Source organism: Hydra vulgaris, chromosome 08 (genome assembly GCF_038396675.1).
Source record: "Hydra vulgaris chromosome 08, alternate assembly HydraT2T_AEP".
Classification (NCBI taxonomy): Eukaryota; Metazoa; Cnidaria; class Hydrozoa; order Anthoathecata; family Hydridae; genus Hydra; species Hydra vulgaris.
In genome coordinates this window covers 33,762,252-33,834,340 of record NC_088927.1, presented here as the reverse complement: position 1 = coordinate 33,834,340, position 72,089 = coordinate 33,762,252, and the positions used below count along the sequence as shown (strand labels likewise).

The 72,089-nt window shown below is 30.1% G+C and overlaps 3 protein-coding genes, 1 long non-coding RNA gene and 3 other non-coding genes across 7 annotated transcripts; 4 read left to right on the top strand and 3 right to left on the bottom strand.

Moving 5' to 3' along the window:
* Positions 1 to 11,910: 11,910 nt before the first annotated feature.
* On the bottom strand, positions 11,911 to 13,486 carry LOC136083266 (testis-specific gene A8 protein-like). Its single transcript, XM_065802666.1, has 2 exons — positions 13,418 to 13,486; positions 11,911 to 12,207 (listed from the first exon to the last, which is right to left on the bottom strand). The coding sequence occupies exons 1-2, from the start codon at positions 13,484 to 13,486 to the stop codon at positions 11,911 to 11,913; spliced, it is 366 nt and encodes a 121-aa protein (XP_065658738.1).
* A 7,237-nt stretch (positions 13,487 to 20,723) lies between these two features.
* Positions 20,724 to 20,796, top strand: trnar-ccu (transfer RNA arginine (anticodon CCU)). The gene has a single exon. It is a non-coding gene; the product is annotated as a tRNA-Arg (tRNA).
* Positions 20,797 to 29,708: 8,912 nt separating this feature from the next.
* LOC136083264 (histone-lysine N-methyltransferase SETMAR-like) lies at positions 29,709 to 30,737 on the top strand. Its single transcript, XM_065802665.1, has one exon. The coding sequence runs from the start codon at positions 29,709 to 29,711 to the stop codon at positions 30,735 to 30,737; it is 1,029 nt and encodes a 342-aa protein (XP_065658737.1).
* Positions 30,738 to 32,922: 2,185 nt separating this feature from the next.
* On the top strand, positions 32,923 to 32,994 carry trnat-cgu (transfer RNA threonine (anticodon CGU)). The gene has a single exon. It is a non-coding gene; the product is annotated as a tRNA-Thr (tRNA).
* A 519-nt stretch (positions 32,995 to 33,513) lies between these two features.
* trnar-ccu (transfer RNA arginine (anticodon CCU)) lies at positions 33,514 to 33,586 on the bottom strand. Its single transcript has one exon. It is a non-coding gene; the product is annotated as a tRNA-Arg (tRNA).
* Positions 33,587 to 38,295: 4,709 nt separating this feature from the next.
* Positions 38,296 to 39,508, top strand: LOC136083263 (E3 SUMO-protein ligase KIAA1586-like). The gene is made up of 2 exons (XM_065802664.1): positions 38,296 to 38,363; positions 38,656 to 39,508. The coding sequence occupies exons 1-2, from the start codon at positions 38,296 to 38,298 to the stop codon at positions 39,506 to 39,508; spliced, it is 921 nt and encodes a 306-aa protein (XP_065658736.1).
* Positions 39,509 to 58,280: 18,772 nt separating this feature from the next.
* On the bottom strand, positions 58,281 to 60,585 carry LOC136084299 (uncharacterized). The gene is made up of 3 exons (XR_010640460.1): positions 60,425 to 60,585; positions 59,542 to 59,619; positions 58,281 to 59,333 (listed from the first exon to the last, which is right to left on the bottom strand). It is a non-coding gene; the product is annotated as an uncharacterized LOC136084299 (long non-coding RNA).
* Positions 60,586 to 72,089: the final 11,504 nt, after the last annotated feature.

The window sequence follows — 72,089 nt, the reverse complement described above, 5'->3', positions numbered from 1 at the left end:
CAAGCATATGTAATAACAGAAAACTGTTACATGTAAAAACATGTTAACTGTTGGGCTCAAAATATTGAAGGTTTATTAATTAAAGTTTGTATTTAAATTCAAAATTTGTAATTACTTACCATCTTAAGTTAAGTAATATAATTAAACAGAAACTAATAAAACATTAAATAAAAACCAATAACAAAAATAAAATATTAAATAAAGATCACTAACAAAATTTTTTAAGTTGTTCTTGACAAATGATAAAAGAAGTAAGAAGATGACACTAATTCAATTAAGATGACAGTATTTCAAACCACTTTTTTTATAGAATAACTGAAACACTCTTTCAGACAAGGTAGAAACCAGAAATAATGCCTGACAGGTCAAATAGTAGATCATGTCTCAAATAAAGCAAAAAAGGCAACTGATTTGCAACAAAAAAACCTTTCTTTTGCATTTCTTTTGGTAATAGAAATATATCTGGAAAAAAAAAATGTATAAAAATTTTAATTAAGGTAATCAACTTCTACATAACAAAAGGAAATCTTTAAAAGAAATTAATATTATTCTACATCTAAAACTTTTACTTGCTTCATCTTGTTTAATGTTTTTATCTTGTTTGAGATTTTTTTTTAAACTTCTTCCTTTACATATACAATATGTGCAGAACATCTACTTATGTTAGAAAAGTTTAAACCAAATTTATTTTGATAAATCTATTTATTTTGCTGACCTAAAATAATTCATTTATTTTGCTGACCTAATTAATTTACTTTTCTAACAAGTTTCTTTATACTTACTACTTCGACTTATATTATTACTACAACAAACACTTTTAATTAACTATTATATATCTTTATTATATATTTATATATAATTATTGCATACTTATATAAATTATTTAGTTAATTTGTATAAGTATGCAACAATTATATATTGCATAATTATATAAACTATCTAAATAATTATTCATTTAGATAAAAATAGATTAGGATTATGTCAAAACCCAATAATTTTATTGAGGAAACTAATTAAATTTACTGTTCCTTAAAAAACCACAAAAAAGCAAATTAAAAAAATTGAATTTTTTTTTTTTAATGAAAACATTTTGAATGTTTTTATTTTTATTTTTGTATTGTAAAATATGCGAGGAGTGTTGCTACATTGATTATCTTATAGCCTGCTGCTACAAGGAAGTGCTGCTACACCAATTATCTTATAGCCTGCTGCTACAAGGGACTCTCTTGTAGCAGCAGGCTATAAGATAGTTGCTGTAGCAACACTCCCTTGAAGTGGGTGTTGCTACAGCAACTATCTTATAGTCTGCTTCTACAAGGGAGTGCTATTACATCAACTATCTTATAGCCTGCTGCTACATGAACTTAGGATTCAGTTTGGGCAGGCAGTCTATCAAAAAATAATGAAAAAAATTTTTTTTTTAACTTTTTCCGGTCCTTTAAATAAATTTAAAAAAACAAACAATATAAACTTGACATTTTAAGGAAAAACTTAAAAACGACCAAGCAAGAATATACATATATATATATATATATATATATATATATATATATATATATATATATATATATATATATATATATATATATATATATATTAAATATATATTAAATTATATTATAAACATTAGCATTTAGCTAATTCCTGGTACGGCGGGTAACAGAAACATATATAATATTATATATATATATATATATATATATATATATATATATATATATATATATATATATTTATATATATATATATATATATTTATATATATATATATATATATTTATATTTATATATATATATATATATATATATATATATATATATATATATATATATATTTAGTTATATATATATATATGTGGTATATGTGGTAATCCAATAGTTAAGCAACCTAAAATAATTCTATTTTCACGCTCTTTGATAAAATATTTGTTATAAATATTATTGTCTTTAATTTTTCCCATAAAAAATAATTCTTATAATATTTAAAAAAATTCAAAACAATCTACAAAAATAAAAATTATCTTTTTTGTTTAATTTAACTTGAAAATTTTGTAAATCTTTTCTTGAGAATTATTTAATTGAAAATCATAACTTTTTTTTAAAAAAATCTTACTTTCTTAGTTATTAACTGCTAGTTATAAATATGATCTAACTATAATTTGATAATTTATTAACAATTTACAACAATATATACATAATACCTACTCTGAATAACTCAATTTTATTTTTAAAGTAAATTCAATATTATAAACAATTTTGAGAAAATGTTGAAATCCAATTAAAACTTTATGCACCATTTTCGTTCATAATGTTTATCTTAATTTTACATGGGTTTTCAAAAAGATGGCGAGTAAACTGATAGGGGTTGGTTTTTATCGCCGCACAACGGGTCACTAAGCGGAATAAGGATTTTACTTACATTTTTAAAGATTTTTAATATTTTAATTTTTTTTTTTATACGAAATAAGGTTTTAGTGCAGTACAAAAAAATGTTTCAAAAAATCCCTTCGTGTGCACATACGTGTTCCAAGCAAACTTTTTATTGATATAAGATCCTTGTATGAAAAGGATTTAAAAAGTGACAGGTGTCACTTAATTTTTATGTTTTTTGCCACGTGGACATGACATAATAGGCCCTATAACAAAAAAATAATAACCGTTTTTTTTTCAAATATTTTATATCAGTAGAAAGGGCATTAAATAAGCTTGTAAAATCATATAAAAAATAGTATTGCAAATATTTCTTCATAAGATATATCAAGTCAGAGCCGGAACCAGCTTTTTTTGGTCTTATCTCAAATTTTGGTTATATCTCAAATATAACCCCCTCAAATTGAGGGGGGTTAAAACTTTATATGGTCATAATTTTTGAAAGCTAAAATATTTTACTATGAAACTTAAAATTTTTCGATGAATATAAGTTTAGTTAAGAACAGTACAAAAAATATTTCATCAACTTGTTGCTCTCACGTTTGGGGCAGGGGTTGGGGCACAAAATTTGGGGTTTTTTGTTCCCAGCCTCCAATCATCGCAATTTTTTGCAAAGCATCCTTATTTGACATAAGTATAAACATATAAACGTTTGGCGTTTGCGCCATGTCTGGAAGTTAGCTATCTCAAAGACCAAAAAAAGCTGGTTCCGGCTCTAAAAGTTATAAATTTTATCAAACCCGGGTTCAATTTGAGAAATTACTACTTGATAAATAATAATTTTCGTAAATAAAGTAGATTTAAAGTGATTGAGGTAGTTCATATATTAAAATTTGCGTAGTACAAGCATTATTATATGTAAACCAAAAAGCCATTTACAACTAACAATGTTTAATCAAGAGAAGAAAGGACCCCCGGAAAATATTTAATTGATATACCGTATATTAGTTTAATATTTTAGGTCAATTAACCTTGTAATATAAATGAAATTAATGATATTTATTTAATGAAAAGCTTCAAATATCCTTAGATATTTGAAGCTTTCATTCTTAAATTTAAAAAAACTTTTAGATTTTAAAATTATACGTTAAAAGTAACGTGCTTCCAAGGTAGTATTTAATAAAAGACTATTTAAATAAATTGCGTCTTTTAAATCTCTACTGTCATAGTTATACATATTTTTCTTTTGGTAGTCTACATTATTATTTGTACATCTGCTACATTTTCACATATCAGTACAGACAAATTTTTTTTTAAACATTTGTACTTTACACTTCTACAGTCTCCTTTATAATAAACTTAGAGAATAAGAATTCACAAAGTTATGAAAGAATGTTAGGATCTTCTGCCCATTTTTTATCACCGTGCACTCTAACGATAAAACTTAATGTTGTATAATGTAAATAGATTGTATAATGAGTGAAAACAGTGATCGCGATTATGAACTAGTAGTGCACAATGAAAATGACAGTGAAAGTCTCCCAGTGGAAAAAAATATCTTCAATCATGGTTAGTAAATAATAATCTTTTTGCTACAACTCCTAACCTCAAAGTTACAACATCTATGTTTAAGGAGTAAGCTTTAACTTGTGTTGCAGATTTTATCTAGTCTATTGTACACATACAGTATGTATTGATATTTTTGTATGCATATTGGCTTGGTCACTTAATTGCTAGTGCAAGGCTTAGAGCTAATCTAATCCTATAACCTTATGCTAGGCTTAGCATAGGCCTAAGGTCTATTGCTTTTAGGTATGCTGGACCTAGGACCACTTGAACTTTAGGCCTAGGTTTGTTTATATACCAGACAAAGTACTAAAAGTAACCCAGCATTACAGTTTAATATTAGAATTTACTTAGATCCATTATTTAAAAAAAAATAGAGATACGTTTAGGTCTAGAGTCCAATAGTCACAAGATTATCGCATGCTTAGGAATGAAGCAGTGGCAAGCAGAGAGGAGGGAATGAAGTTTTCAGTTCTCTCAATAGTTCAATATAAGACAGAGATTAGTAGCATTGTGAAAAGATTTTTTTGTTCCTCAATCAGAAATATTATAATGAGCACAGATTTATTAGAATTTCTGAATTTGGTCAAACATAATGTGAAGGAGATTCATGACAAGTATCCGTAAAATGGCCGCAGTTGTGTCCAAGAAATGGAAACAACTAATGGTGCTTTTGATTAAATTCTAAAAAATGTAAAACTCCATAGTCCATTAAAAATCATTAAAAGCATTTTTTACTACGATAAAAAGAAGCCTTACAAAATAATTCAACTAAAAGTAAGCAAATTTAAAGATTTAAAGTCTCTCAACAATGGCAGATTCATATAAGGTGTCATACTAAAAAGTAAAGCAAATTATTTACCTTGAACATAGTTCGACAGTAAAAAATAAATGAACTTTAAACCCAGACACAGTGTTTGTGGAAGTGCAACGATTAACAAAGTGTGTTAATTTAAACTTTCCGCTAAAACTTGACCAGGCAAAAGATAAAAATATCGAATCATTAAATAAATTTTTTGAAACAGTAGATAAAAGGTTCTATAAAGTCATCTTAAAAAATCAACGAATGTTACAATCTTAATTTGGAAGCGAATTGCTCGTTTCAAATTCTCGAATTGCTCGTTTCAACTTCTATGTAGCTTTGCTTATTGACACTGCTTTTTTAATGTCAATTTGAACGTACCTAAAATGTACCTAAACGTAAATTATACCTACTTTGAACTTTTTATATGTAAAGTAGTTAAATGTTGCTATACAGAGTAAACGTTGTTATTTTTATATGTAAAGTAGTTAAATGTTGATATACAGAGTAAACGTTGTTATTTTTGACCCAAATACTATTGGTATGTTTATTATACACCGTATTTACGTTTTTGTTCTTACTTATCTTACTTGGGTCTTACTCTTAATAATGGTTATGCAATTACTTGATGTTCTACATATATTATCTATTAATTACAATTGTAAAAATACAAGAGTTAAGCCGTTTATTTCCACTTTATTTTTTACTGTAACCACTTCAAAACAAATCCTTTTTTTTTTAATAAGAAAATTTTTTTTTGTTTTTCAAATTATTTTACATTAAAATGTTCCAACTCCGTTTGTCCTTGTTCCAACTCCATTTGTCTTTGTTTCAACTCCATCTCTGTACTAATATCCAAATAAAAAAATTCTTCCTCTTCAGTAATTTTAAAATACTACGCATATAATTAAGTGAAAAATACTTCCTTGTTTAGATGCTCGTATTTTAACAAGAAGCTGCTATCGTGGACATTTTTTTCAAGTTTATTTTAAAAGAGAAGGGTGCATACGTTAAAAATTGAATTAAAAAAAGTTGTAAACATCAAAAAGCGTATAGAATAATAAAAGTGAAATTGAATGTATAAAAAATAAAAATTAATAACAAAAAAGTTATGATGTTCAATCCACTTTAGTACATTAAAGTAAAATAAGTAGGGGAGACCGGGGCTAGTTGGCCGCAGGGGTAAGTTGACGAACTGCTTTTATCTTTAGAGCCTTTCATCAGAAACTGACAAAAATTACTCAGAAACTTCCTTATTGACCATTTCATCATTCACTGTAGTATTGTCAGGATTCGCGCATGCGCATGGGAGATATTGAGATTTATGTGTTTTTTGGACAAAAACGTAACTTTTAGAACATCGCTTCCTTTTTACTTTACAAAGAAAATATTTAGTCGTATGAAAAAAAAATTATTGTAAAAGTTCCAGTCACAATTGGTTTACTATATTCAGTCAGACTTTTTTTTTCAAAGCTGCCGTTTTTCAGGATCTATAGACTGTTTATTAAAAAAAAAGCTTTCGGAGTAAGTTGACAAATTTTTCACGGGGTAAGTTGGCTCATAGCATTTACTATGGAAAAAAATATTTATTTTTATAGAATTATTATTATTTTTTTTAATTTTTAACAATATTGAAAATATTTATTCTTACAAAAAAATTTAAAAAAATTTTTTTGAGTTTTTTTTCCACAGATAAAAGGTGGGCTACTGTTTGGCTTTTATACGGACTAATATTTGGTACCAGCTAAAAGTAATACTAAATTTTGGGATAAAATTGTTGCAAAACTTAATTTAAAAAAAATTAATTTTGCACTTAATAGTGTATTAATAATCATTATTATAGTTTGCGCCAACTTACCCCGTGGTGGGGTAAGTTGGCGCAAATTTTTTTTTTTTTTTGAGGGTCCGGAAAGGCCCCAAGAATTTTTTTTTGTAAATGAATGCAAATTTTATAAGATACCCTAATCCATACTCTTTAAGACTACACTTTATTATTTTAAAAAAATGTACTGTTAGGGCTACAGAGCTCATAGAGTAAAAACCGAGCCAACTTGCCCCGGTCTCCCCTAAGTATTAAAGTACATATATTTATTTGAAGTATTTTACATTATAACATTAATAGAGTACATGTTTTACATTATAACATCAATAGAGTACATATTTTATATTACAACATCAATAGAGTACATATTTTACATTATATCATTAATAGAGTACATATTTTATATTATAACATCAATAGAGTACATATTTTACATTATCACATTAATAGAGTATAAATAAGTTGGTATGATTTTTTTCACATTAAGCTCCAACCAATGTTATCTTGCAGGCTAAAAATAATAAAAAAAATAAATTGTAATAAAATAATGCCTAACAGCTATGAAAAAACTTTTATCTAATTACCCCATGTATAAATTATAAACTTTACTAAAATCTTTCAAATTTAAGAATATTGCTCATTGGTTGTTACAGTCTTAATGGAGAATTAAGAGTAAAAGATAGAAGCAGAAAAAGTTGAACAAATACAAATTCATGTCAAATGTACCATTCCAAAGGCCAATACACATAAAGCACACGCTCGTTGAACATAAGTTTTAACCTGAACAAAATATTGGTTATTAAATTTTACCATCTACTGAGGTCAAATGGTAAACTTTTTATTTATTGCGTTATCATTGACATTTATTTTACTCAACTAAATATAACTTTTTACTATTAACTAATCTATCAAGGCTACAACTAAACTAACACCCTTTATGGTTAAAAAAAAAAACACTTACCATAAAAATTAACACAATTACGATTTCTTATAGTTTTATTGTTTTTTCATTAGTTACCCTTTCTCCATTGATTTGTTTAATTTTATCATTTAAATTGTTGATTAACAAATAAGCCACGTCAAAATATCCATTTCATTTTCTGACAGACCAAAACTTAAATCAACTTTGAATACAATTTTTCTAATCACTCAGAATAGATTTATACAAAAGATTTGGTTTTACATGAACTTTATTTTGAAGAAAAATGTTTTAAAAGAGGTGATAGATGCACCTTGAATAAGTTTATAAAACCTGTTACTACTATCCTACCGTATATTCTTGTTAACTTTTGAAAAAAAAATCATATTTTCAAGTTTCAAAGAAGAGAATATTCCCAGAATATCAGCATAAAACATTAAAAAAATATAAAAACTTACAAATTTACATGACTGAAGCAGTAGCACTACCTGGGTTTCAATATAAACGACTAGAAAAAGGTGTTGTATTTTATACCAGTTCATTACCAGTTGATGCAGACCTGAATGTGTATTTACAATAAAAGGGAATACCACTATCATTACCAAATTGGTCTCTTAAAAAACATAATGCAAATCTTGATAAAGTTAATATAATAATGAATTTTCCTTCTTATATTAGAAACACTGCATAAGAAAACCACAACACTATTTTAGATAAGATGAAATGTAGAGAGCATTTTAAGCCGCCAGGTAAGCCACTATATTTTTCATGAGATGATTCGGTATGTATTTCTTTTAATATATACTTCTTTGCAAAAAGAAGTATATCTTAAAGCAAAAAGTTCCCTTTTACTTCTTTGCAAAAAGTTCCCTTTTACTTCTTTGCAAAAAGTTCCCTTATCATCAATATAATTGTTAAATAAGATTCAGCAATTTCTCCTTAATGAAAGTGTTGATTTCTTATAGGATTTACAACATTTATATAAAAAAAAGAAAAATTTCTTGGGATAGTAAAAGAAGCTATTTTTTACAGGACCACCAAGAGTGGGGGGGGGGGGGCAATTAAAGTAGTTTGCCCCGGGCATCACATTATATGAAGCACCACATATGTTTAAAAAAGAACAATAAATTATACATACTTTATAAAAATTAAAAAACTACCTATTTTGCGACTATTTTGTATACTGACTATATTTAATATTTGCAAACTTGATAACGATCACTTTTTTTTAAATAATTTTATTTGGATTTTAAACTTTATTTACATTTAAAATAGGATATTCTACCAGATTTTCTTTTACAACTCGAACACACGCGTTTTGATTGGCCATTTGTTTGCATAAAAAAAACTTTTTAAGAAATAAATTTCTAAAAAGTTTGTTAAGTGGGTCTGAACAAACCATTATTCGACGGCAAAGTAAACAAAGAAATACAAAACCTTTTGACTATATTTCGACAAGAAATTTATTTTTATGGGGTTTTTAAATTATAAGAACCGATTTTAAATTGTAAGAACCGATTTTAAATTTTAGGAACCGATTTTTCTGCGATTTATAACAATAAGTTAAATCTAAAACTTTTTTAGAAAAGTTTAGAAAAAGTTGGATTGTTTGGTGTCAGGCTTTGGCATCGCGCTTTCGTTTTCCGTGTTTCTTTTGGGATTACCTTATTTACCGAGTTCCGCTGTTCAATTAGGATTGCTGTCTTGGAATGAATATTTTGCGAGAAAACAGGACTAGCATTGCATAACTTTTCTTTTACGTGATGGAGCTCACGGCTTGACGCAGTCAAACCGCTTGCAAATAAGCTAAAAGAGATCTTGAAAGCATTACATGGTCAAAAAGAGTAACTGCATATTATTTTTTTATGAAGAAAGGTTTTAGATAGTAGCTTTTTATTCTGAATGTTATAGATGGTTAAAACAGCTCTCTAAATTTTAATTATCAGCTTTCTAGATAAATTCTAAAGTAGATTTTTTATTCAAAATGGCGCATACATTTAAAAAGAGCGTTTTATCGAAAACCTTAAACTTCAGAAAAAGGTATTAAAAACGTGGTCAAACACATAGAAAATGTTTGATCTGGAAGAAAAATTACTAAATAATTTGGTTCAATTTATTTTAAGACGGAGTGATGCATAGTTTTAATTGAAATAAGCAACATTTTTGGGTAAGGTAATGTAGGGCTATATGGCAATGTGTTTTGTTCCGTTAAGAATCTAATATTTATGCAACAATAAATACCTTTAAAACAAAAATTAGTATAAATTAAAAGTCTGACTATGTTTATGAATTCACTTTTCTGGAGTCATGCTGTTATGGATTTCTTTAGATGATCATTAAAGATGTAATGGTATAATGTTTTCAATTAAAACTAGTAGATAACGCAGCCTAACAGTTTTGAAAGCACATTAAAATTTTATAATATAAACATGTCATTTTTGTAGGATAATGAATCTCTAATATATAACATAAAAAATTTTTGGATAATTTTCAATTAAGTTTTTGCTTTAAATTCTTTCTTAAACATAATTTCATCATGCTTTGACTTTTATAAGTACTTTGACTATTAAATTTGAATATCATATATTCAATTTGGAGAATTATGATATGATTTATTCTATATATTAAGAAAATTTGTAAAAAAACCATGGAAATTGAACCACGAGAATGCTCGTCATTCCTTAAAAATTAGCTAACAGAGATAGAAAAAAATATTCTCGAGTAAAGTCGAGAACGAGTAAATTTAAATATAATACATACTTAATGAATTCAGTTATATTTTACTATAAGTTTGTATACTTCATTGAAAAAAGATAAAATGGTTACTTGACCCACATTACCCCACTAAACGGGGTAGTGTGGGTGTATAGAATTCAACTAAAATTAGAGTTCCTTAGACACTTTTAAAAGTTATGCATAAACTTTTTTTTGAAGTAGTTAATTAAATGTTGTGTGATCATGGTTTTAAAATAGTTTTCTTCAAAAAATTTTTGTTTTGTTATATATATTTTTAGTCAGAAATAGGTAAAATTAGGCTCAGATTACCCCCACCTACCCTACCACAAAGAAGAACCCTTAAGCTTTAAATGTAATATATTCAATGCACTAGACAATCTTGATAGTCAAATTAGAACGAGATTTAAATAATTGAAATGGAATAAAACAAATTTTCCTTCACTCCCTTCGGGCATTTATTTTTGAAAGTTACGTTCTAAATGTCTTATAAACGTTTTTTAAACGCCTTTTAAACATTCTTTACGTAAGAATGCTTAGAAGACGTTTAAAAGGCATTTAAAATACATTTAGAACGTAACTTTTAAAAACAAATGCCGGAAGAGTTTGGTCTTCGTAGAAATCTTTAACAGACGAAACCTATGTTCTAAAATGAGAATGAAAAAAAGCAACAAAAAAAAAAGAAAAACTCTATCTAACAGACTTGAACAAAATTAATTTTCTGAGTTAAATGAGACATTTTAAAAAAAAAAAAAATTCTAGTTAGAAAAAAGCTCGTCAAATTCTATAAGAAATTTATGCAAAGAAAAACATTCAGTAATTCCCCAAATGTGTGTTTAACTTTAAAACTGTTTGATATTGCCCGTTTGATCCTCTAAAGGAGAAAAACCTTTCAAAAAGCTAGCTATTGTCAAGGACTATCTTTAGTTCACAAAGAAACAGGATCGATTGCTGAAGAGCATTTAACGAGGGAAGAGTATTGCGGAAGAGCATTTAACTTCTTCTTTACCAATGCTAAGAAAGGAAAATGAAAGAGTTTCCAGAGCTGCGGCCGCTGCGGCCGTTTTATATAATATAATATTATATATATATATATATATATATATATATATATATATATATATATATATATATATATATATATATATAAATATATATATATATATATATATATATATATATATATATATATATATATATATATATATATATATATATATATATATATATATATATATATATATATATATATATATATATATGAGGAAATCCTAGCTGTCCAGACGCGTGATACGGGTCTTCACCAAACCGACCATTTCTATACTTAACTATTCCACATTGATCATTTATATACTTATTCCTTACTTCAATATTATTTTGTTAACGGAAGAAAAATAATTTATTTAAAAAAATTACTTTAAAAGCAAAAAAACATATGCACCATTTTCGTATATGAAGAGCTTATAAGAGATTTATAAAATGGTTTGTTTTTCTCTTAAATGCATAACTTCAATAGCTTAATGGTTTAGTGCGCTGTCATCGGCGTTTTTTTTGCAAGGGTTAGAGCCGTCTCTTAAGACAATACATTTTTAATTTTGTTAATCTAATCATATATATTTATAACAATTAAATAAATATAGAAAATAAACAAATATAGAATAAATAAGACTTTGAATTGTTAAAATTTTTTCAGCTACTTTAAAAGTTATAACTATTTTTTCCCTTTATAGCAGCACATTCTGGAGTAGCAACACCTTCTGGAGTAGCAGCACCTTCTGGAGTAGCAGCACCTTCTGGAGTAGCAGCACCTTCTGTAGTAGCAGCACCTTCTGGAGTAGCAGCACCTTCTGGAGTAGCAGCACATTCTGGAGTAGCAGCACCTTCTGGAGTAGCAGCACCTTCTGGAGTAGCAGCACATTCTGGAATAGCAGCACCTTCTGGAGTAGCAGCACCATTTGGAATTGCAGCATCTTCTAGAGTAGCAGCAGTTTTTTTCTTTATTAAGTTTCAGACTATAATTTTTTTCAGACTATTCGCAGCGTATTAGTACTAATTAACTGAGCGCATTAATAACATAAGTATCTCTATCATTACACATGCTCAACAAACTTCTTTATGCGTTTTGATGTTTTTAGAAATTTTAAGTTTTTAAAAAAATTCCTTTTGTTTTGTTTGTTATAGTATATAATATCTTTGTAATGTAATATAATATCTAAAGAACTTCAAAACTGTTTTATTTTTTGTTTTAAAAAACCGAAATTAGTTATTGTACTATTATTTTATTGTAAACAGACAAAAGCTTTGTTTAAGAAACATTTTGGTTGATATCATTTATTGAAAATGTGGCACTTTTTCTCAATAACAGAGTTTTGTTTACTTTAAAAAGCTGTAGAATATTATTGGTTTTGACAAATTTGTTAAAATCAAATAAATAAAACGACAACAACAATAGCAACAATATATTTGCTAGAAATATAGATTTAGTACATAGGTTTAGTTTGCGTAAATAAAAATCGTAAATAATATACTGTATGATTCAGGTATCTGTGTATAAAAAAGCACTTTTCAATTTTTAATATATTAAATATGGCTCTAATTTTTAGTTGCTTAAAGTTTATATAATAGCTGTATTCAAATTGCATGGTAGATATTTAATTATTCTAATGACTTTTTTATGAAGAACCCATAAACGTTTTACTATTGAGGAATTTTGAACCAAAGTCGCAAGGCTATATGAGTTTTTTTTAAGGTTGACAAGTTTTCATTTTTATTAACGGAATCGCTTCAGTAAAAAAAACTTGTCCTCTGCAAAATTTTAAGGCTTCAGATAAATCATTAATATAAATAAGAGTAGTGGGCCAAGATCAAGGGCGGATCCAGCACTTTTTGGTCTATGAGATAGCTAACTTCCAGATATAGAGCAAACTCTAAACATGTATATGTTTATACTTATGTAAAATATTTTAGCGTTCAAAAATTATGACCATATAAAGTTTAAACCCCCTTCAGTTTGAGGGGGTTTCAAATTTTATATGGTCATAATTTTTGAACGCTGAGAAATTATATTATGAATTTATAAAATTTCTCGATGAATATAAGTCTAGTTGAAAATAGCACATAGAATATTTCATCAACTTTGTTGCTCTCACGTTTGGGGCAGGGGGTGAAAATTTTTTGGGCTTTTTTGTTCCCAGGCTCCTATCACCGCAATTTTTTGTAAAGCATCTTTACTTGACATAAGTATAAACATATAAATGTTTGGAGTTAGCTCCATGTCTGGAAGTTAGATATCTCGAAGACCAAAAAATGTTGGATCCGCCCCTGGCCAAGATCCCCGAGCAACCAGTACATTATTTAGCTTTGAATTTGCTCCATTAACAGATACATATTATTTTCAATTTGTAAGAAACAATCTAAACCAAGAGTGCAATTTTTCTCTAATGCCTTACGGTATGATGTTTTTAGTCAAATTTAGTAATAAAAATGGTGTTGAGTATATTGTTTGAAATCCTCACAAGAACCTTATATGTGTTAAAGAGGTCATATAAGCGATTAAACTTCAATATTTTATTCCATGTGAGTGTTTCAAGTATTTTATATTTGCGAGTAGGATGTTGTCTGTAATTGTTATGAATCAGTTTTAAATATTTCCGCCTTACTCCTCGTGAATCTGTGGGTAAACCAATCAAAACAAGACCGCTAGTTATCACACTTCCTAGCGAAAGCAACCGTAATTACGTACTAAAACTGTCCAGTCTGTTCTTCCGAGTCGCAGCGAACCGAGTCAAATATACCACACTCTTTATCAACCCTGACTTAATAGCAGTCGAAAAGAACTTTGCATGGCAACTACGCACTGAATACAAAAAACAAAACGCATCTCTACCTGCAACATCAACAACATTGTTCGTAATACGAAGTAACAAGATCAAAGAAATAACTAAAACCAGATAGCCACTAATCAACCAACGTCTCCAACTGACCACACCAATAAAAGACCAAGCACTCAACAACAAACAACACGTAAATATCTAGCACACTCCTGTACCAAACTCAATAAACAATAAACGGCCGACGAACTCAACATCATATAAGAACAATAGAAAACCTCTTCCAATAAGCCCAAAACCAAAATTAAAACAACCAACACAACCAAACGAGAAGCCAGAACAACTCATCTACTGAAATAATAACACTTGCTCGCTTAATGGTCAGAAAATCGACGAACTTAGAGCTAAAATCACCTCAATAGACCCCTTACTTCAACCACACATAATTTTGATTACCGAGACTTGGTTCACAGACACATCTGACACAAAATTGGTAGGGTACCAACTGTTCAATAAAAACTGATTCAGAAAAGGAGGAGGAGTCGCCATCTACACAAAAGAAAACCTCAATTGTTCTTACACCAAAATTGACCAACTCAACCGCACCTCCATTGAACAAGTCTGAATTAAACTAAAGTTTCACAACGAATCGATTCTACCAGGCTGTCTCTACCGCCCTCATGATCTAAACGACTCAACGCTCGATGAAATAATAAGTTCAATAAGCACTGCATCTGAAAAATACAATTCAATTGGCTGCTTAACCTTACTCGCGTACGGCGACTTCAATTTCAACAATACTGTGTACTCACATGTCGACGTAGGAGGTGGTATTGCGACTGTTGCATATGTACAAAACGATTGGCCGACAGATTGTAAATTTCAAGACTGTCTCGATAAAAATCATCTGAATTAGCTAATAACCTTTCCAACCTATCGCAGTACTCGTGAGGAACCTCCAAAAAATACACTATACTTGATCCTGACCAACAAACCAGACCGATCAATTGAAATAAAAGAAGCTAGTCCTCTCGGCTTCACAGCCAAAGGTCAGTCACACTGTTTTATCGAGGGAAATATAGCTCTCTCTGACCTAAAAATTAGAGAACCCGAAACAAACGACTCCTCTAACCTCTATAAGAAACGTCTCATCTGGTGCAAAGCTGACTACAACCTTATCTCTACGCGTATTGAAACATTTGGCTGGCATTCAGCTTTCGAAGGTTTAACAATTTCTGAAAAATATCAAACATTTATCGACAAATAAAACGAAGCAACCTCGTTACACGTCCCGTCAACGACTACTTCTTACACTAACAAGCACAAAATATGGATGACCAAAGATCTTGCAAACGCTGTCAAACTGAAAAGCGAACTCTGGGGCAAATTTATCGCTGCTAGCCGAACAAACAAGCCAACTCAACGTGAACAGCATAAAAATGCAAGCAAAGTAGTGAAAAGACTAGTCAAATCAGCTGTTCTTGCTTACGAAGAGGAACTGGTAAATAACAGCAGACGTGACCCAAAAATCATCCACTTATACGTCAAAAGCAAACAAGATACACGAGACACGACCGCATCCGTCAACTTGAAATAACTAACAATCAAACTACAACAGGTCCTACAGTAATATGCAACACACTTAACGATTATTTTCAATCAGTTTTCGAAATCAAGCCGCTAGGACCTCTTCCAGCATTCAACCTTTGTTCCACAAGCATACAACAACCGACCACACTCGCATCATACGAATCCGTTAAAGAAAAACTTTCAGACATGAAGAAAACCAAATCAATGGGCTTTGACGGCATTCACCCTCGCGTTCTGAAATACTGTGCTGCAGGCTTTGCTACCCCACTAACAATTATATTCTCTGAATCGCCTAAAGCTGGCAAAGTACCGTTTCAATGGAAGAAAGCTGAAATAACTCCCATCTTCAAAAAAGGCTGCAAGTCGAACCCCTTAAACTATCGACCTATCTCACGTACTTCTGTTCCTTGCGGGGTCATGGAAAGCCTTGTACACTAGGGTGGGGCAAAAGATAACAAATTTTTTAATTAGGGTCTGAGATAAATGAAAATCAGTGCTTTATATGAAAGTTAATATTACTCAAAAAACTGATTTTTAATATACATCATCGTTTTCTAGCAACTTAGTCTGCAAATTATCGTATTTTTGAGCCTATAGGTTTTCGCCTCTAATTCCACATCTTCGTAAGAAAATAAAGCAAGTAACCAACATGGCATGCATTACAAATATCAACCATACAAATGTTAAGTATAAGTGTCTTACTTATGGTAGGAAATCAGCTTTAGTTTCTAAACTAGGCAAGTCTATTCTCGATTTCTTCATTTGAATGATAACACCATGGCGTGAATCGTGTACGTAAACTTTACCGCAGACCGCCGATATATCTTTGTTATTTCTCTCAACATCTTGCAAGTGGCATGGAAAATTAGGTAGAATAACTTTTGAATGACTAACAATTGTTTCTGACGTGATGTCATCCAGAAGTGGAGGTGAAGCAAAGATGACCTTGTTCCAGTCGATCATGTCTAAGTATGACCTGCACGTGAAGTTAATTTTGATCAAGCTTTTGTCAAAACAACGAATTCTATCATCGGAATGTTCACTACGAGCATGCAGAATTTTTTCACAAGCGAATTTCCTGATATTTCCATCATCATCACCAACAGCTGCCACCAAGATGTTTTCCGGATGGCAAAAGTAGCTGTTGTTTTGTAAAACTGGCGCAACAATCTTCTGATCAGGCTTGTCAAGTTTCTGGTAAAGCGAAAACATGAAGAAGAGATTTTTGGCACGATCTTGGCATGTCAGATGAGATTTGATATGAAACCATGACGGCGCATAGAAGCTCAGTATGAATGAAACAATACGTCGAAGATTATGGGAAGGATATTGTTCGCAAACATACAACCTCAACAAACGGTTGGCTTTAGTTAGCCATCTGCCATGACTGACTGCACCAGGTTGAGCAGTTTGCAAATAGCCAATGTAATTATTACTAGCGTTGTAACCACGTTGAATTAACAGGCATATTTTAAGCAAGAACACATTATCTGTACTCAGGTCACTCATTACGGTCTCATCAACCTCAGCAACGCAACCTGATACAGGAGAGAAAACAATTATAGGTTTATGTTGAGGATCAAATTCCATCATCAACCAATAAAATTTTTTTTGAGATGTCGTCAGATCTGCCTGATGCTGGAACAACATGTTTGACATCGGTTTGGGAATGAAACCAAAGCAAAATGTTCTTCTTTTAACTTACGTCGAGTCGATCCTATACGTGTAAGAGTAACATCAATCTTACCATCAAAACCAAGACAAACAATTTCTTGATTTTCCTTTGCATGACTCACAACTGACTTCTTCCGATATGCAGATCTTTGACGGCGTAGTTTGCTGTAATGTATAGCATTTTCAGGGAAAAGAAATCCTAGGTCTTTCAAGACAGAATTCACAATTAAACAGACATCTCGATTTCTACTTTTAAAGCGATCAATAGCTTTACACAGTTCTGGATAATGATTTCTGTTTTGTGCACATCTGCTGCCATCACTATCACCGGTCTTCTAGTCTGTTATATCTGAATGATATAACAGACTAGGAGACCAGTGATATGTTGATATGGAAAAGACTTTCTGAACTCTTTTTCATATCAACATTATCAAAATCTTGAAAAGTAGAACTGCATTCAACGATTTTCAATTTCGTTTTCTCTAGGAACATTGCCGCTTTCCTTTTTCTTTCGTCTGACTTCTGCAGTTTACCTGTCACCACTGGATCGATATTTCCAATCACCATATTTCTGGTAGTATTTTGGTCAACCCAGAAATTCCACTCAATAAGAGGAACCTTTCTGTCGACTGGACATTTACAATCTGCTCTATTTGCAATTCTAGCACTAACGCACTTACATGGAAAAATGTCAAACAAATTGCTGAAACTTGACAATATCTTTTGATATGTCTCAGAAGTTTGCTTTGCATCAGGATATTTTCGTAGATCATTCGCTTTGTCAATTAGCCGTTTCACCTTTTTCATTACGCTATCGAACGCAATCGTAGGTATGCTAGCTATGTTATCAATCAAGTCTGTCGCGACAGTTCTCACAATGTCATTAACAGATTGGCACTGCTGTTTCTGGTGAAAACAATATGCACAGAAAACGTCTTCACATGTCGGTAGCATATTTTTTTTCAGTTCCTTTGGAAAACCGAACACTGAGTGTCAACTTGTACTTCTTGTGCTACAGCTAGCCATATCTAACTTGCTACTGCCAAGTTGTAACACAAATTAGATCCAAGTTTTCAACATCTACAAAACAAATGATATCTAAACTAACATTAATTATTACTACCTACAGGTTTCAATATATACAAGTCATTAATTAGCCATTCAGAATCACGAATAATACAAAACATAATATTGTGCTATGGTAAATATTTTGCAATATTTCGTTCAAAGTTGCAACTCCTAGACATGGTACTAAAAATTAAAAACAGCAATTTACTATTGTCTGCATGAAGCAACCAAAATTTGCCCCACCCTATTGTACACAGACATGTAACTGACCACTTGAACAAAAATAAACTCATCAGCTTTGCTCAACACGGGTTCCGAAAGGGAAAGGTTGCGTCACAAACCTACTTGATTTACGACATCCTGACCGAAGCTGCCCGCAAAGGTTACCCAACCGATATCATATTTACAGACTTTGCAAATGCATTTGACAAAGTTCCGCATCGACGCCTGCTACACAAGCTGAAATCTTACGGAGTGTCCGACAACTTGTACAAATGGGTCGAGAGCTGGCTGACTGAACGCCAACATCGCGTAACCATTAGAAACAATAAATCCGATTGGAAAACAGTCTCTAGTGGTGTGCCACAAGGATCTGTTCTTGGATCACTCCTTTTTCTTATCTACATTAACGATCTGCCAGAAGAAATACAACACCACTTTAAAATGTATGCAGATGACTGTAAAATAATTGGAGTCATCGAATCGAATCATGACATCATAAAACTCCAAGCCGACATCAACAAAGCTGTTAAGTGGTCGCACACCTGGCTCATGTCTTTTAATGTTGATAAGTGCAAAGTCATGCACACTGGGCGCAGCAAAACCAAAATATCAACTGCAACTTATACAATGAACAATCTAGTAGGCCAACCACACCAGCTATCATGTACATCATCTGAACAAGACCTAGGCGTTGTTATGACTAACAACTTGAAAAATAAAAAACAAGTCTTCACGGCTGCATCAGCTGGCACTCGAATGCTTGGCAGGCTCAAGAGGGCTTTTAGAGGTCAAGGTTCAGCATTATGGCGCACACTGTACACTTCATACGTGCGCCCACACCTTGAATTTGCAGTACAAGCCTGGTCACCATTTCTAGCTCAAGACATAGCTAAGCTCAAGCAAGTTCAACGCCGAGCCACAAAACATATTGCCACTTTAAAACATCTGCCGTATACTCAGAGACTAGCAAGCCTTAACCTAGCAACACTAACCGAACGACGTGAAAGAGGAGACCTAATTGAGCAATACAAAATTACGAATAAAATCAACAAAGTCAACTTCCAGATCCCTCAATTTCAACCAATTTACTATTGTCTGCATCAATTTACTATTGTCTGCATGTGGTATTATGTGGTACCAAACATCGAGGTCTCAAAGTACAGCCTTCGTCCGCGTGGACACACAAAACAATTGAAGGCACAATTTGTTAGAAATTGCGTTGAAAGAAACAACTTCATCACCAATCGTGTAGTTAAACCATGGAATGCCTTAAGCCAAAAAGCAGTGGACTCAAAGAACTTAAATACTTTTAAATATGAACTTTCTTGCTCCAGCATCTTCACTTAAGATATAATTGTAAAACTGTTTTCATCACAGAGTGGCCTGGTGTGCCACTCTTTGTCAACATTATGTAAATTTTGTTGACTATGAATTAAACAAAACAAAAGACAATGTAGGCATAAATTTATTTGTTTTTAGATTTTCTCGGTAAACGTCATTCAAGAAGGAGATGTTAAAAAATGATTGTAAGAATTTTGGAAATTTCTGTTATAAGTAGTTTTTAAAATTTTATTTGGTATGTTATTTGGTCCTGGCAATTTACTAAGGTCAAGTGGGTCGATAATTTTAAATTAATTCGTAGGCTTAATAAAGAAAGGTATTAAGAAAGGGTTTAATATCTTATTTTGTTAACTTTTTACATGGTTATAACAAAATTTATGAACTTGTGAAGATGGAGGTCCGGAAACAAAAATACCCCAAAACCTTGGGGCAATTTTGTCCCCGGACCTCCATCGTTGCCATTTTCTGCAAAGCCTCCTCATTTCGCATAAGCATGAACATAATTAAGTTTATAGTTAGCGTAATGCATAAAAGCGTGATATCTGAAACACCAAAAAATACTGTGCTTCCGGCATCGCTGAGTCAATAGGATTGAGATAAACAAGATCATTAGATTTTAAATGAACCCAAGTAAGGCAGTTATCACAAAGTAATAAAATGGTATTAGCCCTCCTTATACTTAAAAATATTTAAAAAATTTATGGTTCAAATAAGCATTTTAATCGCGAATCTTATTTTTTTTAATATTTATTAAAATTTAGTTATACTTAATTTCTAACTTCACGAGCCTCCGTGGCCTAATGGATAAGGCGTCGGCCTCCTAAGCCGGAGATTGCGGGTTCGAGTCCCGTCGGAGGTGAGCTCATCCGGTTTTTTTTACATAGCACTTTTAATAAATTTATATATATACAAATACTTTGTATATTATTTGTATGAGTTATATATATATGTAAATAATTTTCTGTAAGCCCAATATTATAGGTGCCTTTATGTTGCGGGTTTGTTTTCACATTGAAGAAACTTTTAAAGACTTTTTACAAGCATAAAAATTCCTTTCTTTATAAAAGTAAAGCTAATTCCACCAAACTTTCTAAATTTGTGTAGAGTATTAAAAAGAAAAGTTTAAAACCTGTCCTTTTGTGGAAAATTTTGATCAGGCTAAACGGTTCAAACCTGGAGGCAAATCGTGTAATTTATGCTTGATGGAGAAATGTCACGTAATTTCATCACGATTGCCTTTGTTAAACAAACAAAAGGAACTTGCGTCTAAATGTCGTCATGAAAATTATTAATAATTTTAATGCCATCTAAGAGGGGACTCTACATTATTTTTAATAAATTTTTTGTCGTTATTTTTAAGATTTGTAACATTTGATGATCGCAATTGAAATTCCGAGTTATGTTTAAAATAAACCGAGTATTAATCAATGTTAGGATTTTACAGTTAACAACATATTCAGTTAATGGAGAAGTAATGATGTGTTTAAACTTTATTTGAGGGATGATAGTCTTGGTAAACCTGCACATTACACAGTCTAGGTCTCACTTCGTGGATATCAAGATTCTTGGCCAAACTTAGAGTAATAGTGTGCCATTAAGTGTGATATCCCTTCGGGCATTTGTTTTTGAAAGTTACGTTCTAAATGTCTTATAAACGTCTTTTAAACGTCTTTTAACATTCTTTACGTTAGAATGTTTAGAAGACGTTTAAAAGACATTTAAAATACATTTAGAACATAACTTTTAAAATCAAATGCCGGAAGGGATATATCAATTTTTTTTTTAATTTCTAATAGCTTGTTTTTTAGTTTCGTTTTTTCAAAACACTGCTGGGATGCGTCAAAAGATTTAGTTTGAAGAGTTACAGTGGTTACACAAATATATATATATATATATATATATATATATATATATATATATATATATATATATATATATATATATATATATATATATATGTATATATATATATATATATATATATATATATATATATATATATATATATATATATATATATATATATATATATATATATATATAGTATATATATATATATATATATATATATATATATATATATATATATATATATATATCGTACACTCAGATCAAGGGTGCCAGAAGTCAAAAGTTATGGATATTGAGTTATGAATGTCATTTGATAGTTTGTTATGTGTTGTACATGGTGACAAAATACTCAGTCTAAAACTAATGTTTACAAAATGACACTCTTGATACAAATGGCACTCTTAGTTGGAAAAAATATTAAAAACTTAAATCTTCAACCCTGATTTTCTCAGTTTGACACTTTTTGACTTGTGGCATCCTTGATCTGGATGTACGATATATATATATATATATATATATATATATATATATATATATATATATATATATATATATATATATATATATATATATATTGAGCCGTACCAAGGGCGGGGCCGGCCGGACCGCGGCCTGAGGCGCCAAAATTGGGAGGGCGCAAACTTTAATAAATTAAAAAAACAATAATCAGTTTATGAAACCAATTTTCACGGCGTCACTGTTTCACTGTTGATAAGAAAATTAATTAAAATTCCGCCTCTTGTGACGAGAAAGTGAAAGTGACGAGAAACTACAAAACTGTTTCAAAAAGTGGTTGGTAACAAACTCAGTGGAGAAACAAATTATTTCAGAGGATATTTGTATTGAAATTAATGACAATTCAACAGATCCTATAATTGACTTTAATTTAGTTCAGATCATCATTTGGAATTAATTGAAGAGGAGATTTTCATTAGCCAAATTCAAGAAGAATTTTGCACAACTGATTCAGAATCAACCAGGGAAGATGAAAATGCCTAGCTTTCAGGCCCAGCTGAAATGGACGAGGATGAACTTCACTCAGAAATCTCAGAAATTCCAGTGGCCTCGGAAGAAAATTTTCAACATAGGGATCCAGCAACATGGCCTAAAATAACGGACAAAACAAGATGCTTTTTGATTGAGCATAGGCCAGAGCAAGACAGAAGAGAATTTTTCCCAAACACGCTGTGTGATTTTGACAACAGAATGCGACACTTCAGCTCAAAATGGTATGAAAAAATTCATCCCAATGGTAAAAAATTTGTTCGCACTTGGCTGCAGTACAGCAATAAAAAAGATTCTTTATTTTGTTTTTGCTGTTTGTTATTTTTAACAACAAAAACCAACAATTTCTAAGAAATTTCTAAAGTTTTTGTGACTGGAAAAAACTAAACCCAAGAATTCCTGAGCATGAAAACAACAATGAACACCAAAGATGCTATTCTGATCGGAAAACTCTTGAAAAAAACCTCAAGGAAGGAAAGACCCTGAATTCTGATCTGTAGAGAGTTATTAGTGGAGAGATGAAAAAGCGGAGAGATATCTTAAAAGTGATTGTTGATGCAATTTTTTTCTGTGCCAAGAACAATCTCGCCCTTCGGGGAACAACAGAAGACATCGGTCAACAAAACAGTGGCATTTTTCTGAGCTTAATTGAGTTGATTAGCCATTATTATCCTTTAGTGGTTGAACACATTGCGTCCGTTAAAGCAAAAAAAACCACAACATCCTACTTTTCTCCTTGAATTCAAAATAAGCTAATTGAGTTACTTGGGCAGAAAGTCAGGAAAGAAATTTTGTCAAACATCAAAAAAGCTAAATACTACTCTGTTCTGTTTGACTGAACTCCAGATACCTCCCACTAAGAGCAGATGACTCAGATTATCAGGTATGTCCGCATCAGTGATGAAACCTGCACAATTAAGGAAAGCTTTGTGGACTTCATTGAATCTCTCCAAAAAACCGGAAAAGGTCTTGCAACAGAGGTAAGTGAAAAATTGGAGTAGGATGGTGTAAGCATTTCCGATTGCCGGGGCCAAGGCTATGACAATGGAGCCAATATGTCTGGAAAATACAATGGCGTCAAAGCTCACATCCATTCTCTTAATGAGTCAGTAAGATTTGTTCCATGCGCAGCTCTAACTTTAAATCTTGTTGGTGTTCATGCTACTGAGGTTTCCCCACTCATGATTACGTTTTTTGGAAAGGTTCAAGCCATCTTTAACTTTTTTTCAAGCTTCACGTCAAGATGGGAAAAACTGATGAAAACGTTGACCATCTCATTAAAGGGAAATAGTGACACAAGATGGTCTACCAAAAAAGAAGCAATTACACCATTGCACAGACAAATCAAAGATGTTCTTCAAGTTTTGGAATCCATTATCTATCCACAATCCCATGACAAATGCTGTCACAGTTAGCAGTGCAAAAGAACTTCTCATTCATACTGATTTCAGTTTTTTGTGTTTGTTGGATTTCTGGTGTCAAATTCTTTCTCTAATTGACCGGGAAAACAAACTGCTTCAGTCAAAAACCATTTCAATTGACATTGCCGTAAAAAAAATGAAATGGTTGAAGGCTTTCATTCAGAATTTTTGAGATGTTGGGGTGGACAATATTAATAAAGATGCCACAGAAAAAGCTAACCAGAGCGGAATTGATGGTGGCTTTCCAATTAAGAGGAAGCTCAAAGTGAAGCGAATAGCACTTTATGAAGCTGAAGATGACTCTCACCTTCTCACAGCAGAAACAGAATTCAGATCTCAGTGCAACTTTGTGTTTGACAGCATTATTACACAAATAGAGTGGCGGTTTGAGGCTGATGTCTGCTGTATCCTCTGATTTTGGCTACCTCAGTTTGCATTCACTCTCTAAAAGTTCAGTGGATGAACTCAAGAAAAAAGCTGCAAATTTATCTCAAATTGACAAGGGAGGTTTAGATTCTTCCGATTTCCAGTCAGAAGTGGCAAGCTTTAAATATCAAGCTGCCGCAATGATGGACAACTTTGAAAAATCTAGCCCGATCGACATTTTGCAGCTCATTCATAAATATTCTTTGACTGATGCTTATCCCAACACAACAATTGCTATTCGCATCTTCCTCACCATACCAGTCACAGTTGCTACGTGTGAGAGAAGTTTCAGTTAACTTAAGCTCATAAAACACTATATGAGGTCAACAATTGGCCAAGAAGGTTTGTCTAGTTTGGCTATAATTTCAATTGAAAATGAAGTGGCAAACAACATTGATTTTGATGATTTTGAAGAGAATTTGCCTCACGAAAAGCCAGAAAAGTGGCATTGAACTAAAGTTTGTGCAACCTTAATGACAAATTTTACTTATAACTTGATGTGATAAATTTTGTGATCAATAAATCATTTTTTGTTTTTTTTTTTTAAGGGGGGGGTGGGGGAAGGGAGGGGAAGAGGGGGCGCAAATTTCTTTTCTTGCCCGAAGCGCAAAATTGGCTCGGTACGGCCCTGTATATATATATATATATATATATATATATATATATATATATATATATATATATATATATATATATATATATATATATCCATTAACTGTGTAGTTATAACCACATTACTAAATGCATTACAACAAGTGTAATGCATTTAGTAATGCGTAAAGTAATTGATCTTAAAAATACTAGGATTTGGAAGCAGTTCTTAAAAAAGAAGAGGATTTGGAAGCAATTCCATTTCCTCTAAAGCATGAATAAAAGATACAAAGTTATCAAAAAAAAAAAAAACATCAAGACCTCTCAGCTTTTGAATCCATCTTGTTCGGCAAGTATCATTTAATTTTTACTGGTTTGGACTTAAATAGATTTTGAGACAGTTACTAAACTTAGGAGATAAGTTAAAAAAATAAAAAATTACTTTTACATGGCCGAGAGAATTGTTCATTTTTTGAACTTGTTATGTAACCGCTATAGCTAAACTAAGTCTATGGCCTTGACAATGAACAAAAAGTAGTTTTATGATTAAGAGCTTTTATTAGAGAAGCAACTTCTTTTATATTCACTGTAGTGAAACCCGCACCATCATATCCTAGCCCTCTAAATTTACCTACATGAATCAGTAAGTTGGTTTTAGGTAGTTTTTGATATAAAATTTGCATTTTTTGGATTTGAAGAAAAATGGTTAGCTCATCTTTGACCATCACCATCAATAATAAAAAATAAAAGCTCTATAAAGTTGCCTACTCTAAATTTTTGTGTAGAAAGTTCCCCAATATCAGGATATTTGGTATCATTGCGATGTGCACGAAATCATTTCAGCCAAGAAATATTATTGTTTTGATTATTGGAACACATTTTTTTGGTCATCAGAATGAAGTTTCAAACAAGAATTATTTAAATCAATAACATTAGTTTAAAGTTATATCATGAAAGAAATGCATTAAACGAAAGGATTGACCTTTTATGTAAAACACAATATATCTCATGTATTTTAAAATCAATAACATCACTATTCCACCCTTGAAAAAACTTAAAAACTAAGTTTAAGTTGGAATGTAATGACTCAAATACTTTAGAATATACTGAAGGTTGAAAAGGCAATTCTATAAAAGCATTATCTTTTTTAAAGTTAAGGTTAGATTGGATTGTGACATGTTTTGCAGAACTAACTTCTTTTTTAAAAGAAACGTCAGAAAATTGTTTTTTATTTGTTTCAGTTTTAAGATTACTTTGAACAAAGTTAGAATCAATAAAGAGTAAAGGATAGGTAGCATCACTTTTTATAGCCAATTGCTTTTTTTCACATAAAATTAATATGGATTTTTTAATAACTAGTACAAAGTGGTATGGTGATCAGTGATTATTAATTTTGCTACACTGACATAACACCAGTAACACCATAAAATGTTTAAAATATTAAGATTTTTTGGTTTTTAATAGAACGAATAGAAAAAATGGTTGTATTCAAATGTTTTTTGAATTTTTTAAAGTCAAAATTGGGATATAACAATCTTATGCGAATCTTTTTCGCACTTATAACACTTTACTCGCACGTTTCTGCTAAAATCAAAAATATATATACTTTATTATAACTTGCACTCAAATTCAGGGGATGAAATCTGCGCCCGAAATGATGCTTTATTTGTTAAAACTTGTTTGGTTTAGTTCATACACTATATAAAAAAGGTATAAAAATTATTTTAGAAGTGTTTTTTAATAATTATTATTATTATTTCGTCATTGAATATAGTAAGCGTAAAATATTTTTACAAAATTCTTATAAATTTACAAGATAAGATAAATTTACTCGTTACATAAAACAAGTTACAAATACTCATTAGGTTATTCTTTCCATATTTTCATCAAGAACTATGTTCCATAGATGAGATCCTCTATATGAAATTGATAATAAAAATATGATAAATAAAAAAATGAAATAAACCTCAAAAAAAAAAAAATGCTTTTAAATGCAGTTTACTCAAATGATTTAAATTAGAAAAAGCAAAAAAAAAAATTTTTTTAAATTAGCATTAGGACCATAATGGCAGAAAAATTATCAAAAAATGCGTTTTTGGACTAAATTTCAAAACATAATATTTAAGGCTAGCCATCATCATATTACCTGAAATTTTGTACACTTACTCTAAACACTATTTTATTCCATTTAACAGATAGATTTTTTAAATATCAAAGTAAATGATGAGTTACGTAGATTTTCCTCATATTTTATTTATTTTTTGACGTTTTAGAGAGATCCGACTAAAAAAAAAAATACTGATCATAAAAAAAAATCCATCTGTTAAATGAATTTTATAGGTATTTCGAGCAAGTACTGAAAATTTCAGATCAAATGAACAATGCTAACTTAAGAAATTGTGTTTTGAAGTTTAAGTAAAAACAAAAAAACGCGAACTGAGATAAACAGCTTTGAAAAATTCTTGATATATTATTTACAATATTAATTTAAAATCCTCCTGAAACATAACTGTCATTACATTCTTTTGCTTTCTCCTCATCTAGGTGACCTTTTTTGATGGCTCCAAGAGTTTTTCTTCTTTTTTTTTCCTTCTCTGATGACTTGCACCTCATTTGACTAATCCTTTTTTTATTTTTAGAGGTCGCTTAAATATTTGATACCTTGCCATGTAAACCAAAATGTCTAAAAACACTAATAACACCCTTTGCACCATCATTGTATGCTAAAATAGCTAAATATGTTTCCATTTCCAGTGTTGATTTAGAAACAAAAACTCTTTTTGGTACACGAGCTTAAATAAGTCCATTAAGTGCCTCGTTAGCATTTTGTGTGTTTCCATTTAAACATTTTGATAACAGTTCATTCGATTGTAAATTTATAATTATTGGTAGAATTAAATCTTTTATCCACTGAGGTATGGTAAATTTGGGTTTATAATTCTTTTGATTTAGAGCCCAGTATTTGCACCAACTATATTTTCCACGAGGACAAAACTGGTGGCATGTGTTGGAATCAGGAAAATCAGTGAAGTGGATAAGTATGGCATAAAATGCTTTCTTTATTGAATACAAGTTTCCCACATTAGATCTGATTGCAAGACCATAGAAATTTTGCATTAAATTAATGCAGTTTTCAGTGAGTTTACCTCTGCCTGATATTGGTTTTTTAGTACATTTTTGAGCTTTGACAAGGTTTCGTAGACGTGTTCTTAACCGTTTTTGAACATGTCCAACACATTCCAGTATTACAGGCATAATACCATACTCTTTGTAAGGATCTGCTACTATTACATCATTAAAAGAAGATGTATCTCTATCTCCTAGATATTCTTTATATATCAACCTATTTTTTTGTAGAGATCTCTTAAACATAGCCACAGCATCTACAGATTCCATACTACCCGATGAACCCTTGTGATTCGATTCACACTGGTGATCAACCTAAACAACACTGATACTCTGGAGTTCCTTTTTTAGATCTCCACATTTTACATCCTTTGCAATGTTTGGTAAATATCTCTGCATCAATACATTTATCACTAAAAACAACAGTTACAACACCATTCAACGAATTATGACCTCGCTTTTGCCATGAACCATCAATAGAAATTCTAACTTCTTTCATTTCAAGAGAGTTGTTGATTGATTTGGTTTCAAAAGCAGCTTTTTGCATACTTTCCTCAGCAGCAATTTTGTATACTAACATGGCAGCTTTATTTAACTTATTAAAGCCATTAGACGACAAACAATAAAGATTCATACAGAAGGAAAAAGTTTTCATCGACTTATGACCAGCACCTATTTCTCGCAATCTGATGACAGCTCGCAGGTTGATCTCATATGGTGATTCTAGAGATGAAAGTTCTTTTTTTAACAGTATCAATAGGAAACTCATTTGTGTTTAAAGAATTCTTTGACTTTGGTGAAGTTTTAAAATTTTTAGAAAAGTTACACTTTGTACACATCATTTCAAGTAAATGACAAAAGCCCATGCGAGAACCAACATTATCTTTGATTAACAAATTTCCAATAAAGCAATTGGGACAAACAGTGTGTGCAATTAATTTCTTTAACAATAAAAAGTTAATAAGTATAAAATAGTCGTCAGATTCACATTTATCCGAGCTGAACGATACATCTAACTTTCTTGAGCTAACACAAGAAATCTCCTGATCTACAGGTTTTGATTTGAGAATATCAGATAGTTTAAACCCATTCCATTTTCTGCTCTTCTTTCTAGTACTATTTTGTTTATTTGGCATTTTTTTAATTTAATTTAAATATATATATATTAGGTAACCAAAAAAGTTCGTGCGGTTTTTGGTAATTAAATTGTTTTTAGCATTTTTTACAACACCCACATCGCACAAGGCAAGTAGCTTTGTTGCGTAATAGAACGCGTGTGTCACGCGCAGTTGCTGCATATATAGTGTAGGCTTGTAACGAGCTTACAGGAAAGGTTTTGTGTAAAGAAAGGATGGCAACCCAACCAACAATTATTCGATCTTGCTTACTTTACGAGTTCAAACTTGGAAGGAATGCAACACAAGCGGCCAAAAACATCTGCACAGCATTTGGAGAAGGTACAGTAAGTGAACGCACAGCACAGAAGTGGTTTCAGCGATTCTCTTCGGTAGATGAGTCCATCGAAGACCTGCTGCGTTCTGGACGCCCATTGTTGGTTGATGAGGATGAACTGAAGGACGCTGTCGAGTCTGACTCCAGCCAAACTTGCCAAGAACTTGCAGTGAGGTTTGCTGTGAGTGTTGAAACCATCCGCCTGCATCTGCATGCGATTGGGAAAGCGTGGAAGCTGAGTCGGTGGGTTCCGCACAAATTGTCGATCGACAACAAGAAGCAACGGCTTACGATCTGCACATCACTCTTATCACGCCACAATGTTGAGCCTTTTCTTGATCGTTTATTGACATGCGGCGAAAAATGGATTGTGTACAACAATACCAAGCGTTGCTACCATTGGTTGTCCCCCGATGACCCCATCCCAAAGACACCCAAGCCCAATCTCCACGAGCGGAAGGTTTTGCTCTGCATTTGGTGGACTACAGCTGGTGTGGTGCATTACGAGCTGCTCCCAACAGGCCAAACCATTACTGGACTGGTCTACTCAGCACAGCTGCAACGAGTTCACGACCTGTTGCTTGTAAAGCAGCCTGCACTGGTGCACAGGAGAGGAGTTCTGCTTCTCCACGACAACGCGAGACCGCACACCGCTCGCGTGACTCAGGACAAGCTCCAAAGCCTTGGTTGGGAGAGTTTGCCTCATCCACCATACTCGCCAGACCTCTCCCCTACTGATTTCCATTTTTTCCTTTCCCTGGGAAATCATTTAAAAGGACAGCAGTTCCGAGACCAGGACGCGGTTGAAATGGAGTTAAAAGCTTTTATAGATTCAAAGGACCGAGAATTTTTTAGAAGTGGAATAAATAAGCTTGTTTTACGTTGGAAAAAGGTTTTAGATGCTAATGGTGACTATTTTGATGAATAAATGTACTTACTTTTGTCGTTTTGTGTGTTTTTATTATATACGGAAAAACCGCACGAACTTTTTTGGTTACCTGATATATACATATATATATATATATATATATATATATATATATATATATATATATATATATATATATATATATATATATATATATATATATATATATATATATATATATATATACATATATATATAATATAAATCCAAGGGGTAAACAAACAACAACACTCCAAATCTTTCAAATTTGTTAACTGTTACAAAACGTGTTTAGTGGTTAAGAACAATGACTTTTAATTGAATTTCATTTCGGAAAACATAGAAGTGACATCAAACTTACAAAGCTTGAAGATTCCAGTGAAATTGAGCTTATTTTCAGGGAGAAAATGCCCTAACAACCATGTTAAATATTTAGTATCTCCGTTGCTAAGGAAAAAAAGATACACAATTTCTAATAAAATGCTCATATCTAAAGAAAAATAAATTATTTAGCTCTGAAACTTTGGCTAAACGTTCTTTGATTAAATTGACACATATTTTATGCAAAATTGAAAAGCTCAAAAAAATTTCTAGTTTCCTAGTTTTTTTGGTGTTGTACCACCTTAAACATGAATAAAAAGTTTTAAAACAGGTTTAACTCACAAACATTAAGAGTTTTAATTTTCCGGAGTAATGGTTTGAAAAGGGCGTAATTGTGCAAATTATATATAAATCTACTGGCTTGTTTTCGTTTAATATTTTTATTATATTGTTATTTACAGTTAGCGGAAGAAGTTGCAGAGGCTAGTCATCGGATTTAGATTGGTGATAAAATAAAATTAGAAAGCAATGCATAGCCGACATTTGGTCCTAAAAATTTATAGACCAAATGCCGGCTGGGTAGGAACATTTATTTTTGATTTGATTTAAAGATACCAATTTCGTAAAATATATTAGCATGCTCAAATTATCCAGTGTTTTTTAGTGAACTTACCAAATTTAAAGTCCTAAAATTACCGTGATTTTTTGAATAAAAACAAAACTTAGTAAAAATTTTTAATATTATAACCATATTAAATATCTTTCTGTAGTTTAATTAACTTGTATTTTTATCGTTTAAAAGTTTGAGTTAATAAAATTGAAAAAATAATGAACTAAGTTTTTTCTTCATAAAAACAAAGTAGTAGTATTCTTTTAATAAAAAGTTTAAAATTTGATCTTTTAATGATAACCCAGTGGGCACGAGACCTAAAAAAGACGTCTTTTGAACGTTTTGCTACTTTTTTAAAACCTCTGTGTTTTTAAGAAAAAATTTAAAGTGCCCAAATATTTTAGTGAATCCTGAGAAATGACCCCTAAAAATTATTTATTCGCAAAAATTTTGGATCTCGGCATAATTATTTTTGAAAAGGTTTGAATTTTTGCTTAGGGTGGTCATAATTCACTAACCTACCCTAATAGTTTTTTAACTATTTAAAAATATAATATAATTGAGAAGCCGTAACTCAACTTTCTTTAGAAGCTACAGATCCGTGGTAAAGAAGGAGGCGTGAACTTCCTTTCATTGAAAGGATTTGAAAGTTTCAAATACTCTTCTGCGGAGCTCTGTGATAAGACCGTAAGGACTTCTTGAGGCACTTAAAATAAAATAAAATAAACCTTTTGTGACATAAATTTCCGTCAATTTTGTATTGCTTATCGTGCTCACCATCTTTAGAAAAAAATAGCGCCAAACTTTGATCCAGGGCCAGTGCGAGTAGGTGTCATGTGGGGAGGGGGTATGCTATTAAAATTTTTGCTGACTAAAAAAAAAGGCACTCGTTTTTTGTAATTTGCCGACTGACTTGTCTAAAAGGGTCAAGTTTGCCAACTAAATGAACAAAAAGTTCATTGATGGAGGTATGATACCCCTCCTCCTCACACACACATTCCCCTTTCACGCCGGGCTTGCTCTGATCTTTACTGCTCCTTCCTGCTCCTTGCTTCTCTACTGCTCCTTCCTGTTTTACAAAAATTTATTCTCTCTACGGACAACATTCTAAAGTTTACTAAACATGTAGTAAAATAAATATGTTAAATCTTCAGCATATTATATATATTAAAATGTTAAAATGTTGTATTATTACAATTCCATTAAATTAAACCTTCAGTATTTGATACTTTTTTAAAAAATTGAAAAAAAATTGTCAACTCACGAATTTCAGACGGCGCAGTGGCCAAGTGGTAAGGCGTCGGTCTCGTAAACCGAAGATCACGAGTTCAATCCTCGTCTGTGCCTACAAATTTCTTTTTAATTGCACGTTCATTAAATTTACGTTTACGTAATTACACTCAATTATTTACTTTAAAAATTGAAATTTTTCGTAGTATGCAAGTTTTTTCAGGCAATACTTTAATTGTTTTATAACAGAAAACTCTTATCGCTTGCGGATTTCTTTCGTAGCCCTCTCGTATTTTAGCTTACATCAGGCGATTCGGTCAAGTCATCGATTTGCTTGTAAGTATTTAACTATAAAAAAACTAATAATTTTAATAGTTAAATACTTATTTTTTTGAATTAAAAACTTAAAAATTATAATTTTTTTTTGAGTTAAAAACAATTTTTTCTAATATCTTTTAAATAAACTGATAGCTTTTTATCATTATTGGTGTAGCGAAAACGTATTAATATAGCTTTTTTTTTAATATTTAAAACGTGTTAAAATAATTTTTAATAAAAAAGTTATATTACGAATTACAATAAAATTAATAAAAAAGTTTTATTGAAAATAACAAATTTTTGTCGATTAAAACAATGCACCTCCGACGGGACTTGAACCCGCAATCTCCGGCTTAGGAGGCCGACGCCTTATCCATTAGGCCACGAAGGCTGTATACACTGTTAACAAATTTAATAATATTATACATAATTTTTTGATTTTTAATGATATTATTTGTCATTCAAACAAAAATAATTGTTCGTTAGAATAGTGTCACGTGAAAAATAGAATTTTTATGGATTACTTTAAAAGTTTTAATTTAGTTTAGTTAACATTATAAACTAGAGAAAACAAACCTTAAATTCCCTGTAAAAAGCACCAAAATTATATGGAATAATATGGATGGTTTACAAGTGTTTTTTTCATTTAAAAATGATTACTTTGAAATGAAAATGCTATTAACTAATTAATGCTATTATGTCTTTATAATACTTAAATAATTTAAACAATAAATCATCTGAAAATTGTAAGGCAAATTTAATTTAAATCTTTAATCTATTGTTTTTATTATCATCTCAATATAAATTAAATTATACAGTGGTTTTCATAAATTTAGACGCACTCATATTTGAGAATAGAAATTTTTAGTTTTTTAACGAAAAATGATTTCAACCGGGTTCAAATCAGGTGAGCATGGAGGCCACGGTATTGTCTTGATATTATTATCGTTGAACCACTACTTTGTATAGTATGCAGTATGTGCAGAAGCGCCATCTTGTTGAAGTTTCCATGGTTTATCATAGAGCATAAGCAGGTCAATTGATGGAATTAAGTTGTTTTCCAGTACTTCTACGTATATTCTGGAGTTGATTCTTCCGGTGTATGTTTGGGACATACCAAAACCTTTTTAATTGAAGCATGACCAGATTCCTATCGAGCCTCCTCCACTTTGTACAGTCGATCTAATGTACCCGGCGTGATGCTTTTCTTGAGCCATTCTTTTGACTGTTATGTTAGATTTACGATTGATAAGCTCAAAGTTACTCTCATCACTCTACATAATGTTTTTCCATTGTTTTATTGTCCAATACCTTCTTTCACGACACCATTTTAGTCTCCTTTGTTTATCATATAGACGCAAGAGCGGTATCTTCAAAGCAGAATAGACTCCAATCTTGTATTTGATAAGTATTCGGCGGACTGTGCTTTGAGAAATAGATGTATTTTGCGTTGTATTGAATTCTGTGGTCAATTCTTTGTAAAAAATTCTTTGATTAGCTCTGACAGCTCTAAAAAAGGCACTATCGTCCTTTCTGGTGGTTGACAAGAGTCTACCTGACCTCGTTTTCTCGCTGGCACCACCAGTGTGAATAAAGTTTTGCATCGTTGTCCGAACGCATTTCTCAGAAACTCCAATTAACATAGCAATTTCTCTATTACTTTTGGTTCCTTCTTTGATGTGAGCAATAATTTGCCATCTTTCACCTTGAGTGATACGTCTTTTGCCCTTTTTTCGCGTCTTTTTAGTGCAAAACTAACTTAACTTTTGTTAATTTATTAAATAATGATTAACTAATTCCAGTAAGTCATATTTATATAAGGTTTTTTGACAAAATCAATTAATTTAGGCCTAATAATGAAAAATATAGGGGGGGGGGGGGAGGGGAAACTACTAATTAACTATCAATTAACAAAAAATAAGACTTTGTTGATTGCGCGTCTAAATTTATGAATAAAATAAAATCAAGCTTATCAATTAACTTTTTTATGTTAATTGGTATAGAATGAGTAATAAACATCCTGTAAAAAAAATTAAGGTACTCTATAATAGAGTTTCACTTCCTCTATTAAATTATGTATCAAACATAGCAGTAGCACTTTTATTTTATTTTTATTTTAAGTATTTTCTTATATATATGTAAAAAAAAATGAGCGCGTCTAAATTAATGAAAACCACTGTACCACCTAATGAATAGCAGTGTCTAGCGGACTTCCTCGAGGAAGTGAACTTAGTTCTTGCTTTTTAATATTTATGTTACAGATCTTCTAAATGCCTCCAAAACCTTCGCAATTCAGTTTGCTGACGATATCAGACACTCTGAGAATGATTTGAACCCGTACAAACTAATAACTAAAATAGTACGTACATTCAAAAATACTAAAGAATTCTGCAAATCTTATGGCCTCAATAAATTCATCTAATACACAGGTTATAGTTTTCAAAAGTCGTGAAAAGAAACTGTGTGATGACTACTGATAGCGGTTTACAATTGTGTAATTAAAGCAGTCGAATTTGGAAATTACTGTGAATAACATCTTACATTGACTCCACATATAAAAAAATAAAATAATAAAGAAAAGTGTCACGGTATCTTAGAGTTCTATCAAGGGAACTTTTAAGATTGGCTTATGTATCTTTAGTAAGATCTCAGTTCGAGTAATCCTACGAAATTTAATCTCCAATTAAACCTCCAATTAAATTTAAAAACCAATTTAATCTCAAATCAAATTGGTTTAGCTTGACACAGTTCAAAAAATTATTTGTGATGCAAATCGAGATGTTCATTCAGCCCCTCTACAAATGCAAGTAAAACTGAACTAATTAAAAGATCGAAGAGAAAAATGCATGAGACTAAATTCGTTAATTCTATTAGAAATAGAACTTGTTACCCTGCCTTTTACGACGTATTTGGAGATCTTGAGGTTGGGGTATCTCATAAAAAAATTGAATTTTGAATTAAAATTAGTCTTATCGAGTTTAAATTAAAAAATATTATAATAATTGTATTATTTTAATAATTTTAGTAATATTTGTATATACATAGTAATATTATGACTATTATGTGTATACGAATGACAAACTTACGAATAACATCTACATGCTATATAACATGCAACACAGGGCCGATTGCACGAGTTTCAAAGTGGAGGGACACAATTGTCAATTAAAAAAAAAATTCCTCTATAACTAGAAACTAAAAAAAAGTGTCCCCCTGCCCCCCGGTGTTGTCGGCTTTGTAACATCTATATGTTATATGCAAGTTCTTCATCATATAACATGTAGATAATATATTTAAGTTTGTTCAATTCATATCTGCAACATAATTCTTTAGGACAAATCCAGTACTTTTGGACTTCATTAAACTTTGGTTAGCTGAGTACATTAACGACAAAAAGAAAATATTTGCACCAATCCCATATCTATCAGCAACTAAGTAATGCAGATTCAGTACTGGATTAACATAATAGTCGAAGTTACATATACTACAGGCCCACTCTACCAAAGCTAAGCTTTAAATAGTTGTAACTTGTTTGATAAAATTACTCTAATACTTCATCATTTTTAGTAAAGCTTTATCGATGCCGTGCCTTTATATTTATCGTTATCGTGAAATCACCTCAAACATAACGTTAGAATCATGTCTCATTTTTTTTGGAAATTACTGTGAGAATTGCTAGAACAACCCGCGGGATGTTCTAGCAATTCTCCTCAGTTTTAGTTGTTATGGTCTGTAACGTCATTGGCAATATTAACAGAAATTGTCTTTGAAACAATAAGTGACCTGGTCAGTTTTCAAATTTTTCATAAAGAAAAAAAGAAACCTAAACAGCTAAAAAAATGTAGAAGGAATCAGCAGTTAACAAAAACACCTACTTTCCTTACAGCGACTCAGAAATTTTTGAAATCAACATGGCTTAATGAAGCAATGTGAATTATTTCAGAGCGTAAATACCACTGAAGTATGTGCTTTTATAGTAATTCCAGAGAATGTGCAATGCATCAATTGCACAACATAAAATGGAGTGCATCTTTTACAAGCATTTCTGTACAATTTAATCAAGTTCGATGAAATACCACCTGTTTTGCTATTAATTAACCCTTTACCATATATTTATCACATTCCATATAAGAATGTCCGGATCTTTTTTTTTTTAATAATATATCATTTGCTGTTCATATAATAAGAAAATATAATTACAAAGAAACGTGAACATTAAAAAAGTAGATTTATAAAAAACAAGCAGGAGCTCAAAGAAGATATGGGTGACTAAAGTTACCACACTCTTTTCACAGAGTCTCAATGAGGGCTTTGCAAGTTAAAAATAAATAAGATTATTAAATTACTATGTACAATTTCAATATAATAATAAAAAATACACTTTTATAAATATTTTCAATAAATCAAGAAAGTAAGTAGTATTAATATAGTTTTAGCTATATTCAAAAAAATCAAAATTTTTCATCAAAAAATTTTCTTTTTTATTCGAAAGGAGTTTAACGATTTTACCGTATTTATTCGTTGTCTAAATACTATTTGATTTTTAAAAAGTATACCATAGTTTTAGTCTACGGTATGCTATTCCATATTCAGAATATGTGCGACTAATTCTTGGCAATCTACAAGTACTTCATTGGTTTATTCGAAGAGAACTGTTTTTGTTCACATTTTTGGTAAATTTACTATTAAACAGGGGTTGGCTGGAACCGGCTCGGTCCGGCTCGCGCGAGCCGGTTGTTAAAATTTTTGATACTCGACGAGCCGCTTGTTAAATTAATCCTAAAACCAAAAATAAGCTATTTTAATAGTATGTTTATGCAAAAGATGCACATCGCGCTGATGTGCCACACACTTGCAAACATATCATATGCGCAACACAATACGCACATCATGTGCGTACGTAAAATACGAAATGCTTAGCTCTTGCTTGTGAGTGAGTCACAAGTTGTGAAGCTTCGGCACACTGCACATGGTATCGCCCGCTTTATTATTTCTTTCGTTACTTGTTACAACTTTATTATTTTTATAATTTGTTGGTTTTCTACAGATTATAAAGGGAATGCAAATTTTAACGAGAATAAAAAAATGTTAATGTTAAAAATGACAATGTTAGGAAGAAAATCTGGAGTAGCCACAAAATTGACTGAAGTGTTTCCAAATATAATCGTGTAGCATTGTTTGAATCACCAATTGCAATTGGCGATCGATGATTCCATAAGCGACATTAAACAAGTAAATCATTTAAAAATATTTGTGGACAAAATATGTGCAATATATCATCCGTCAAATAAAAATAAGCCAAATTGGAAACTATTTCTAGTGATTTGAACCTAGAAATAATAAAAATTGGTCGCGTTTTTGGACCTCGTTGGGCATCCTGTAGCTTACGAGCAGCTACTGTTGTGTGGAGAGCATACACAGCGTTGTATAAACATTTTATCCAGTTCAAATCAAATTCAGGAATGACCATACATATTTTATTGAAGATTTAGCTTTAATAATAGATATCTTAGAAGAATTTTCGATACTATCCAATGCGCTACAATCAAGAAAAATTACCATACTTAAAGCTGATCAATTAATTAAGCGTACAATAAGAGCTATAGAACTACACAAAAATTATAATTTTGGTATCTATGAAAAAAAAGTTCAAAATTTAATTTCATCGAATGAGTTCAAATGCATACCATTTGATTACAATAATAAATTTGTGTCTCTTCCCAGAGAGCAATTATTAGATAGTGTGGCAAAGAATATGAAAGCAAGACTTTTATCGGCTAGTCATATAAATATGGATGAGGATAAGAATGAAAACAATGACACTGATAACTATGAAAAATTAGTGCAGTTCTTCGAGATTTTAGATCCTTCTACCTGGTCATTAGATAAAATTATGTCACCATGGCTAGAAGGTGAAGACATGGTTAGAAAATTATGTATAATTTTAAAGTTTAAAGTAGATGTTAATGATTTTCGTGACTTTGCAGATGCAAACATACAGCTGAAAAATGTTCAGTTACTTAATTCAATTTTAAGGGCTAAAAAAATAGCAAGCACAATTGCTATTAGCAGTTCAGAAGCTGAGAGAGGTTTTAGCCTTATGAATTTAATTGCATCAAAATTAAGAACCAGCCTTACTGTGGAACATATATCCAATCTAATGAAAAATTTTTTTTGGGGGAAACTAATAGCAAATTTCGATTTTATTCCTTTTGTTAAATCTTGGATGAACCAGAATCACAGGTTAGCAACTGAAACAAAGGTAAGAAGAAGGCACAATAATGATGTTTCTGTAAATGAACAAGGCATATGAACTCTATATTAATTAATTAATTAGGCATATACAGAGTGTATGTATGTTAAATTTGGAATTTATCAGTTTTATTGTGCAATAAATGTTTTGTTTAGTTTTTTTTTGCAATAAATGTTTTGTTTTGTTATATATATTTTATACTGCACAAAAATTAATGAAGACAATGTACGCATTTACCGTTTTTTTTTTTTGAAATAATAGCGAGCCGGTTGTTCAAAATTTGACAGCCCACCCCTGCTATTAAAGGTTTTAAGAATCAAGCTGTTATTATATTTTTACATAAAATTAGGTCTTGGCAAATAATAATTTTATAGTTATTCATCATTTGCATGTCTTTAATTAATGATTTTGCATTTGTAAATTTTTTTCTTATATATAAGACTGCATACATGTTTTAGTAGAGAAAACTCTTTTTTAAGTTTTGTTGGTAAAATAAAAATGTATAAGGCCATGGTCTACTTAAATTACACGGCCTGATTTGTTGCATTTTCCGTAAAAAATTAAGAGGCCAGTTTTTTGACGGCTCAAGTATAAAAATTTAATTTTTGTTATGGTTAAGAATCTTATTTGTACTTTAATTTTTTTATTCTAATTTTATTAAAATGGTTTAATAATAGTAAGATTTTCTTAGAGTACTTACATTACTTTGTGATGTTTTTTTTGTTAACTGATTGCCTGCTTCAGCTTATTCCAATAACATAAAATACTGAAATAGGTTTTCAGATAGTTATATATAAACATACTACTGAAAATAAACTTGCTAAGATTACCGAAAACTATCCAATGAAAATAAAATCAAAGGTTTGTAATTTTGTATTTATTATAATTGAAATTAAAAGAAGAAAACCTTTTTACTAGGAATTTTGGTCTTTGTTGAAAATTTTTGAAATTTGGTCTTTGTTTTTTTTTTCCATTTTTTCACTTCATATTTCCTCAATGAATATGTAATTTCTTTTTGCAAATTATTAAAAATATTATTAACAATATGAGATCTATATTTGATTCAATTTTTAAATCAAATTCATAAATAAATACTTTTGGTGTTTTTCATTAGTGATATTGACACTAAAGCAAATCCTAAAAATTTGTTCTGCAAATTTTCAATTGAAAAAATTGAATGACTGCAATGTTTTATTAGAATGGCACTAATATTTATGTAGACAACTAAGCAATATCTAGCATAATATTTTTTAAGGATTATCAAAATCTTTTTACTAATGCATATTTCTAAAAGACTCACAAAAAGTCTACTACTGGTCATTTAACTATACTTACTAAAACCTAGCTCCAAAGGATCACTTTGTAAATTGGAACTAACAACAAATGTAAAGCCTTCTTCAAGCAAATCATTCATAAGAGATACAATTGCTTTTAGTGTTGTAATTAGAGCATGCGATGTTTTTTTGGTTAATCTAAAGTATTTATCAAATTTTATTTTGATCAAATTTTAGTACAATTTGCAATTTCTCTATAAAGTGTGGGTATGTTATCACCTTTCAAAGCAGCATTGCTGAGTTTGATTGGATGAATTGAGTTTCTGATTTGAATTAAGTATGATAAATAACTTATAAAACAGTGATAAAAATTGTGCTGGATTATTTCTTTCAGGAAAATAACTCTATATTACAGCTGCAGTTGTTTTGTCAAATATTATCAATGTTGACAACTTGTTTGTTGTTTTCCAACTTGTTTGTTATTTCTTGCTTTTTCTTGCTTGTTTAATAATTGATCTTTTATTAAACTTTAATAAACATATTCCCTGCAATGTAACCAGCTGTAACTTCAACATTTTCTCTGGAAAAATCAAATGAAAAAGAAGAAAAAAACTTTTTTTTGCGTTTAACAAGTTGTTTTGAATAATAAGTATGTTTTAAATATTCCTTTTCTAAACTGGATGATAAATTAATAATTTTCCATCGGCAGTGTATCGGTAACAACAGCTCTTATCTTAAATTTAGATTGGTGCATTGAGGTAATACACTCATCGATTTCTTTTTTCAAACATTAACCTGTTATGTAAACTTTAGGTGTGAATTCTAAAACAAAAGAATAAATTTTTGAACCCTATAATCATTAAAACAAAAACAACTTCTTTATAAAGATTATTTTCTCAATCTTTACCAAATGGTTTACTACCTTGATATTGGGCTGCTTTTGCAAATACATCTTACACACAAGAAGCAGATAATCACTTAATACCAAATTTTTGTCAATGATTTTTCTAATATGTTATAGTTTTTTAATTTGTAATTTTCACCACTGTGAAACCATTCAGGTAAAGAAATATGATAGCATTTATTAGGTAATAAAAAATTAAGATTTTTATTAACAGCTATTGACTCCGAAACAGTTGGTATGTCTAATGTTGCTTCCAAAACAGTTGGTATACCTGATATTTCTTGGCCTACTGTAAATAAACGGCCTGATTTGTTGCATTTTAATTGCTGCATGTTTGAAATATGCAGCATAATAGAGTTTTTACATTGCAAAACATTGTTATGCAGTGTAAATATTTCAAAGATAAATCCATGTTTTATACTTAATATTTGCAATTATAATATATACAAAATTAAAAACATTTAAAATTATTTCTAATGGAGAGTTGTGGGTAGTTTTAGCAACATGTAAGGTTATTTTTACTAGCATGTTGGTATGAGTTGATATAGCTATCTGAAAGCCTATTTGAGTACTCGGTGTTATTGGAATAAACTGAAGCAGGCAATCAGTTAACAAAAAATCCAGCACACAATAGTAACTCAAAGAAAATCTAACTATTATTAAAACATTTTAATAAGATAAGAATAAAATATTTATAGTGCAAACACAGACTCTTAACCATAACAAAAATTAAGTTTTTATACTTGAGCCGTAAAACACCTGGCCTCTTAAATTTTTATGGAAAATGCAACAAATCAGGCCGTGTAATTTAAGTAGGCCATGATAAAGCCAAAATAAAACTTTCTGAAGTTACATTCTGAAAAAAAAAAACTTTTAACTTTTCAAACTTTCTGAAGTTATATATGGACGAATTCGGTACATCAAATCAATTATTTTGCTAATTTTTGATTAAATATAACTTATGTGCGGAAACCATAATAAATTTTCATCAATACGAATTCCTTAGAACTTTATTCTCTCATTTTTTCCAAATAGTTTATCAAAATGAAAATGCAACTTTAATAAAGTCAAAGCTCATTTTTTACATAAATAAAAAAACCCATAAAATGAAACAATGTTAATTAACCTATAGCTTTTGTTTTGGATAGCACACAAGTTGTGAAATAGCTCTACAGATCGAATGCCTTTGCCTAAATACCAAACATTACCATATTGCCAGCCTCATATCATATTACATTAAAGTTACCTTGCCAGCTTCTTTTCTTACTATAGTTTAATCATAACAATACAAAAAATCTTTATTGGTTAAAAGTATGTTTAATGATTGAAACTTTTTTCTTTTGTCTTTTTTTTAGATTTTGAATAAAAAGATAACTCTTTTTTATTGCTTCAACTTTAAACTAATCATACTTCAAACAAGTGATGATCTCAGGTCCCAAGATACCTAAAAGAAATTCTAAAATTAAAGTTAAATATGCCGCAATAAGATTGATATAACAATTTATCATTTGCTTAATTTTAAATTAGTCACAGCTTTTAGATCAAAAAGGAAACAAGTATAAAAAAAAAAAAGCAAAAATGGTTGGCATGATACCTTGGAGTAACATATCGTGGTAGTTTACCAATGTCTAAAAAAATGAAAAATTCATTCGAATCACTCTTGACATCTTCAAGAGTGATTCGAATGAATTCAAACTCATCTTGCTTTAAGCTAAATCTTTTTTTAACTGCCACACTATTATTTCCAAATAGTTCAAAACTTTTAAATACTAGAGATTTCAATACACTATAATACTGAACTTTTCAATACACTATAATACTATTTTACTAACTTTGATTGTGGTAAGTTTAACTGCAAATTTGTATGATATTGTTTGATATGATCAAACAATGGCATAAGTCAAAGGAAAGCAAGTAAAAATATGTATAAATTGAAGCCGAGTAATCCATTGTGTTTCATATATATATACTTAATCACTGAATGCGTACGCTTTGGCATAGTGAAATTTGTTTAATCAATCGTAATCTTTGAAAGAGCCTTTCATTCTGTCTCAAGCTTTGACATAGCTCATCAAGTGTACGTACGTACGCAGGGAGGAGTGGGGGTCAAAGTATATAGGTGCGTACAAAGGAGGTTAGGGTCCTAAATCAGCAGTTTATGGATACCCATGTTTTGTAAAAACAAATTTAAAAATGTATTTTTTAATAATTCTAAACTAAATTAAGACCCTAAATTAAAGCTGGATTTAAAGTGTTAACTAATTTAAGTTTAGTCAAAAAAAATTTGCATAAGTAATATACATTCCAACTTGAAAAAAAAGGCAAAAAGAGGAACTAGTGGTGATTTAACTAAACAAAACATTTTTAAGATTGAAATAAAAAGAACTCTTTTGACTGGTAATTCTAATTTTAAAAACATGATCAGTAAAAATAAAAAAAGATTACTAAGAAACAAGATTGAAGATTTAAAAATTTCTGGAAGATCAGGAAGGTGAAAGAAAGTGTGTTATTGGTTCAGAGAATATTAAGTATAGAAAAAAGGTATTCAATACTTTTTATTAAGCATTGGTTCAACCTGTTTTTATTATCCTCTTAAAACTTAAACTATAATTTTCTGTTTTAGACATTAATGTACCCAACATTAAATTTATAGACACAATTCTAAACAAAAATCTTCAATTGAATCTAATCTTAATCCAAGTGATTGGTATTATATAGAAGGCTCTGAAAAACTAGACACAGTAATTGCAAATATTCTAAATGGTATTGTTTTGCTTACTGCCACTGCCTGTGTTTCCAATGGGCACACGGACATCCATAGTACGTCCATGGACGTCCAAAATGGTTCGTTCGGACGTCCAAAATGAACGTCGATTAAACGAACCAAATGCAATGACTTTCGTCCGTCCATTTTAGACATATAAAGTAGTCCAAGGGCGTCCAAAACAGTCCATTCAGTGGTCCACAATAGACGCTTTTGGACGTCTATATTTTGCCCATTCATTCAGCGTTTAGTTTTATTCAGCTCATTCTCATACAGACTCCATTTCTTGCAAATATAAAAAATGGAGTCTTGGTATAAGAAATGAAGTCTTTTTTTTTCCCACAAAGCCTAAATTTAATACACACGTGTTTTTTGGATTCAACACGAGTGGCAACCCTCATTAGGATAATAATAAGGTTACTTCATAAATAATTAAATCCAAGTATTGACACAATTCATCACAAAAAAAATAAAAAGAGTAATATTTTTGATAGTATAAATATATAAATACAATTTAGCAAAAACATTATTTTTTGGCTCATTTTAATATGTCGCCAATGGTACCCTCGATGTTGGTTGCATCATAACCAATTTTGTCACCAACAATAGTTTCTAAAGAAATAATATTTATCACAAAATTGTCTGTCAATCATAGAGCATGTTTTAGAAAACCAAAAAAAAAACAATTAAATTTAAAAGCAAAGTAAATAAACTTTGCTTTTGAATTTGATTTCCAAAAAATCAACAAACGACATCCACAATAAAAATTTATATTAAAGTACTTGTTTTTAGTTTTGGAAAGTCATAGATAAAAAAACTAAATTAAAATAAAAAACGACTACAAATATATATGCAAATAATGAATAGGAGAAAATGAGCATTGTACTGCTGTTTCACGTTCTGCTATTTACTGTTAACAAAAATATTTTAGTCTTATATAAGATGCAATAGCTACAAACGCGCATTCAATCGCCTTTTATGCATTTATAATAAGGAGTGCTCGTAAATTTACTTTTTCCTTTTCTTTCATCCTTGCTAAATAATGCCGGGTATTCTATGATAGCATTCAAAACATTTTTAATAACATTTTTTACAAGTAATTATAAAAATTATTAAAATAAACTAAAAGCATGATTAATTATTGAACCATATCTAAATACCATATAGAGTCACAACATATTGTGAGCAAATTAATCACCTTTTTTTACAAGTTTTTATAAGTACTAATATATATATATATATATATATATATATATATATATATATATATATATATATATATATATATATATATATATATATATATATATATATATATATATATATATCAGGGGCTATTCTAGACCGTTTCCGACAACGTCAACCATATTGAGTGCCGCACAGTGGAAAATAAAGGTCTGTTTTGGATCAAAAATCAATAACCATTTTGTTACTAAAGATTAGGTGTTGAAATTTTGTTAAATGTAAAGTAGTATATGACGCTTCTAAAGAAATATATTTTATAAAAAAAATTTAAATATAAATTTGTAAACAAAAACCAAAAAATTCAAAATTTTCATTTTTTATTTTATTTTTAAATAAACATGTTCTTTTTGATTATATGAAAAAACTTTGAAAGTATTCGAAACAGCAAAAAATACATAAAATGCTTATTTAATTGGAAAATGTATTTATATTAAAAATATATATAAAAAACATTTATACGAGCTTTTGGCTAACTCTAGACTAAAAACGAACACGCACTTTTTAAATTTTTAAAAAAACATTTTTCTTTTTTAACGATTGACAGACGACTTAAAGGATTGCAAATTATATGAATCAGGAAAGCAAGATGAAGGAAACAAATTCCAAAGAGCTGATGTTCGAGGAAAAAAACTAGACGAATAAGCGTTTTTGGAGCACTTAGGAACAGTCACAGAAAAAGGATGAGACTTAATTGAATGACGAGTAGAGTAACACAAGAATGAATTTTAGTAGATGGCACAAAAGACACTAGTTCTTTAGAGCAGTGCCCATTATAGTATTTGTAGAAAAGAGAAAGAGAAGCAACATTACGACAATGTGATAATGGTTGGAGGTTGGCTGCAAGAGCAGGTCCAACTATGTTTACAATGCGTTTTTGCACCTTGTCTAAATGAGAAAGGGCATCATTAGAAGATCCGCCCCAGATATTGAAACGGTATTCCATACAAGGCCGGATTTGAGATTTATAGAGATAAATAATAAAATCCGAAATAAGAAAGTGTCGCGCTCGATAAAAAGATGCAATCTTAGCAGATACTAATTTTGCAACTGATTTGATATATGGTTTCCAAGAAAGATCGGAAGTAAGAGTTAATCCTAGAAGATGAAGAGTAGATGACTCATCGAGTACATCACCGTTCATAAATATAGGGAGATCTAAATTATTGCGATAACAATTGGCTAAAAAAATTGAGTTTTATCTGTATTAAAGTTCACCAGCCACTGTGAGCCCCATGTTGTAGCAGTAGTGAGATCCTTTTCAAGCTCAAATACCCCCTCCAAGCAATCAGAGAGTGTTGGTTTCTTATCTCGACAAGAGTAAATGGTAGTATCATCAGCAAACAATACCACCTTAGATGTGAGAATATCTGGAAGATTGTTAATGTAAATTAAAGAGTATAGGGCCAAGGATAGAAACTTGAGGAACCCCTAAAGTTACAGAATTAGAAGAAAAGTGCTGTCTATAGAGGGCAACTTTTATACTACGATTAGAATGGAAGGATTCAATAATCTTAAAGGTGTTACCAGATACACCATAAAAAGAAAGCTTGTGGAGAAGACCAGCATGCCAAATTTTATCAATAGCTTTTGAAATGTCAAGAGCAATGACCTTAACCTCTCCACCTTCATGCACGATGAAACCTATCAGTTATTACTGTTAGCAAATCAGCTGGAGAACGAGAAGATTGAAATCCATATTGATGGTCAGAAAGTAAGATATTAGATTCAAGATGAGAAATTAAGTGTTTTTTAATTAAAGATTCAAAAACTATGCTTATGATAGGAAGAAGACTAATGAGACGGTAGTTAGACAAATCAGATCGCTCTCCAGAATTTTTGAAGATAGGGATAACAGATGCCACTTTCCAGCAGGCTGGAAAACAAGACTCTCATAAGCACTTGTTGAACAGTTTTGAGAGTATAGACGATAGCTCCAGAGAACACTTCTGCAAGACAATAACAGGTATGTTGTCCGGGCCACAAGCTGTAGAAGAGTCTAAGCAGGAAATCACTTTAGATACAGAAGCTGAAGTGGAACCTGTTTGTTGGCAATATCAGGTAGAACGCAACTAGTGGAATCAAGAGATGGTATTGATGAAAAGTTTTTAGCAAAAAATTCAGCTTTGTCTTTAGGTGAGGTGACAAAGTCTGAGCCATAAAAGAGAGGTGGAAATAAGGATTTGCCCTTATTATTAATACTACTAAAGATTCTCCAGAAGTCACGAGAGCCTAATTTTTAAGATGAGATACGAGATTTCATGACCTGAGAATAGTGAGCTTTGGCGTTAGACAAAACCTTTTTACAATGGTCTCAAGAGCCCCAAGGCAGGGGTTGTTTTAAGTATCCTACAAGGCAGCATGACATGACGCAAATTGTACTGGGTTACATGTTACCAGTAGCAGGATAACCTGACCTGACAATTAACCTGACATTTAAGGAGAGAGCTTGTAGAACTATGTAAAGTTGCTTAATCAAACTTTTATTTACTCCATTGTTTTCAGAAGAGCAGCTTGCATTGTAAAAAAATTTTCTAGCAGTATTACCATCATTGGTATAACCACTTACTTGTCTCGGTTTGTTGAAGGTTAACCCTAGCTGCTCACGAAAACGTTTCTGTACCAAGGTCTTCTTTTTTTTCTTTTGTAATTTTTTTTCTTTACTTTTAGATGACCATGTTTGGAAAGACATGTTATAGAAAATATGTAGTGTTTTTCCATACACCGAATCCAGGCATGTAGTGTGGACAGTCCGTATTAATACGGACTTTTATTTTCGAGCCTAGCAGACACTTTAGTCAAATTGTTCATTTTTCGTGTAGCTCCACCTATTGCACATGTAGACGCAGAAGGCGTATCCGTTAATACCTAAGCCAATTTTCCATCTATCATTGTTAAAAAAAAGTTCATGTTTCACTAGTATTCCATTACAACATTTGGTAAATATAGATGGCCGTAAAGAGTATATTCGGATTTTAATTTCATCTACAACAACCAATAATAATACTAATAATAGAATGTATGTCCATCAAAATTAATTCTCAACAAAAAATAGACAAAATAACTTACGCAAAACTATTGTTATAAACAGATATAGGGTGAAACCACGATAAAAAGCGGCTTTCTGTTTTCTGACTTTTTTATCTATAATTTTAGAAACCTGATTTTTAATAAACCAATTTTATAGACATCTTAGCTACAAATCGATTACAAAAATAAAGCATGGGAAGCGTAGGTGACTACTAAAAGGTTGGTAAACTTTAAGATTTTTTATTTTCTAGCTCATTTTGTAGTTTAATTAATTATTTGTAAACAAAACTATATAATTAAAATACCGTTAACCGTAAAATACCGTAAACCGTAAAATACCGTAAACCGTAAAATACCGTAAACTTTGGCCAGCGGGGTAACTTTGGCCATTTTTAAAACTTCTAACTAAACATCTGCAACTTTTTAACAGTTAAGTAACGTTTTACTATTTTTGTTTTATTTGTAAATGCAATCTTTCTTGCTTAAATTTTGATATGAAGTTTGTTGCAAATGCTCTTTACTATAAGTGAAAAAGAATGAAAACTACATCTTGGTAAAACACAATCAAAAACTGTAAAACAGAATGTTGTCTGGGCAAAGATAAAAATGATAGCAAACAACTCAGTTTTAGTTCTGTTTTAAAGACAAAGGTTCAGATAAAATTAGGTGAAAAGTTTTTGGCTCAAGTAACAACATTCTGGTTTTTTTACAGGGTGGTCAAAGTTACCCCGTAGGTTTATACTCTTTTGGGGTAACTTTGGCCATGTAAATAATATTCATTTTAAAGTAGTTTGATCGTTATTTATTAAAAAAGTATATTTTATTGTTAAACTATTTGTTGTTGTTGTTGCTAAATCATAATTTTGTTAACTTTATAACAAAATTTAGAGACTCTTATTTTTAAATTTAATTGCAATTTAATAAAATTATATTATAGTTTAATAAATTACTACATTGCAATTTGCTTGTGTTGTTTATATTCACTTTTGTTTAAAGCATAATGCCTCGTAAATATAACAAGCATAGTGTTGGAAAACGTGCATACAACACTTTTAATACCATTCTTTTGAAAGTTTGTATGGGTGCAATTAATGAAGGTATGTCTATTCGTCAAGCCTCAAAAAGGTTTAGTATACCAAGAAGCACTATACATAATAAAATGAAGTCAAAGCATAAAAAATGCATTGGTGCACCAACCATATTTACTTATGATGAGGAGCAGTTATTTTCATCTAGAATCAAGGTCATGTGTGATTGAGGATTTCCATTAAATAAACTTGATGTTAAAATGTTAGTAGCTGGTTATTTAAAATTGCAAAATCGTACTGTAAAAATATTTAAAAACAATATTCCTGGTGATGATTGGGTCTCAAGTTTTATGAAACGTTTACAGTTAACCCATAGAATAGCATCAAATATTAAAAGAAAATGTGCAGCTATAAACAAAGACCAATTAAAAATTTATTTTGACAATATTAGACTTGAGCTTGAAGGAGTTCCACCTTGTAACATTTGGAATTATGATGAAACAAATTTGCGTGATGACCCTGGAAATAAAAAAGTTGTTATGAAGCGTGGAACTAAGTACCCTGAGAGAATAATGAATAGCAGTAAAGCTTGTTTCTCTGTAATGTTTTGTGGAAATGGTGTTGGAGAAATTCTTCCACCATACACAGTTTTTAAAAGCACACATTTATACAATTTATGGATAAAACATGGTTCAAAAAATTTTCGCTATAATAGAACCCAATCTGGCTAGTTTGATGTAGTTACTTTTGAGGATTGGTTTTTTCGAACATTATTGCTATGCATTAAGAAACAAACTGGAAAAAAAAGCATTAATAGGTGACAATCCCTCCTCCCATTTAAGTCATAAAGTTATTCATTCTTGTGAAAAATATAACATTAGATTCATATGCCTTCTGCCCAATTCAACCCATTTACTTCAACCTCTTGATGTTGCATTCTTTGCACCATTAAAAAAAGCCTGGAGAAGTATACTTCTGGGTTGGAAACTTACTTCTCGTGGTAAAAAATTTGCAACGTTACCAAAAGAAGATTTCTCTAAGTTGCTGAATGATTTAATGACATCCATTAATGAATGTTCGAGAAAAAATTTAATCAGTGGATTTAGAGCTTGTGGTTTGGTGCCATTTAATCCTAATGTTGTGTATATCAAATTACCAAGTGAAAACGCCTTAAGTCCTCGTAAAGCTTTAGACCAGAGCCTTTTAGACATATTAAATGAGAAAAAGAATGAAGGTGGTGATAAGAAAGATGTTACACAAAGTAAAAATATGAATAAAAAAAAATATATCCAAAAAAAGACTTTAAATTGAACCAGGAAATTCTATTTCTGTAGAATACAATAGTGAAACAGAAACAGCATCTGAAGGTGAATCAGTCTCTATTGAATTTATGATAGATTACTCAAGAGATGCCTAAATTTTTCTTAAAAAAACAGAGTTTATGTTACAAATTGTTTGTTTATGTTACAAATTGTTTATGTTACAAATTGTCGCAATTTGTGTTACAAGTTGTGTTATACAAGTTTTGTTATAAATTGAAATAAGTTGTTTTACAAATAGTTTATGTTACAAATTGTTTGTACTCTCTTATTTTTTGCTTTTTCTGACATTTAATAAAAAAATAATTAAAAAATAAATAAATTATTTTAGCTGATATGTTTCTTTAATACTGTTTATATTTATTTTTATTGTCCCTTTTTTAATTTCTTGACATATTTTAGGTATCCCTTTTCGAAATAAAAGCTACTGTAAGTTTAAATTACATTAAATGTGGTTAATAACACTTAATTTACATCCGGTGCTAAAAAAACAATTTACTATGACAAAGTTACCCCATTAGCGGGTAACATTGACCACCTCATTATTTCCATAAAATCTTGGGTTTGGTGAATATAATGAATACGCCATTTTACTAATTAAATGATATTAGTAATGCACAACTTTTAGCATCAAAATAGTTTTGGGAAAATATTCCTTTTTTTCAAAAAGTTATCTTCTTTATCAAAATTGGTACAAAGTTACCCCGGTTTACGGTATGAATTTGTTCTAAAATCTCCATAACATGATGCTTTCGAAAATGTATATAACACTTTATAATTATTCATAAAAAGTTTTATAGAAAATAACTTTTAAAGTGATGAAGCAAATGAGTTTCAACTGAAGATTTACAAAAATATGAAACAGTTGGGCTTCAAAAATTATCTTTTTGCATAAAATTTGCTGAAATCTCTACATTATAGTAAAGATTTATTATTGAACTATTAAAAATAATTAAAATATAATTTGTGCAGTGAAATTAAAATTTGAGCCAAAAACATTTATGGTACATTTTTGTAGTACTATTTTCCACTGTGGGTCGCCTTATTTACAATACTCCGTTTTGCGTATTATTAATTTAATTATAAAAAACCAATGATTTTGGTTAATAAATTTACTTTTGATAAATAAAACATACTCAAGTGCCAAACTATGTTCAAAATGTGCCAAAGTATGTTCTTGTTTATATCACATTATAATGTTTAGGAAAATGTTGAAACAACCACCTTATTCGGTTTAGGTGTAAACTTTAAACAACCATAACCTTTGAATTTTGAATTTTAAAACCTGTCAACTTAAATTTAGTTTAAGAAAACAAAAATAATAAAAATTACTAATTTGTTGCCCTAACATTTGGAGTAGGGATGGTAAATGTTTAAGGGTATTTTTGTATCCAGGCTCCTATTACCACAATTTTTTTTTCTTAATCTACTTATAAATCGTTTCTGCGCTACAGCTCGGGTCATAGGTAATACAGTGGCCTAGCAAAGAATTTTTGCTCAGTAGACATAAGTGGCCAAGGTGCCCAATTTCTGTTTCTCTGGAACAATAACTTTTCTAAAGAAAAACAAAAAAAACTCTTTAAATATATCTTAGGGCTCCTAAACCTTGCGGCTCTAGGTTCAGATGCTTGTGGGACCGTAAGTTTTGCTTATACTGACCTTGCGGCAGCTAGGACACTGATACTACACGCAGATAAAGATATTTACGTGAAAAGTTCTAAATTTTTCATGCCCATATAAAAGTACCTTAGTTGTTTAAACTAAGACTTTTAGAGTCAAAGGAGCAGGTGGACTTTTTTTGTATCAAAGTGGCAAAAAAATCTTTACAAAAATAAAGCGTCCTCTTAAAAAGTTCGGGGGCTCCTTAATCTTTAAGGCATGGTGTTATGGCCCCCATAATTCAGGACAGGTTTAAACTTTCTCACCTTGGTTTTTAAATAATAAATGTATTCGCGCAAAAAACTTGTAAAAAAGAACTAACAATTATGGCAATTATTTTTCTTTCAAATAAACTACCCTTTCTGAGTCTCCCATGGGTATATGCGCCTTCTGCTAACTGCCTTGTTTCAGCTTTGTCTAAATTCCAGACCTTTCAAATAGTTGGCCAAAGAGCGAATATTTTTGAGACGGTTTGATTCAGAGAATGGTTATTATAGCTAAAACTATTAGGACCGAAACTAGAGAGGGTTTTAATCGTGGGCAGAAACCTATTATTGATATTTTCAGACTTTACAGGGAAGAAATACCTAAAACTGCAATGTTAGTGACTTGGGGTGGAATGCAAGAAGCGAACTTGAGTAAAGTTTGACTAGAACTTTACATTTTAACCAATAGCGGCAGTGTATGGGTTTTCCCTACAAAAAATACTCTGCCGCTATTAGTTAAAATGTAAAGTTCAAGTCGAACTTGACTCAAGTTCGCTTCTTGCATTCCACCCTTAAAGTTTTACTAATTTTTGCATTACTTTTGTACAAGATCCTGTCAAAGTTATTGTAAAATATAAGTAAATTTACTTACTTTATATAAATTACTTTTAATTTACTTTACAAATTATATAAAATGTAAGCTTATGTAATTTAAATTTTATTTTATATGATTTATTTTTAATAAAGGTTTGTTATTATTTTTAAAATAAAAAATTCCTACTTAAAAAATATTATTTTATTTGTAAATTTAATTTACATATTACTTTTATGTAATTTACTTTCATATGCAAGTTATTTTTTAATGTAATTTTTTTTTAATTAGTTACTTTTATCGGTAAATATAAATTACAATTTGAGGAACTTTTATATTATGTAATGTAATTAACTTTTAAATGTAAAAGTAAACAGCTTTTTCATGTGACTTACTTTTACATGTAAAAGCAAATTACTTTTTGATGTAATCTTCTTTTACATAACTTACTTTTAAATGTAAAAAAACTTACTTTATAAAGTAAAAGTCGTTTCAAAAAAATTAATTACTTACTGTAAATTAATTACGGAAATGTAAATTTACATAAAGCGTGAATAAGTGACAAATGAATAAATGAATATACATTACTCATTTATTATTACAATATATTTTGTAGCATACAGTCAATAGAGCACAGGTATTTCAGCTAAAATTGTAATTTTTCTTGATTTTATAGTTGCAAAATCCTGAAGGATATAGCAGAAATTTCAGAAGCAAATTTATGCTCAATAGACAAAAGTGTAAGGTTTGACAATCTTTCCAGTGACATTGTTGAACGCAAATACGATTTAATTAGTTTTAACATACTAAAAGATCGTTCACATGATGCAACTGAGACTGGTAAAGTTATAAATATCTGTAAAGCAGTAGCTAAAGTCTTATATGATTCAAATCCCAAAGATGAAATGTAGGTAAGGAGCCCTATTGGAGAGAAGTCCATTTATTCTTGCAATTTAGCTCTTCAGACAATAATATATTTAAAGTCATCAATAAGTTTATTGCTATTAAGACCATTAGAGTACCAAGAGGCAAGGTCAAAACATTTCTTTTGAAGGCTTTCCATTTCTGCCGTATTAGTTTCCCAATTTGGTAAGTTAATGACAGACTAAATAGAGCACAGAAAGCCAAATCGTTCATTTAAAACTCTTAACTGTGAAAATCGGTTAGAAATTTCAATATCAAGTTTGTTCAACATTTCTTTCATACATCAATCCATTTTTTGCTGAGCATTTAAACCGGCGTCTGAAGCAGTTTCTCCTGACAGACACGCCTATTTCGAACTCTACGTGCCACAAATTCAACGTAATATCCCATTTTTTGCTCATTTTCTCAGCTTTTGTAATGGATGAGGTGCATAATGCATTTCTCCAAATTTCAATTTTATCAGTCAAAGCTCCTATTTGAATTAAGACTTGGTTGAAAGTAGTTTCTTTGTAACCGCTTTTGAATTCGGTCAATTGAAGGAAGTGTTTAAGACCAGAAGTACAAAAGAGCCACAAACTCAAACCTTTGAATGGCAGAAAGAATAAGTCCAGCATCACCTCGTGAGTCAAGCGTTTCTCCAGAAGAATCACGTAACATTTCCAAAGCTGCCAACACCTACTAAAGTTGAGTTGATATGGAGGTAACTGCAGCTGCTTTTGAACTCCATCTTGTATCTGAATGGCTTTTTACTGTTATATTCACATATTCCTTCAAAACTTCAGATCTATGAGTTGATGATGAGAAGAAAACAAATAATTTTTTCAATGTGCCAAAAAAAGTAACAGCTTAACTATTTACATGTGCAGCATGGGCTCCAACCATATTTAAAGAGTGGTTATTGCAAGGGACAAATATTGCTAATGAATTCAAGCCTAATACTCCTTTTTGAACTCCAGAATTAGCTCTTGCCATAGTTGCTTGATTATCATAGGCTTAGCCCCTGCAGTCTTAAAAATTCAATCGCTTCAGCCATGAATTTGAATGAAGTCTAAAAAAGCTTCTTTCACTGTAACTTTGCCTCTTTCAATATCAACATATCTAATAATTTGAGACATTTGTTCAACATGTGATGAATCAGGAGTGGTATCAAAAATGATGCTGTAATACTTCGCATTTTTTACATTAAGTATTATAGATTCACGTACTTTTGAATCAAGCAAATTAATAAGTTCATTTTGAATTTAATGAGAGTAATATGATAAAGCACCAGATTTTGAGCTGACTGATTTTAAATGTTCTTTCATGAATGGGTAAAATTTGGCTAGAAACTTTATAAGAGCAAGGAAATTTTCAGAGTTTTCATCTGATTGTAGGGACTCATTATGACCACTTAATGCTAAATTTTGCTGGGCAAGCATTTAAATTGCTGCAGTAACACGCTCTAAAACTTGCTTCTATTTCTGAGCAGCTCTAGTAACTTGAATCTGAAGCTGATCATTAATTACCCCACCATTTTTGAAGCCTCTTTTCAATTCTTTCTACTTTAAAAATGCCGAACGATGAGCGGAGCTTCCCTCATGACTTAGAATTCGTGGATTAAGCTTCTTCCTGTGTGAAAATCCTTTTTCAAGATCAAAGCTTGTAGATGAATTAGAATTTTGATTAAATAGGCAGCAGTAGAAACAAAACAAGGCATTTTTTGTAGGAGAATAACATAACCATGTTTGTAAGACTTTTTGTTCATTGTGAAGTGTACGTGTAAACCATTACTTAGACATTGTTCTCTTTTTTCTTCATCAGTTGGGAAAGGGAAGTTTTAATTTTGCAATATCTCTGTTCCAATTTGTACCATTGCATCTCGAAAAGATGAGGAAATTGTCATTGGTCACATTCCAATATCATAATGAGACTGGTTTTTTCTTTGACTTTGAATTTTTTGTCTTGATCATAATTATCTTTTTCTATGTCTGCATGCAACTCTTGCAAAATTCCATTAAGACACATTTCTATTTCTTGTTCTACTTCTGAAATAGTTTCTGTAGAAACTGTGTTACTTGAAGCTGAGATGCCAGTCAATACAGAAGAGATTGATGCAGTACTTGTAGAAGAAATTGGTTTTGAAGGAGTAACATTGGTATTTGTTGAAGCAACTACAAAATAAACAAATTATATATTTTTTATTAGTAATAACAAGTTTATTTTCACATTAGTTTTTTTTACCTTCTAACAAATGTTGGTTTTTCACAAATGTTTCCATGAAAGATTTGGATGAAACATCTTCTTTTGCTCTTTTTGCAGCACATTTTCTGTTTTGAGATCCACTTGCCTTCTGTCTTTTCATTTTTAGAAATGATTTTTTTTCACTTCTTTATCTACTTTTTCAGTTTGTTCTTCTATTCTTTTGTTTACCACATAGCTTTTTAAGAGTGTGTTTTAGAAGATCTTTTAGAGGTATTTGTACTGAATATCCATCTACTTTAATGTTCTTGTGATAGCATTTAGCTTTTGAAAATCTTATACTATTATATAAATGATATATGTGGTAGCCGTTTTTTTAAGCACCAATTCTTAGAAGCTGGTATGTTGATTTTGTTATATCACCATTAATAGTTAATGCTAAAGCTTCATCAAGTGAATATATCTAAGCAGGTTTAATCAAGTTTTTATTTCAAGTTTCAGAACTTTTTGTGCCAGTTTTGTGCATAAACTCACTTCTTAGTTTCAATTTTGTTGCATGAAGTAATTTATGGCTTAATAAAATGTTCATAAAATTGTTAAGCTTATTCTTTTTGTTCTGTTACAAGCTTTTTGAAAAAAGCAACATGGTTTTCCAACTTCATTAACTGATGATGCAACATTTAATCTACCGTAGGTGAATTGAAAATTTTGAGCTAGCCAATTTTCATTACTTCTTTCAAAATGAGTGTTATTATTGTTTTCAGCTATCAACTTTTTACATTATAATTCTCAGAACCCTCTTGTTAAATATCTGCAGAAACTAGAACAGCTAATTTCGATGAAAAGAATGGTGTATCATTAGGAACTAGTTTATTTTGTCGTATAAGCCCATAAATGTCACCAATTTTTATATTATTACTAAACAAAAAAACAAAAAAATTGATAGGTAAACAATGCAATTCTTATTGAATTAAAGAACAAACAAAATAAAATGTATTTTTATTTACGAGAAATAAAAGTCGATTTCAAGCAAACAACATAAGTTACAAGTCATTATTTTAAAATGTTAAAGAAAACCACAAGGGGAAGTTAGGGGCAATGTATATAGTTCAAATAGGTTGGATATATATTACATTTACTAGTTCAGGATTTTAGGTTCTAGTAGATTCCCTAAATTATGTGACACTTTTTGTACAAAATAAAAGTATTAAATGTGAAAAATTTATCTCGTTATTTTAATGCCAGATTAAAAGTGTATTATAAAGGCTGATCTTTACTTTATATTTTTTTCGCAAAATTTTACTGTAAAATAGTTTAAATATATAAACTAATCCCGTAACCGCATAAAATTTTAAAAGTTACTGTTTACTATAGCCTATGCAGAAATAAATAAATATTTATTTTTTAGGTTTTGTCCAACACCTGGCCCACCGGTTTGAAACTTCCATCTAATGGACAAGTACTGGGAGTTTTGTTCTATAATATTTATAAAGTGAAATTATATGTCATTGTAAGTGTAAATCTTACTATTCTTGAGTGTATTATTTACTGGGAAAAAGCACGTACACCGACTAAATCATTACCTAACTGTGTTAACAAACTAGTTTTATTATACAAAGTTTGGAGAGATTTGCAAAAAAATGCACACAAAAAAACAAACACAAGAAGTGTTTCAACAACGTCGACAAGAGTTTCTTTTCCAACTTAGACAATTTGTTTGAATGTTGATTAGTTATATTATAAGTCTAAAAGCTATAAATAATATACTTTACAGTATATACTTGAAATTATAAACATTAAATTAAAATATATAATTATTCAATTTATTTAATGCTTTTTGATGCAAACTCAACAACACTGGATTTAAACCGTTTTGTATTATCTATATGGTTAACTCTTCGTTTGTATCTATTCCATGTTTTTTTGAATTCATGATGAATAGCTTCTCATGTTTGCTCACAGTAAACTCCTAGGCCGCAGTCAGTAGAATGAAGAAAAGGAAGTATATAACATACTGCTATGTGAACTTTCCATGTAACACTGAGTTCGATACCCTCGAATGTGGCATGCACGTATTCAGTCAAATCTGCATTGGATTTTTTAAACTCCATATCAGCAGTGCTGATGGTATCCCTTGCTACCATACCAAACGCTTCTGCTTAAGGGATTTAAACTTTCTTAAACATTTTACTATTGGTAATAAGTCATATTTTCCATTGCTTATAATATCTCTTTCAAGTATATCCACCAACTTCAGGAACTTGCTTGCATTGTTTCCGTCAAGTCTTACGCCTTGGTATCCTCCAAACATGATGCAGTTTGATTGTAACCACTTCTCAAACAAAGGCCATACACTAACTAGAAGTACTGCAAGTTTACTTACAATTCCCATTAGAACACGGAGCTCAGGAACGAAAACCAACTCTTCAAGAAGAGTTTCAGGACCTTCCAAAAACCAAAAATCTTGAATTTGTAACATTTTTAAAGTGTGACATTTTTAACTTCTTCTTTCTGTCAAGGGTAAAGTTGTTGTAGTGCTCATCCAATGATATAAGTGTTCTCTTGATACCAGACTCAAGAGTGCAGGATCCCTCACAATATAAGCAACTGTATTTCCCATCATGACTACTAATTCCAAACACTGAATTTGCACATTTAAGATCAAATTGCAACGTAAAACTTTACATCGTTTAAGTTCAGCTCTGCTGCTACAATGAGATTGTTGACAGGTCTGCTCTCTGAACAGATATGAGCTACTCCTTGCACTAAATATTTTTGTTTGAAAACAAATGAACAAAATTTTTAATTAATTAAATATTTTATTAAGTACAATAAATTTTGTTATATGAAGCATTTTATATATATATATATATATATTATATATTATATATTTGTTATATGAAGCATTTTCATATTTTTGTTATGCATTATATATATGAAAAAATAAAACAACAATAATAATAAAATTCTAACCTACAAAACCAAAGCATGTTGAACATAGGCTGGAAAACTTTGCACGTTCAGAATCATTGGAAGCAGAAAACCCTTCCTCTGTAATGAAATACATAAATGTGTTAAATATATCAAAACCTTATTTGTTTCAAATATTAATATTTACGTGTAAATATAAAAATAACTTGCTGCCAAAAGTGTTTTCTGACATTTTTACATCAACGTTTTCACAAAAATAAAATCCTCGGTCAAATTCCAACCATAACTATCACTTGAGCAGAGTAAAATTACAAGTGTCAAAATTCTCAATTATTAGCCCATGCCCGTCATTATAGAATCAATTAATAATAAATAAATAACAATATAAAAAAATTTGAAAATTATTTTCTTTTTTAAACGACAAATGAAATTGCATCCCTTAATTTCTGACATATATGTAAGAATGTTTGTATATATGTGTTTGTTTATGCGTATATGTATATATGATTTTTTTTCTTCACATAGTATTTTTCAGAAAAAACATTTTATTGTAAATTTTTTATTTGTAAATGTGGGCTTTAAATGTTATTGTAAAGGGGCTCTATGAAAAGATTGTGGTGACACCAGTTATCCGTATCTTCTTTGAACCCCTGTCTGTTTTATATATATTCTTTGTGTAACGTAAAAGTTTCATTGTAATTTTATTATTTTATTTTTATATCAACAGCGAAATATATTGAATAAAAAAAAAAAAGAATAAAAATACATTTAATTGAAAGAGAAGTTTTATAAAAATATTTATGTTTATAAAAAATTTTATATTCTGTTTGTTTGTTTGTTTGGGTGCCCCAAGAAGACCTAAGGGTTTTGTCACAGAGTACCGCGAAAAATCATTTAACTAGGAAGTTCAAAACTCCTTTCTTACCGTGAAAATGGCGTGAAATATGCCCAGAACTCGCTCCGAATCCTCCCAGCAAGCACATAACGTTATTTCAACGTTGCGAAATGGTTGATATATGGTTGAAAGATAACGATCTAAATTTCAACGTTATTTCAATATTAGTTCAACGTTAAAAAAAAATGTTGAAAAATTCAACGTTTATTTTTAATTAAAAATAAACGTTGAATTAACGTTGGAAAAAAAAAGTTGAATTAACGTTGAAATTTTCAACGTTTTTTTTTAACGTTGAACTAACATTGAAATAACGTTGAAATCTAGATTTTTACAGAGTTATTCATTTTTATATGCGTGTTTATTCATTCTTATATGCGTGTTTATTCATTGTTATATGCGCGTTTATATCCGAGTCGACTATTCATAAAATCTTTAATATAACTTTATATTGTTGTGAAATCTTAATATTAACATTAATGTATTTGTAATAATGCGGTCTCAGTGAAGGTATTGGAAAATTACGCCAACGTAATTACATATATTTAAAGTTAATAATATAATATTTTGTGGTTCTGAATTTTAGATAAAAACGCATGATATTTGTAAAAACAGGATTATTCATTCTTATATGCGCGTTTATTCATTTTTATACGCGTGTTTATTCATTCTTAAATGCACACTTATTCGCTCTTATGCGCGTATTTATTCATTCTTATATACGTTTTAAAAAGCATATTTAAGCAATTTTTCTTATTTCTTTGTAAACGAGGTTAAAAATACTTAAGACGAAGACTTTTTACATTCGATGATGGTTTATTTAATTTAGTATTAGATCTTTGTTTAATTTTAGTATTAAATTTTTTGATTGATTAAGTTATTATTTATCAAATTATTCATTTATCTAGATTTAAATTTAATTATTTATAATTATTAATAATATCAAATCTTTACCCTATGAATGGAAGAGAAAATACCAGTGCCAATCGTAAAACAAGAAAACTGACGACATGACTGCATTTAAGCCGTTTTCTGATAAAAAACGAGGTAAAAGACCTATAAACCCTCAAATAAAAAATATTATCGAATCATGCGTACAAGAAAATAATCTTTGTACGCAAGAAGCAAAAAAAAACACTCGGATTTATCAAGAAAGCGGGACGTGCATGTGCCAGAATAACGAAACTCAACACGAGTTATAGATGCACGCTATGCATTTTTAAGCGAAATTAACGGAATTTCAAATAGAAAAAACTTATTTACTTGGATGAAACTGGGTTTAATGTACACACTAACAGCACATATGGTTATTCGCTTAGAGGTGTACCAGCAATTTTACAGTCGTCTATAAATCGTGGTAAGAATGTTAGCTTAATTTGTGCTGTTTCAGCAATGAGAGTGCTGGCAGCGGCGGTTTTAAGCACAGGCAAAGCAGACATTTGCCGGAGGCCTCGCATTTTTTTTTCTTAGTACAAGTAATATAAAAAATTTTTCTTAGTACAATAAATATAAACAACGAAACTCATTTATTAAAATTCAATATAATGTATGCTTACAGTATTTTTATAAACAGTATTTTTATAAAATATTCAACTTTACATATACATCTATTATTATGTATGTAGCAATTTTTTTTTTGCATTATACATAATGCCTGCCAACCATATGAAAGAGTATGCGGTTTCTAGTCTCATATACATTGACAATGACTGTGACAAATATATCTTTGCCCATATACACCTACACGTCTCAAAGGCTTTTTCTGTTTTTCCATCCTCCTAACTGAATGACTTTTTGTTTGTTTGTTTATTTATTTTATATAATATCGTCTTTACATTTTTACTGTTGCACAAGACATAATCTGAGCAGTGATGGGATGTTATGCTGGTTCCGGGTATTTGTTGTAGCGGTTTCTGAATTTAGAAGTGATGAATCATTTGAAGCGATTATAAAAAATCTGAAGAAATAGCTATAAAATTAGGTACTGAGCCAGTATTCACTCAAGTGCGGCTTAGCCGAAAACGACGTTTTTTTGAATATGAAGGAACTGATACACCTCTAAATGGAAAGTCTAAATATAAAGTAGATTTTTTTAATGCAATAATTGATGTTGCATTAGTAAGCTTAAATGAAAGATTCAAAATGCTTGATTCATACAACAAAATATTAGGTTTTTTAACCCGTACCGAAAAAATGCGAAGTTTAGATGCAAATGAATTGTTGAATGATTGTAAAAATTTAGAAATATCACTGAGAAATCCTAGTACAGAAGAATCGGACGTGAACCATGAAGAGTTATATTCGGAAATAAATACATTTTTAAGAATGGAAGCTTCGGCGGAATCGAAAGATGTACTGGAAGTATATTACGGCAAATTCTTTAATCGAAATTTTTCCAAATTTATTTATTGCCCTACGAATTTTACTAACTTCGCCTATTTCAGTGGCAAGCGCATAGAGGTCATTTTCCAAATTAAAACTCATAAAAAACTATTTACGTTCCACTATGGGTCAAGACCGCTTATCTGCATTAGCTTTAATTTCCATTGAAAATAAAATAAGTCGGTCCTTGGACTGTTCTGATTTAACTGATGAGTTTGCGTCTTTAAAAGTCAGAAAGGTTAAGTTTTAAGTCAATGTAATCGATCCTCCTAAAATCTGCGAAAAAAATAAATGGTATCGCATTTTGAGTAGTCTTATTAGTGCATCTTCATCCAAAATAAAAAAAATACTTAATGTACATTTAAAACCTATGTGCGTTTTTTGCTTCGTTACGTTCTAATAAATATCCAAAACACAATAGAACACAAGAATTAAAAACTCAACTAATATAATAGAAAACTTGCCTATGGCCTCGCATTTGGTAAATTCGCCACTGAGTGCTGGCATATGAAACAAAAACTGGAGGTCGGAATGCAGATTTCTTTTGTACTTTCATTTCTACAATGTTGGCTCCTGCGGTTAGGAATGTAGATGTGGAAGCGCTGGTGTTTGTTATGGACAATTGTAGATTCCACTGGAGTCTTTCTATTAGGCAAACACTAGCCTCTCATGGCATAGCTATTAAGTATCTGCCAGCATACACGCCACAGCTTAATCGAATAGAAGAATTTTTTTCTTTATCAAAGCATACTTACAAACAGGGAGAAAGGCCTTGGAATACGGATTGGCTAATCAGAAAACTTAAAAATATTATGGATACCACAGAGTTTAATTTAATTCCATTTTACAACCATATGCGTAGTTACATAAATCTAGCGCTGGCTCGGCAGCCATTTTTTAAATAAATAGCAGTGGCAACAACCTAATTTACATTTTATATATATCTATATAAAAACATAAAAGCCTATTTATTGTTTATATTATTAAACGGGGAGTTATTAAACGTTTCCCAGTGACACTAATGAATTCACTCGTTTGTTTATAGTTGTTTTATTATCATTTCACTGCGAGTATATTATTTACAAATATCATCCTTTTTATCTAAAATTCAGGACCACAAAATATTATATTATTAACTTTAAATACATGTAATTATGTTGGCGTGATTTTCCTTCGCGAAGACCGCATTATTAGAATATATTAATGTTAATATTAAGATTTCACAACAATATAAAGTTATATTAGAGATTTTATAGGTATTTGGCTCGGATATAAACACGAGCATAAGAGAATAAATAAACACGCATATAAAAATGAATAAATGCATATAAAAATGAATAAATTCATATAAAAAGTGAATAAATGCATATAAAAATGAACAAACGCGCATATAAGAATGAATAAATGCGAATATAAGAATGAATAAATGCGCATATAAGAATGAACAAACAAGCATATAAAAATGAATAACCATGTAAAATAAACGTGTATAAATGTATAGTTTTACAAAAATTTATAAGAATTTGCATTATACACAAGTTTTTTACAAGTCTTTTTACATTGTACAATTACCTTGCATATTTTACATAAAAATGGTGCATTAGAGATGAATAGGGCAAAGTGACCAATAAATGGCCACAAATTTCTTAAAGATAGCCGTGAAGGATGCCTTAATGTAATGTGAATTTTTTTTTTTTACTGTTTTATTAATGACTAACGCCTACACCTCATAAGGACTTTTTTTAGTTTTGAAACATGTTTAATTCAGAGAAAAATCTATTTAAATAGAGATTTTAATTGTGTACCAATTAATGGTCGGGTAGACCAAATAGTAGCCTGTAAATTAGGAAAAAGAACCTATTATGAGCCACTTATATTACCTTAAATCGACATCTAAAAATGCTTATATATTGAAAAGTATTATCCAGACAGGCGATTAAAGCCTAATAATGAACTTAGGTCTACTTCATAAGACTACAAACCAAGATTAATTTTTTAAAAGTAAAATATTCTATACTTTGCTTAAAAATATTATTTTGGTTGATAATAAACAAAAAAACTTGAACAGTATTCATTTGTTATTCAAATTAAAACAGTTGAACAATAAGAAACTTTTTAATTACTTCTATATAAAATCAAGCACAAAACAAATTTTAAATAAAAAATAGCTTTAGCAACTAGCTGTTATAAGATTTCAACTTACATATAATAATGCAATTTTCAATACATGGACAATAAACTTTACAATAATATATTGGGAAGTTTTGATAATGAACTATTGATAATCTTTTAAAATAAGCTCACTAATACTATTATTGATAAAAAGAACTATATCCTCTGGTACTTCAGTACAGATTTTTTGATTATATGAAGAGATATTGACTTTCAATATCTTTGGAATTGAACTGACTTTTCTCATTTTAACCGAGTTAACTTTTTTAGATAGCTTTTAAATCTCTTATTTTTGTTTTATTTTCTTTTTCTTTTTGCTTTTTCAATTTTTCTCTTCAGCTGCTGCCAATTTCTCTTTTTTTTTTTTTTACCTCATTGTTCAATTTAGATAGTATTGTTTTTGATAAGTTAATACAAAATATTTTTGAACCTTTTTTCGATTTTCTTTTGTCTTGGTAGCATATATCTTTGGATAAAGCAAAATATCATTGTCACTACCATTAGTTGAATGCTTTGTACACGAAATAATTGGTGTTAGACTAGGCTGAACAATGTTTTCAATTGGCATCTGATTACAATGATCAGTGGTTTCATTGGAAAAAAAACTAAATTGTCCAGTCGTTTCAGTTGGAACAGGAGTTGGCTGAATATTGGTTTCATTTAAAATCCCATATCAAAGAAACAGTATTATTGTCAAGGTTTACCAAGTTATTATCTATTTTACATTCAGACTTCAAAATCGACTTCCTCTTCTATTGCATTTTCAAATCTTGTTATTCTAGTGTCAGTTTTGATTGGGTGCAGACTTGATTCAAGCAGATCATTTTTGTCAAGTAGCTGTTCTATGGAATAGGTAAGTAAGCTGTGCTTGGAACAGCAGACGGATTATATAGATAAATGCCACATGATTGAAACCCTGAAATAATATTGTCAGCTGTGAGGGCTTGATCCCAGGCTTTCTTAAAAAGCCCACAAAAATTTGACTTGTCAACAGTAACTCCAGGATATTCGTTCATTAATTCCTGACATGTTTTATTATAATATTAAGAGGACCAAATACTGTGCAATCTAGAGGCTGGAGTCAATGGAGACAATGTGCTGGTATTTCCACAATATAAATGTTATTTTCAATTGCAACAGACAATAACTCAACAGAGTTATGAGAATTGTGACCATTGACTATGAGAGTTTGTGGTTTATCTCTACCTATATTAGGTAAGAAAGAAATGGTGAACCAAAGAAATGCAATTCCTTGCTTTGTCCAACCTGTCTCACTAAAACTCCAATTTGAGCCTGATAGGACATGTGCAGTATTAAAAGAATGAAGAGATCTTGTTGTCTTACCTTTGCTATCAAATGTGGAGGTACTAAATCACCAGCAGCAATAATGGTTATGGTTTCATGTTTTCCAGATGTGCGAGTTTGAAATTTAGTTTTGCGAAAGTTTGAAGTTCCTTCAGGCTTTCGCAAAACTAAATTTGTATGTCGCTGATTAAATGAGCGCCACCAATTTTCCGAAGGAGTTGAACGTTTAAACTTTAAATTATGTTTTATGGCTAAATCTGAAGCATGTTTTTCAAATTGTTTTTTTCCAAATCCAAATCCAAGGGCAGCTCTTGTTGCTGCCCTTTGGATTTGGATACAATTTAAAAAACATGCTTCAGATTTAACCATAAATCTACATATCTACATATTATCTACATATTTAGAGTGAAAATTAGTTGAATTTTACATATTCAACTAATTTTCACTCTAAATATGTAGATAATATTGGACTAGGTCCGGGCTTGATGCCAAGAACTGAATCTCCCTTAAGAAACTTACTAAGGGTTGACTGAGGAATACTAAGTTATACTGCAGCTTCTCGTTGCAACATCAACTTATTTTGAACAGCTGTAATTGCATTTTTCATGTTGCTGTCGGACCACTGAAATCTCTTTACTTTTGTCACTTTCTGGTTCAACTTCGAATTAAAACTTCGAAATTTTAATTACATAATACATATATACAATGTTATATTTTAATTACATATTCACATAGTATGTATATAGCTATTATGTAATGTTTGAAAGTATGTAATTGCATTTGTTTTTAAAATTATTATGTAGCTAGTAATTATTAGAAATAATTTTTTTTTTTATATATATAAATTATATAATAAATATTCAAACCATTATTTTTAATATTTACAAACATAATATAAAATTACATACTTACAAACATTACAAACATAGTAAACTTTAATATTAGGTTAATATTAGGACAATAATTTAATTTGTGTATAAACTATAATATAGTTTATAATATAGTCTATATACATACATATAGTCTATACATATATACATTGTGTATATATACACATAGTTTATATATAAACCATAACATAGTTTATAATATAGTCTATATACACAAAAAATTAAACTATTGTCCTAATAATAGCCACATCGGTTACAAATAGGAGCCATGGCTCTTATTTGGTTAAACGAGTAGCTGTTATTAAAACCTATTTGAAATCTGAGAGATTGACCAACAAAACAGTTTGCATTATAATATTAAAGTAACATAACAGATCAAAATATACCAAAAACCCGGTAACTGAAAGAATATTGCTTTAAATGTGTCTCAAAGTTGCTTGAAAAACCAAATATTATTACTGACGGTATAAAATATTTATTTAAATTAACTTTGATAAAAATAAGATTTCTTTAAAATCAAGACTAAATGAAATATTTATAAACATTAGAACAAAACATAGATATATTAGAGAAACACAAAATTATATTCATCAATCAGATAAATGTTCGACCAAATAAGTAAATGCAATAAAATTGGACTCAAACTTGGCTCCTAATAAGCCATTATTAGGGCACTTTGTCCTATTTAAATAATTTTAAAATGTTTTTATATATGTAAAATTTACAACCAAAGTCTTATTATAATTATGAAACTATAGTGTGGACCAGTATATTTTGGTTTGTTTAGTTATAACACAATGTTGTTTGTGTGAATGAAAATCCATCAAGTTGAATAAAGAATGGTTTTGTTCATTGTCCAAATCGAAATGTGAAATTTGCAGTAAAAAATTAAAATATAACACAACAGTTGATTGGTATAAGTTTAAACAAAAATGTGATAAAACTACAGGTATTATAACATATTCTATATAAATGATTATAACATATCTATATTTATAAGATTAGTATTAAAGACCATTTAATATTATCTATCAAATCCTATGCAAAGTATTTATTGTATTCTTTTTGTTAGGGATTGGTATAATAACATCAGGTAAAGTAAGAACATAGATAAACTGGATTGCAGGCATTAAGATAACTTCAAAGTAGGTTGATATTTTTGTTTTACTGTTGTTGTTTTTTTTAATATTTGGCTGCATTATTAAAATAAATTAAAAATGGCTTGTTCAATAGAACAAAACAAAAATTTAAAGCTTTAGTTAAAAATGCAAAAAATAGACTAGTTAATGTAGACTTTGATAATATAGGAGCTTAAGTATACAATAAAGTCATTTTTAGATATATCAACTTTGTTTTGTCATGTGCATATAATGCTCAGTCAGAGAGAAGAGCCAATCAATGGAGATCTCTAAAGAAAAAAAAGATTTTTTTTTTAATGTATTGTTAATGTCAAACTGTTCAACTGTCATGGAGTTTAAATTAAAATAAGTAAAACACATTTTGGTTATAAAATGGATGTCATAATGTAAACATGAAAGTAATTAAGAGTGTAAATTATGACTTTTTAAATTAACTTTTATTACTCTGCCATCATACATAATTATCTTGGATATGTCAATATTGTACCATTCATGACTTTCTGCTAATAATTTTTTTTTTACACATAATATAATCTAAATCATCAAGTTACATAGATGACAAATTGTTAAATAAATTTCTTATTTCATAAATAGTATTTATAAAAAAGTTAGTATTTACAAAAAAGATAAAGTTATTAAAAGTTGCTAATAGCATGCTCAAATTAGAGCTAAGATATCTTATAAACAGACTTCAAAACAGCAAAAAATTTATAAAAAAGAAGAAAGAAAGTTATGTAAACAGCTAGGATAAACAGCTTTTTCCCTAATTTTCTTTCTTTTTTTAATATTTCAATATATCTGTTGAGTATCAAACCACATTTATATAGACTAGTCTAGATCGGTTTGTCTACTAACTCTAACCTCTCAGCTGTATTCATGTCTGGTTTTTCAGATCTTAATTAAGATTGTTTTTTATATTTTTTTTGCTATGATTTGATTATTTTTTGTTAATTTGTGATTTAAGTATTTCATTAATTTAATTTATTTGTTATTTAATTGCATTTTTTTTGTTTTTTTTGTTGTTGTTTTTTTATTAAATTTTCTTTGATTTCACAGGTTAATGACAAGTAAATTAAAAACAAAGTTTAACTAGATCAGATCTAAAACAAAACAAACAAAAGAGAATGGTTTTTAAATATTTACAAGGTATTATTGGTATGTATATTATATTTCTTTGCGCTGCTCCCACCCATATATATATATATATATATATATATATATATATATATATATATATATATATATATATATATATATATATATATATATATATATACATATATATATATATATATATATATATATATATATATATATATATATATGTATATATATATATATATATAAATGTATATGTATGTATATATACATATATGTATTTATATATTCGTATATAGTTCGATCCCCACCACGTCCCTGGTAGTATCGCGCTCAACTTGTTTCTCCGCGCAGCAGCCTTGTTCGTCAAGGTTCGTGTTTCGGAGTTATAGAGTTGAGAGAGGGTTATAACCACAATTAAGTAGCCTCCTTATCTGTAGTGGCCTTCTGGGCCTTGGGGAGGTGAAATAACAAAAAAAATATATATATATATATATATTAGATATTTACAAATATATATTTATATAAACTTACAGTATGCAAAATACAAAATTTGTCTCTCCATCAACAAAGACTCGTAGTTGATTTGAAAAATCAAGGAAAATCCTACCGTCAGATCCAAAAAGAAACAGGAATTTCTTTTATGACAGTGTCCTCAATTGTTAAGCATAATCTGATTGGAACCGTTGCTAGTGTGGCTGGCAGAGGACGAAAATGCAAGTTTCATTCTTTTTTTCAAGTTTTCAAACCATCAGTGCAATTGATCACAATATCATCATTAATGTGAAGAAAAATAGATTTCTTTCGGCAGCTAAATTAGCTTTAAAAGTTCAAGAAGATCACAATATCACAGTTACCCCTCAAACAATTAGAAATAGTATTAGAGAACAAGGATATAGAGGTAGAGTTGTTTAAAAAAAACCTCTTTTAAATGCAAAACAAATGAAACGATGATTAGAATTTGCAAAGAAGTACGAAAAAATGCTGATATCATATTGGAAAAAAATTTTGTGGTCAGATGAGTCAAAATACAACCTCGTATCATCAGATGGAGTTCAGAAAGTGTGGCGAAAAAAAGAAGAAGCTTATAAATTAAGTTATTTGCGAGGTAGTGTAAAACATGGAGAAGGTTGTGATTGTTTGGGGTTGTATGAGTTGGAAAGGAGTGAGGATATTGACATTTATTAATGAAAAAATGGATCCTTCAATGTATTGTGAAATTCTCAAAGCCAACTTGCGATCATCTACTAAAAAATTGAGAATGGGAAACAATTTTATATTACAGCAGGATAATGATCCAAAACATACCGCTAAGAAAACAAAAGTATACTTTTACACTAACAACATCAATGTTTTGGAATGGCCATCTCAAAGTCCGGACTTGAATCCTATAGAAAATTTGTGGTATATTTTGGACAGAAAAATTGGTGACCGAGCATTTAGACGTAAAGGCGACTTGAAAGAAGCCATAATGAGCGCATGGGATAATATAACAACAGAAGAGACTCAAAATTTGGTCAACTTGATGCCGAATCGTCTAGCTGAGACCATCAAGGCCAAAGGAGGTCCCACTCGATATTAATTTCCATGAAGTTTGATCAGTATGACATTATTTTTGAACAAATATATATTTGTATATAAATATATATTTGTATATCGTACACCCAGGTCAAGGGTGTCACTCAAACACAGTCAAAAGTTATGGATATTGAGTTATGAATGTCATTTGATAGTATGTTATGTGTTGTACATGGTGACAAAATACCACAAGTCTAAAACGAATGTTTACAAAATGACAGATAAAAAAGGCACTCTTAGTTGGAAAAAATATTAAAAACTTAAAACTTCAACCCTGATTTTCTCAGTTCGACACTTTTTGACTTGTGGCACCCTTGATCTGGGTGTACGATATATAAATATATATATATATATAAATATATATATATATATATATATATATATATATATATATATATATTTATATATATATATATATATATATATATATATATATATATATATATATATATATATATATATATATATAAATATACATCGGCTACATCGACTGAGGGTTTGGTTGGTGCAGACAGTCTATTGAGTAATAAAAAAAAAAAATTCTGGTCATGCATTTTAATTTTTACTTTTTGTCAACAAAATACGGAAAAACTTTCTGACAACCAGTTAGGGGTTTTATATATATATATATATATATATATATATATATATATATATATATATATATATATATATATATATATATATATATATATATATATATATATATATATATATATATATATATATATATATATATATATAAATATATATATATATATATATATATATATATATATATATATATATATATATATATATATATATATATATATATATATATATATATATATATATATATATATATTCGTCTAGTTTTTTTCCTTGAACATCAGTTCTTTGGAATTCGCTTTCTTCATCTTGCTTTCCTGATTCATATAATTTGCAATCCTTTAAGTCGTCTGTCAATCGTTATCTTGCTCTACAATCTTCATCTTTTCTCTTCCAGTAACTTCTAACTCTAATTAGTGGTTGTTTGCAGCCTTGTTGGAAGCGAAGATGTTTAATATATATATATATATATATAGATCTATAGTTTGTTGGCTTTAGGAAGAGCGGAAGGAAAAAAGTGATTCTTACGCCAACACATACGTC

Coding starts and splice junctions, on each gene's coding strand:
- LOC136083264 (XM_065802665.1), top strand. CDS start 29,709: ATGGCAACCCAACCAACAATTATTCGATCTTGCTTACTTTACGAGTTC.
- LOC136083266 (XM_065802666.1), bottom strand. CDS start 13,486: ATGGAGCTAACTCCAAACATTTATATGTTTATACTTATGTCAAGTAAA. Junction 12,208..13,417: donor ATGCTTTACAAAAAATTGCG/GTGATAGGAGCC, acceptor AACTTAATAAAG/AAAAAAACTGCTGCTACTCT.
- LOC136083263 (XM_065802664.1), top strand. CDS start 38,296: ATGACAATGTTAGGAAGAAAATCTGGAGTAGCCACAAAATTGACTGAA. Junction 38,364..38,655: donor GTGTTTCCAAATATAATCGT/GTAGCATTGTTT, acceptor AATCAAATTCAG/GAATGACCATACATATTTTA.